The sequence below is a fragment of the Cupressus sempervirens genome, chromosome 10 (genome assembly GCF_028749045.1).
Source record: "Cupressus sempervirens isolate cs-2001-9-10 chromosome 10, ASM2874904v1, whole genome shotgun sequence".
Classification (NCBI taxonomy): Eukaryota; Viridiplantae; Streptophyta; class Pinopsida; order Cupressales; family Cupressaceae; genus Cupressus; species Cupressus sempervirens.
In genome coordinates, this window is record NC_143127.1 from 425,808,278 (window position 1) to 425,880,366 (window position 72,089).

The window sequence follows — 72,089 nt, forward strand, 5'->3', positions numbered from 1 at the left end:
TGATGAACCTTGTTGGGCCAAGGCTTGGGTGAAAGGCATGACTCCCAAAGTTAATATCTTCTTTTGGATTCTTCTACAGAATAAAATTCTAACTCTTGATAATCTTAAGAGAGGTTTCATCATTATAAATCAATGTGTTCTATGCAAGAATGATGAGGAATCAGTGGATCATATCATGCTGCATTGCCCCTTTACCAAGAAGCTTTGGGATAAAGTTTGTAGCTTATTGAAAGTGGATTGGTTTTTCCATGCTACCATTCAATTATTCTTTACTAGTTGGATGGCTCCTTCCAAGAATGCTTTGATTGTCAAACTATGGGACTTCATTCCTCCTTATCTATGTTGGGGCATTTGGAAGGAGCATAATGATAGGATCTTTAGAGGAGTGGAATCTAGTCCTGATCAGGTGTTCTATAAAATAAAGGTCCTTATGATTGAAAATATTGAAATTATTGGTTCTAGATAGCAACCTTGTAATGAGTGGGAAGAATGGGTGTTTAATAGTTGGAATCTAAGGAGTTTGCGAATGGATATTAAGGATCCTAATCCAAGGGATAATGCAAGATGGGACTGTCATCCGATGAATTGGTTCAAGATAAACTTTGATGGGGCCTTGAAAGGGAACCTGTGCAAAGTAGGATGTGGAGTTGTTATTAGAAACTCTAATGGTGACTATGTGGGAGGTATGGCTATTCCAATTGGGGATCAATCTAATCATGTTGTAGAAGCCTCTGCTACTCTTCATTGTCTTCTCTATGCTAAGAGTATGAATTTGAGGAAGATATGGTGGAAGGTGACTCCCTCAACATTATTAATTGTTTAAATAAAATTACTAAACCATCATGGATGATTAGCAATATTATCTTCAAGGCTCTCCATATTATAAATTCTTTTCAAACATGAATTATAACTTATAATTTCAAAGAAGCCAACTGTACTACTGATTGGGCTACAAATGTGGCATGCTTTAGTGACCATAAAATCATTTGGGATTTTTATGAGTCCTTACCTCCAGATGGCCACCAATTTATCAATTTTGATAAATGGAGATCTAGGCAAAAATATTTTAATTATGACGGTGTCAGTATTTTGTAATTATGAGGTGAACTCTTTCGAAGTGTGGTGGGTTATGATTTTTAGAAATTTGAGCTTTTCACACAAATTTTGGGTAGTTTTTGCCATTTCTCTTTTTGTTAGTGGTGTTTCCTTTTGTTACAAAGAAATTTGGGGATTTTAGAAAAAGAAAACTAATGAATTTGGTGAACTAAATATGGGAGGTAAAAGGAAAAGGGTGGAATCAGCAAGCTGCTTAGAGTGGAGGAACAAGATGAAGGTCTAGGATATTTTAAGGCATGGCAATTTCATAGGGTATATGGAAAGGCTTAGAGGTAACAATCCTGTTATTATGCACCGATTTATAAAATCTTGGAAGGATGACTCTGTTATGGTTGGTAATCAGTAAATGGATGTTATTGAAGAAGTTATTGTGGAGGCCACAGGGTTGGATATGGATGGGATTAATTTTTATCAGGAGAGGAAGCTCTTAGATAGGGCCATCAATGATTTTGTGGAGATAGAGAAGGAGAAAAGTTGCTTGGTTAAAATAGGTAATTTTTATTTCAACCTGGCCTCTATTTCTTGACCATGGAGATTTGTGCTTTTTGTGGTAATGGAATATCTAACTTTAGATGGGAGATTCACTAAGCTGTATGGGTACCATTTCATGTTGGCAAATCACTTTAGGCATGATCTGTTAGGATCAATTTCCCATTTTATTTATTGCAGCCTCTTAGCATTTCCACTTAGGCTAATCAAAAGGACCCGAATGGTGAGCATGTTTTCCATGAGGGCCTTATGGTCTTGATAATGAATGTGTTAAAATCCAAGAAAATTGTGAAGCCCAAGGGTAGTTTGAAAGGGGCAAACCAGGATACGAAAGGAAGTCTCCTGGATAAGGGTTATGATTCTGATACCCAAGATGAAGCTGAAGGGGGTATGGGGAGTTTGAAAAAGGGCTCGAGTTGTAGTTCTAAAAAGAAGAAAAAGATAGTTGTTGAAAGTGATTCTAACCAAGAAAGTGATTTCATGGAGGAATTAGTGAGAGATAATTATAATAAGAGGAGTGGATGTAAATGAAAGAATATAAAGGGCTTACAAGATGATGAGCCTTTGGCTCACTAGCTTGAAAGGAAAATAAAATCTTTAAGGTGGCAGGAGGAGAGGTTATAGACTATAAAGAATGGGGGATCAGATAATGAGGATGTTGGGGAACAAGGGCATCTTCCTGATTTGGGTGATAATATTGATGGTGGGCTTAGGTCATCCAAGGGTCTTTTTGGTAACCCTAGTATAATCTTGTAGGAGATTGGCTTCCTTAAGAAACAAATGCAGTTGCTGGAAAAAGAAATGGAGCAAGTCAGCAAAAATGCTAGAGGTGAACGTACATTGGGCCAACACATAGACAGAATTTTGGAGGTTATTGGGAATGCAGAAGAAGTTAAAAACCTCATGCATAAGATACCATTGCTTGAGGCTAAACAAAGGGTGATGGATAAAGAGATTAGTGCTATTTAGGGGAAGGTGCCTAAAATGGATGCTAAGCTAGCCAATTTGGAAAAGTTGTTTAAACAGATGACTAATAATGTGGGTAACCTCTTGAAGTGGATTAAGAATGACAAAGGGCGAGAATCCCCTCTGGTGGTAGAGATTTAGGGACCAAGAAAATGCACCCAAGCTCATTCTAAGAAGAATGTGGATGTGAGTAAAAAGGATGAGGTGAAGGCCATTGCTGAAAACATGCATATTCTAGAAACTCAGGCTACTGACCTAAAAAAGACTTCTTAGTTGGTCGGTTGTTGTTCTTTTACTATTCTTTTTCTATGTTTTCTAGCTTTGTCTTGGGTGACCTCATGGATGTTCTTTTTGGAGGTCTGTCTCATGTTGTCCTATACTGCTTTTCTCCGATGTTTACTTCTTTCATTTATCTCTAGACTTTTTTTAATTTGTAAAGATTTTGGGTCCTTTAAAACCTATTTTTACTTAATCAAAAAAATCTAATCATTTAAGAAAAATATAATTTTTTTGCTATAATGTAAATTTTAAAACTATTTATCAATAGAAAGTACTAGTCACTCCGTCGCACTTATTTTTCATAAAAGTATTTTCAACCTATGTTAAACAAAAGCTCATCTTGATTCTTGGGAGAATTTGTTTGTATAAAAGATAAAGCCCAAATTTTGTTTATACAATTTTTACAATCTTTTTTTTTTTAATGAGGAGTAGTCTATTTTATTAGTTATATGTGTACCATGCAAAATATGTATTAATTCCAAATTTTACTTACTTTTATAGTAGCAACTAGTAACTATATTTTTTCCTACTCCACTTTTATGTATGTGAAATTATTTTTAAAGTATGTCTTTTCATATTTAAACATGTTTTGGTTGACTAAGTATTTTGAGAAATTTAGCATTGTCTTAATTAAGTTGATAAATTTATTTTATTTTCTTAGAGTTTAATTCAACCTAAAATCTTATAATATATTATATTTATTATTATATAAAAATATTTTAGTTAATAAATTTATAATAATAATATTATTCTATTTATAATTAATGATTATATATTTTATTATTTTTATTTATTGATTTTAAATGATTATATTATATTTTTTAATTTGTCAATAAATATGAAAGCATTTGAAATAGCAACCGAATAATAAAGGAAAGAAAAGAAAAAAAAGAAAAAATATTTTAAGTTATAGAGAGTAAAATTAATACTTAATATAAATAATTTAAAAATAAAATAAAATAATGCACAATATTAAAAATTAAACTTAAAAATAATTTGAATTAAATCTAATATAGAATTGAATATAAATGTGCATGACTCCAAAAATATCCAATTTTAATAAAATCAAATAATGATTAACTAAACCATCACCTTACTATCTAAAATTACTATTAAAAAAAATCATCTAAGAGAAGACTTCGAAAACTTTTTTTAATGAATTAAAGACTACAATTTTTAAGTGAATCACATCGTCTACTATTTGTTAATATATATGTTACACTATGACAATAAAATATGAAAAACTATAATCTCAATTATTTAGTGTTTGTTGATATATTAAAAATATGTGAAAGTATATTTTTCTTATCAACATAATTATTGTGTCTTCTTATAGAGAAAATACAAGTAAATATAAATTAATTTGGATTAAAAATAATTATTTTTATATCAACATATTACAAAATGAAATGTTAAATTATTTTTTGTTATAATTTAAAATTGAAATTATTTAAATATTATAAATTTGATTTTTCTCATGATAAAATAAACTAAATGTTATAAATGTTAACACATACAATCACACTTTATAAAATGTGTACTTAATCAACTCAATGCAAAAACATAAGAGTTGAGGTTGCCAAGTTTTCAATTTAAATATTGTCAAGGTGATAGTCAAGCTTACAGCTATATTTTTTGGTTCATGACCAAAAAAATAATCTTAGGAGGACAAATATGTGGATAATATAAGGATAAGCTCAGCTTAAAATTCATACAATTTTTTTTGAAGCATGATTTTGATTAATTTCCTTCATGTCAAATGTATAATTTTTATTGGCTTACTGTTGAATGTACAAAAACATGCAATTGCTAGTTAAAAAGAATTTTTTCTCTTTTTCTGCAATGCCTCAGGCGGTATTCTCCCCATTCTTCATATCAAAAGTATAATGGTAAAATTAGAAGTTTGGAAGTACAGAGACAGATAGCCAACCAATTCACATTAAATAGCAGGCTAAGGCCATCGGTAGAAAAGCGAAGTGGGAAGTAATTTCAGCTTTATTAATAGTCATATGGAGTTCTGAGCCTGCTCCCTTGCAAGCGAAGAGAAAATGTTGTCGTCCTCCCATTCAATTCACAACACAACAAAATATCCACCATCAGACCTGAAGATTTTCAAGTACACCAAATTTATTTCTAATGTTCGTTTGGTTTGTGGAATTGTAGAAATCAAGATTTCTACAAATTTTGATTTTGCCAAATCAAAGTTTTGCAAATCTTCATTCCTATTTTTGGGATTTTACTAGAATTGTTTGTTTCACTCCAAAGATGTGTGTGAAGACACCTTTTTATGCATAACTTGGAGTTGAAGGCATACTTCAAAAAGTAGTCAAATCTATTGTTTTTACACTCTTCAAAAAACATAACAAGGTTTTGATTTTCAATTCCTACTTGCTAGTAGGAAGTCAGAAATCCTGGTTTTGAGACAAAATTGGAAGTCTGGTATTCTAATTCCATTTTGTTGATTTTGAAACAAACCCAGAAATTTTCAAATCTGAATTTTGAAAAAGCTAATTCCTATCATCTTCCATGAACCAAAGGAAAGAAAATGGCATGTTTGGTAGCTTATGAAGATTGAAGAATCTGTATTGGTCGCAGCTATTTGACAAAAGGTTAACAGCTCAAGGAGGAACAACTCACTAGCGACAAATCTACTTTTCAGTAAAGTTGAGGTATTTTATCTTTTGCAAATTTACTTTTGAGTAGAGGAATTTTATTTAGTGAAATTTAGATCTGTGTTTTGGTAGAGGGATTTTATTTTTGGAAATATACTTTTCAGTGTAGAGATTTCATTTAGTGAAGTTGAAGGATTTTGTTTTCTACAAATTTGCTTTAAATTTCATTAAATGAAGTTGAGCATTTTTATTTTCCACAAATCTATCAAGTTGAAAGCTTTTATTTAGCAAAGTTTATTTTTCACTTTTATTTAGTAAAGTTTATAGAATATTGTCCGCAAATCTGTCTTACAATAGAGTTGAACTGTTTAGGTGTTTAATTGAGTAAACTATGGGATTTTGTTTTTGGCCAATCTGCTTTGCAGTGTAGTTTAAAGATTTGTTTGGCAATGGGAATACAAGCAGAATAGGCATATGTAAATTCTTAAAATTTTGAATTCTTTGTTTGTATGCACCAAATTAGAATTGGAATATGAAATAGAATAGGAATATGTATTCCAATTTTGGCCCAAAAATGAGGTTTTGCAATTCCACCTAAATAGGTGGAATTGGAATACGTATTCCTATTCTAGTTTTATTTATTTTAGAAAACATAAATTTTTGGGTCCATGAATTCCCCATCAAATTCTGGCTAAACCAAATAGAGAATAGGAATATGAAACCCCATTTTCTATTCCAGAATAGCTATTCCTATTCCCGTAGCCAAACAAAGCCTAAAGGTGATAGATTTTACTTTCTGTAAATCAGTGTTTTTATTCAGTGGAGTTGATAGATTTAATTTTCTGTAAACTGCTTTGCTGTGGAGCAAAGATATTTAATTTAGTGAATTTGAGAGATTTAATTAATTGCAAATATTGTAGTGGAGTTTAGAGACTGTATTGAATGGATTGGAAGGATTTTTATATTTATACAAATTTTCCTTCCTTTTCTAGTTTATTGATGGGGGTTTCTAATTTTTTTATCGATCAAGGTTTCTAATGTTTTTTATCGATCAAGGTTTCTAATGTTTAAGGTATTACCATACAATTGTCCATACAAACCCTCTTTTAACCTCATGGCATCGATATTGGTTATTTTAGTCATTCTCCTTTGTTTTGTTTCGAGGGTCAAAGGACGGGTGCAAGGCAATCTTCAGTAATGATGTCTCCAACCAGTAACATTAAAAAATATTTTTCTCAAAATTTTATTTAAGCATATTTTTGAAAATTCTAAACTATGTGGTAGTCTTTACTAGTTAGCAGCTTACTGATTAGTAGCTTGCAAATCTATTTAGAAGGAACACTACATTCAAAAATCAAGTCTAGAATTATGTTCCATAAATATATATACTAATAATTTATTAAAGCTAAGGTGTAGACACTAGCCTTCTTTAATAATATGAAGCAAAAGAGCAATACGTTTTTTTTTTTTTTTTTTTTTTTTTTTTAATACGAGGGCAATATAAAATGTTGTCTTATGCCTCTTCAATAAATCCTAAAAATGATTTTGGTAGGTTGAAAGTTGTAACTATTTAATGAGATCACAATTCTTATGCATGTTTATGAGCCCAAATCCCTATGAAATTGCTAAACAATTGTATGAGCATTCCTAGAAGACAATAGCAGTAGGGCAACTCAGAAAAATGTGTACAACAACCTTAATACTTATTAATTATAAAACTTGAGATAGCTTGTAGGAGGTACAGCAATGTTGAAAGTAGTATTGATAGGAATGCTAAAAAAAATGATTAATATTTGTTTCCCTAGAAAAAAATGTGTCCGATTCTATTTGATATCATTAATGAAAATCCTCAAACTAGAAACTTGGATTTATTTGCAATTTTGAACACCCTAACTAAAATCTTAATAAGCAAGCTAAAAATAGGAAATTTCATTGATCTTTGAAGACAAATGCAATTGTAAATCTCAATTAGAAAGTAACTTTTTGTTTTCCAGTTCTAATTTGAAACCATAAGAAGATTTCATCATTCATTTTTTTGCACAATTCAATTTTTTGCACACCAAGAGTAACACAAGTGCTCACAGCTCAAGCTTCAAAACAAAATTGAAATGCAATGAAAAAATTAGTTTAGGCCTTTGATTAATTTTCCCTTCTTTTATAAATTCATTTTGGACCCCGCACCTTTTGAATATTTTTCTTGGATTGCCCCAAGAAATTGCTAAAGAATTGTATGAGCCCAACTCCCTAAGAAATTGTTAAAGAATTGTATGGGCATCCCTAGAAGAAAATAGTAGTAAGGAAACTCACTAAAATGTACACTGACCTTAATACTTATTAATTATAAAATTTGAGATAGCTTATAGGAGGTACAACAATGTTGAAATCAATATTGACATGAATACTAACAACAATGATTAATATCTGTTGCCCAGCAACACATATGTCTAATTCTATTTGATATAATTAATGAAATTCTTCAATCTACAAATGTGGATTTATCTGCAATTTTGAACACCCTAACTAAAATCTTAATAAGCAAGTTGAAAATAGGAAATGACATTGATCTTTCAAGACAAATGCAATTGTATCATCTCAATTGGAAAGTAGGTTTTTGTTCTCCAGTTCTAATTTGAAACCAAAAGAGGATTTTTATCATTCAAATATTTGCACACCAAGAGTAACACAAGTGCTCAACAGCTCAAGCTTCACAAAAGAATTGAAGTGCAATGAAAAAATTAGCTTAGGCCTTTGATTAATTTTCCCATTTTTTATAAATTCATTTTGGACCCCACACCTTTGTAAGGTTTCAGAGCTCAACTCCAAGGATTTGGTATAACTATAGAAAAAAAAATGGTGGAAAACCACATCACAAGATTGCAAAGACTATCGATATTAGTAACTAATATTTTAGAAAAAAAGAATTTTTTTTTATCCATGGATGGATTAATTAGGCCCTTAATAGGTTGGGTGAAGGGTTTTAACCCCAAAAGACTCATGGAAATAATCAAGAAGACACATACTATGGCAACACCCTCTTCTTCATCCAAGAGTTATTCACATGCCAAGATGCCTCCCACTATAAAGGAAAAGGACAAAAAAGGCACCTCCAAAGAAGAAGTCAATGGACAAAGCCATGTGACAAGAGCTCAGGAAGAGGAATATCTATTTTAAAATAACGAGTCATAGGAATCATGGCATTGATGCTTAGGCAAAGGGAAAATTCATTACATTGATGCAGTGTTAGACAATAAAGAAGAGCACACAAGGAACCATAAATCAAAGGAGATGGTCAAAAGGTTTCCAAGGAGGGTAAAATAATCCTTATAGAGAGGATTATCATATTGGTACAACAAGGTGACATCATTTCACTTATTGGTACTATGAGTTGTACTATTTCTTAGGTACGAGGCATTCTCCAAGGATAATGGGTCATAGTTAGGCTCGACACTAGGGCCACACTTAATTTCATTAATTCACCACTCATGAAATAAATAGGTTTGGTTACAAAGGAAGATGCAAGATTCCAAGTTAAGGTGGTAGGAAGAAACCTCTTATCATGTACCCAACTAGTCTTATAATTGTGCATTACCATGGGGTACCATACACTGACATATGACTTAGATTTGTAGTAGATATGGATGACATGGAATTCATAATTGGTATCTAGTGGATGAAAACTCTTGATGAGTACATAAAAACCTTCAGATAGATGGAGTTTATATTCAAAGTGGATGGAAAAAGGTAGTTTTGAGGGGAATGTCAAATGGAGGGCCAAAGGAACTATTAACACAATGGATGGAATTCATTTTTCAACATGATAATATTATCGAGGAAGAAAATTATTTTATCTCAACAAAACTAATAAAGGGACAATAGTCTTACTACCAGGATGATGATATTCAAGCAATATTGGATAAGAATTTTATGGCCTTTTCCAATATCCTAAATAGTGTACCTTATATAGGGGTTTTTAGCACACCATCAAGTTGGAGGAAGGAGTCAATCCTATCATCACTAATCCCTACCATAATCTTGAAAGATTTAAGGATGAGATACAAAAGTTGATCAAAGAAATCCTAGAGAAAGGATGGATTCTAGTTCAAGCCCCTTTTTCATCATCAATAGTGTTGGTTAAGAAGAAGGAATTAACCCTATGAATGTGTGTGGATTACCATGCATTAAAAAATAAAACTATCAAAAATAGGAATCTCATCCTCATAATTAATGCATTATTGTATGAGTTACATGGTGGAGATCTACCATCAGATTTACATTAGGGAGAAAGATGTGGAGAAGAAAAACCTTCATTGTCATTATGATCATTATGAGTTCTTGGTCATGCCATTTGGGTTGACCAATGCTCCAAACACATTCTAGTCATGCATGAACCACATCTTCATTAACCAGTTGCATAATTTCCTATTGGTGTTTTTTAATGGCATACTTATTTATAGGACATGGGAGGAAGATTTATGACATTTAGATGAAGTGCTCAAGATCAGATAGTCACAAACATTGTTTACCAAAATATCCAAATGTGAGTTTGGAATCATTGGGGCATTATATCTAGGACACATTATCAATACTCAAAGATTTGTAGGTACAAAAAGAAAAGATTCAAGCAATCTTAGATTGGCCACCTCCCAAGACTCGTAGATCTATGTAGATTCTTTGGTTTGTACAGTTATTACAAAATGTCAATGAAGGGATTCTCATAGCTTAGTGCACCACTAAAAAACTTGACAAAAGAGGGATATTTCCATTGGGATGAGAAGGTGCAACACATCTTCAAAAGGTTGGAGGAAGTTACGAGTTCATGTCTAGTATTGGCACTACCTGAATTCAATCAACCTTTCATGTTAGAGTTTGATGCTTCAGAAGAAGGCATATGGGAATTTTTGATGTAGGATTTTCACCCCATTGTATTTGAGAGCCATAACCTCTCAAGAGAAGAGAATTTGGACTCCATGTATAACAAAGAGATGCTCTACATCATGCAAACACTAGATTTTTTTTGGTAATATCTTGTCAGATCAAAATTCATCATGTGAATCTATCACAACTTGAGATATTTCTTAGAGTGGAGAGAGTTGAATGAGTGACAATAGAATTGGGTGAGAAAAATCCAAGAATTTGAATTTAACATTGAGTATGTGAAGGGAAAAAATAATATAGTGGCAGATGCTCTATCAAGAAGATCCATACTATGCTATTTGTCTCAAATTTCAGCAAATTAGATGGAACATCTATTGATTGAATACTCTAATGAAATATTTTCATATCAGTTGGTGGATGTTCAAGGGCAAGACAAAAGGTATAATATGGTACACAACATGATCTATTGTAAAGAAAGGATCTTTTTGGTCCTAAAGTCTAAGATGAAGGAGATAATTTTAAATGCAATACATGACTCACCTTTGGTAGGACACCAAGGATATATTAAGAACTATAGGAAAATCCAAGAATGATGTCTTATAGTGTGTACAAGAATTTTCTACCTGCCAACATAACAAATATGAGCACACTTTATCAATAGGTCTTCTTTAACCATTTCCAATCCTTAATTAGATTTGGGAGAGCATCTTGATAGATTTCATCACTATGCTATCGAAAGTACAATGGAGGGATTGTATTTTTGTCATGTCTGATCATCCAATCAAGTATGCCCATTTATTTTCCATCTCCATGAATTTCAAAGCATCTCAAGTGGTTGAGTTATTCTTTTGTGAGGTTTTTCACTTACATGGTCTTACACATAATATAGTAAGTGATAGAGATAGTTATTTTCTTAGTACTTTTTTGATAGAGCTATTTTAGCTGGAAAGGACATAGTTGTCAACAAGTACGAGATACCATCCACAATTAGATGGAAAAATGAAATTTGTAAAAAAATGATTAGAGGGATATCTGAGGAGCTATGTTTCAACTCAACATAAGGCATGGTTTCATTGGCTACATTTGGGTGAGAATTATTATAATAATACATATCACATGTCGATGGACATGTAACCCTTTAAAGAATTATATGGTAACCTTTATCATTTATGGATTTGGCATTGGACAAAAGTTGCACATTAAAGGCTAAAGAATGGCTACAAGAAAGTTTAGATTTCATGAGATCTCTCAAGGAAAATTTATAGAGAGATCAAGACCATCTGAGGATGTATGTTGACTAACACTGAGTAGAGTGAAGTTTTGAGGTTGGTGATCTAGTATGACTTTGGTTTCAAGCATTCAAGAAATCCTCCTTGAATCCATGTGGTAAGGAGAAGTTGAGACCACACTTCTATGAATCACACAAAGTGCTTCGTAGGGTAGGTGAAGTGACAATTGAGTTGGAGCTTCCAAAAGGGAGTCATATTCATAATGTTTTTCATGTATGCGATGTCTGAAGAATGTTTTTGGACAACATTACGATGTCAAAGGAACTACTTGTATTTGATGAAGAGAGAAAATTAATTCTAGATCCAACTGAGATCATATATGTCTAGAAGATGAGGCTCATGTCCCACATGATTAAGGAGTTTCTTATGTGATGAAAGGACCTTGTAGTTGAGGATGCCACATGGTTTAGGGAAAGAAAATTATGGAGCATGTACACCTATAATTGCTTGAGGGAAAGTGATTTTTTGGATAGGAGGATTGTGATGTCCCCAACATCATTAAATAAATTAGTATAGTAAAAAAATTTAATTGTGGCCCCAAAAAATTATTAATCTATAATGTACCCACTAGTGAGGACAAGAATACCTGCAATATCAATGTTATAATTTAGACAATAATAAATTATATTTACCTAGTCTACCCTCTATTCTAACTCAAAACTTAAAGACATCTCCATATCGGGATCGATAACCCTCTTGAGGATCCATAGGTCCTTGATTAATTCTCTATCTTCTATGAAGTGATCCCTTTAAGGTCCTTCTTGGAAGAGACATTCTCTATCTAGGGCCCTTGTCACATATGCATATGTTAATATCTATGGAATATTTCAACCTTATAACATATTACAATCACTCTCTTCCTAAAGGGACTCTCTTGATCTTAAACAATTAACCACATTAAATCCATGTGTGTCATTCCTTTTAAATTCTATATCTACCTATACATATATACATTTGTATAGGGTAAGTGCACCAAGTTGTGGTGCCAAAAGGAGGATATAAGTGGACACCTTTTTTTTCAAATCAGCAATTTCTAAACTTCAACAAAAATTTGAAGATAGTTACGCTCAAAATTTTAAGATATGACAAAAAAAAAAGTTGTAGTCCTTTGAATCTAGTTTCTAAACTACTATTTTGTTTTCTCAAAATGGTTTAGTTTTAGGTCATCAAAAAAGGAGGCCATAGAAAGTGGTACTATTTATTTAGAAAAAAAATAACATAGTACAAAGTGTGGCCCCCCTAAAATTTCAACTTTTTTTTTGAAAGTCTTTAATTGCTCTAGTCAAAAGTTACCTAACACTATATAGTTTATACCAAAATTTTCAAGTAATTTTATAATGTGTATTTTTTTAATGAATTTTTTAATTTGACACATCCCAAAAATGTGAAATATCTGTGTGCTTCCCCTAGAAATGATTGAAAAATGATCTAAAATCAAAACTTCTTTTTTTCAAAGTGTGTAGAATGGAGTCTAGTTTCTAAAAAACTAAGTTGCTGCGAAATTTGATGAACAAGCTAAAATCTATAGCCCAATCAGTACATGTTGGTTTTTGACAAAAAATGGATATAAATTCAAAAGAAATTATAGTTGAAAGGCTTGAAATAGTTCAAATAAAAAATAAATTATTTGGTTATATAGCTAACACAAAGACCCACAATATCATGTAACCTAATTTTATTGATGCTCAACCAAGAGGAAACTTGAAGGAGAGCACACAAGAAAAATCAATCATTTTTTATATGTTTGTAGCAAAATACATCTTAGACTAGTTTAGAGACTCCAAACCTTTGGGTTGGATCCCCGAGGAAAAACCAAGCCTTAGGTTTGGCAGAATGCAAAGCTTTAAATAGCACGTGCACACTATTTAAAGTTTTTAAAATTTGGGTCTTAATAGCGTGTGTGCACTTTAGTGCGTACACACTTTAGTACGCATGCACTATTAAGACCTAAATTTTGATACAGATGGAAGGAGAGAGGCAGAGTGAGAGTGAGTGAGTGAGAGAGAGAGAGAGAGAGGGGGGGGGATAGAAGTGTATGTGAGAGAGAGAGAGAGAGAAAATAGGGGATGTGAGAGGGGAAAGAGAGAGTAGGGGATGGGAGAGAGAGGAAGTGAGAGAGAGAGAGTAGGGGATGGGAGGAAGAGAGAGAGAGAGAGAGAGAGAGAGAGAGAGATTAGGTAGTGGGAGAGGGAGTGGGAGTGGGAGAGGGAGAGAGAGAGGGGGGATGGGAGTGTGTGTGAGAGAGAGTAGGGGATGGGATTGAAGAGAGAGAGGGGGGATGGGAGTGTGTTTGTGTGAAAGAGAGAGAGTGGGGGATGGGAGAGGGGAAAGAGAGAGTAGCCCAAGAGAGAGAGTAGGGGATGGGAGAGAGAGTGAAAGGGAGAGAGTAGGTGGTGGGAGAGGGAGTGGGAGAGGGAGAGAGAGGGGGGATGGGAGTGTGTGTAAGAGAGAGAGAGTAGGGGATGGGAGAGAGTCTAAGAGTGAGAGAGAGAGAGAGAGTAGGGGGTGACAGAGAGAGTAGGGAGGGGATGAGAGAGAGAGAGTGAGAGTAGGGTATAGGAGTGAGAGAGAGAGAGAGAGAGAGAGAGAGAGAGAGAGAGAGAGAGAGAGAGAGAGTAGGCAGTGGGAGAGGGAGATCGAGAGAGAGAGGAGGATGGGAGTGTGTGTGAGAGAGTAGGGGATGGGAGAGGAGAGAGAGGGGGGGGGATGCAAGTGTGTGTGTGAAAGAGAGAGAGTAGGGTATGGGAGAGGGGAGAGAGAGAGTAGCCTGAGAGAGAGAGTAGGGGATAGGACAGAGTGTGAGAGTGAGAGAGAGAGTAGGGGGTGGTAGAGAGAGTAGGGAGGGGATGGGAGAGAGAGTGAGAGTAGGATGGGAGAGAGAGAGAGTAGATAGTGGGAGAGGGAGATTGAGAGAGAGAGGAGGATGGGAGTGTGTGTGAGAGAGTAGGGGATGGGAGAGGAGAGAGAGAGGGGGGATGCAAGTGTGTGTGTGAAAGAGAGAGAGTAGGGGATGGGAGAGGGGGGAGAGAGAGAGTATCGAGAGAGAGAGAGAGAGAGTAGGGGATGGGAGACAAAGAGTAGGTAGTGGGAGAGAGAGTGGAAGAGAGATAGAGAGGGGGGATGAATGTGTGTGTAAGAGAGAGTAGGGGATGGGAGAGAGTGTGAGAGAGAGTAGGGGTGGTGGAGAGAGAGTATGGGATGGGAGAGAGAGTGGGAGTAGGGGATGGGAGAAAGAGAGTAGAAAGGGAGAGAGTGAGAGTCAGAGTGAGAGAGAGAGTAGGGGATGGGAGAGAGAGAGACAGAGACAGAGAGTAGGAAATGGGAGAGGGAGTGGGAGAAGGAGAGGGAGTGAGAGAAAGAGAGTAGGTAGTGAGAGAGGAGGTGGGAGAGGAAGAGTGAGAGAGAGATAGAGAGAGTAGGGGATGTGAGAGAGAGAGTGAGAGAGAGAGAGAGAGTAGGTGGTGGGAGAGGGAGTGGGAGAGGGAGAGTGAGAGAGAGAAAGAGAGAGAGTAGGGGATGGGGGAGAAAGTAGGTGGTGGGAGAGGGAGTGGGAGAGGGAGTGGGAGAGCTAGAGTGAGAGAGGGGGGGATGGGAGTGTGTGTCTGTGAGAGAGAGAATAGGGGATGGGAGAGGAGAAAGAGAGAGTAGCCTAAGAGAGAGACTAGGGGATGGGAGAGAGAGAGTACGGGGTGGGAGAATGAGAGAGAATGTAGGGGATGGGGGAGAGAGTGTGAGAGAGAGAGTAGGAAGTGAGAGAGGGAGAGAAAAAGAGAGAGAGTAGGGGATGGGAGAGAGATTGAGAGAGAGTAGGGTGGTGGGAGAATGAGAGAGAATAGGAGATGGGAGAGAGAGAGTGAGAGAGAGGGAGAGCGAATGAAGGAGAGGGAGAGTAGGGGATGAGAGAGAGAGAGAGAGTAGGTAGTGGGAGAGGGAGAGCGAGAGTGAGAGAGAGCGAGAGAGAGAGGGGGATGGGAGTGTGTGTAAGAGAGAGAGAGAGTAGGGGATGGGAGAGAGAGTGATAGAGTAGGTAGTGGGAGAGGGGGTGGGAGAGGGAGACTGAGAGAGAGGGGGGATGGGAGTGTGTGTAAGAGAGAGATAGTAGGGGATGAGAGAGAGAGAGTGAGAAGAGAGAGTATGTGGTGGGAGAGTGAGTGGGAGAGGGAGAGGGAGAGAGAGGGGGATGGGAGTGTGTGTCTATGAGAGAGAGAGAGAGAGAGAGTAGAAGATGGGAGAGAGAGTGAGAGAAAGAGTAGGTAGTGGGAGGGAGAGAAAGAGAGAGAGAGAGTAGGGGATGGGAGAGAGTAAGTGAGAGAGAGTAGGCAATGGGAGAGGGAGAGTGAGAGAGAGTAGGGGATGGGAGAGAGAGTGAGAGAGAGTAGGTTGTGGGAGATGGAGTGGGAGAGTGAGGTAGATAGAGAGAAAATCATGAGAGAGAGAGTAGGGGATGGGAGAGGAGAGAGAGCAAGAGAGAGAGTAGGCAATGGGAGAGGGAGTGGCAAAGAGAGATAGATAGAGAGATTTGCCTGAGAGAGAGAAGGGGATGGGAGAGAGGAGATAAAGTGAGAGAGAGTAGGGGATGGGAGAGGAGAGAGAGTGAGAGAGAGTAGGGAGAGAGAGAGTAGGGGATGGGGGATGGTGGGATAGGGAAAGATTATTTTTCACATAATGTGTACGCACTATAGTGCTTATGCACTATATAGTGCATACACACTATATGAAAACACAAAAAATTGGTCATAATGAAAGTTTGGTCCTACTGATCCATATTTTGCTTTTTGTTTGTTGGGTATTCTATTGTTCCGACAGCAAATATGGGTTTCAAGCTATTGGAAGTTAGCAAACACTATTTGAAGGCTTTTTGAACATTCTTTCATTCTATTTGAAGCTAGCAAACACCAAATTCAATCATTGGATACACTATTTGAAGGCTTTATGAATATTCCTTCTATAGAAAAGGTTAGTGCAGTCCTTTTTAAATATTCTTTCTTATTATATAGAGACAAATTTGATTATAATTTGACATGTTGTCTAATATATAATAAATTCATTGAAATTTTTATGTTTGAATGAATTGTTATTTGGAAATGGTTAGAAATTTGACAAGTTGTTTAATATATATTGTGTATTCATTGAAATAACTATAATTTGTATATGTATTGAATGATTTGTTATTTACAAATTGTAAGTAATTTAGATGTTTGAATAATTTGACATATAGAAATCATCATCATGCGAAGGAAGAAACCAAAAACTCAAGCAAGGGGAGAGAGAGAGAGAGAGAGAGAGAGAGAGAGAGAGAGAGATTTGACAACTAAAAGAGATAAAATGAAACTAATATGTGAACAAAGAAAATTGCAAATCAATAATGAAGAATTGACTTTCAAAGAGGAACAAGAACCACTGATACAAAGAAACAAAGAAAAAGAATTGGAAAGACAAAGAGAACGAATGAGACTGTTATGCTTAAGTAGACAATTGAATTGTGAAGCTACGTCATCTTCTTATGTTGGAGTCATATCATCATATCATGTTAAAGAGACACTAATTTGTAGATCCAATGATGTACACACTCCATCAAGTTAAGTGAAGGCACAACATCAACATATCAAATAGGTGATATTCCATCTTTTGCATCTTATTGGCAAGGCACATCATCTTTGGTCCAAGCTATGCAAAGCATTTAACCTTATGTTGATGTTCAAAATCTTGAGGGAATGGAAGAGATTATAAAACCTTCTAGAATTCATTTTAGAAGACCAAAATATTTGATTGATATTGATAATAACATTTTGAAATCAATGCCTGACAATATTAGCAAGCGTACTTGTCAAAGAAAAGTTAATTGTATGTGGAGATTATTCATTGAAGAATTAAATATTATAGATCAATGCCAATTATTTGTTGAAATGATGAGGAATTTGAAATTTAGGACTATCATGAAGATTCTTGGGATCAGAACGATGGACGATTCAAATCAAAAAAACACTATAAAGAATCTAATGAGTGCTTATGACAAAGTGGGTTCTAAATCATGCACCAAAAGTAGTAATATCACAAGACAAGTTCTTACATTGACAATAATAAGTACCCAAATGGAAAAATCTTGACTCATGAGAAAAGAAAGAAAAAAAATTAAATATGGTAGAGGTACTCTAAGGAGAGCCATGCTAAGGTGTGAGAGATTGGAAGATCCAAAAAAAAAATCAGTTATGGACATTTAGCAGTAGACTACTATGAAATGATAAAGAAATTAATGAAGCTTTGAAATCATTGATTGGAGACTTTTGGACAAATAACACACATGTTTCTCCTAATAAAAGAGATGTTGTAAGAAGGAGAATTGGTAACCAAAAATGTGAACCACATGAAAAACATTTTTTGGACTCAACTCAAACACAATTTTTTGCAAAATTTATTGCTATGTATCCTCAAATTTGAATAAGTCAAAGATTTTTTGAGATGGATAAACCTTTTTATGTGAAGATAAATCAAACATGCACAACTTGTTGTCGTAGGATACATATTGAATTTTCCAACCATTTTGATGTTTTAAGGCATATATGTGTGTTTTTGCATTCTAAGTTTGTTTTGTAAGATTGTGACATGAATGAGCCACCTAGATCTTCAAGAAAATTAATATCCAATATTTTATGTGAAAAAGGGGACGACCAAAAATTTTACAAGACATCATGCTTGGATGGTACATGCTTATTTTGTGATTCTTTGCAACTTTTATCAACTTGTGAACATATGGATAGTACACATGCAGTTGGAAATGAAATAGTATATTACAAAAAATATATGGTAGTAACATATGCTCTAAAAGATGGAAAACAGGGTAAAAGATGTGATTTAGACATTGAAAAGATTTCAGTGTATGAGTTCATGAAGATTTTTCATTAAAATATTATTTACAAGTATGCAAGGTATACACATAGAGCTCGATGGCTGGATTTACAATTCAAATTGTACAATGATACATTTCCATTGGATACCATTGTTTTGGTTGTAGACTTCGCAGAGAACTGCACACTACAACCACAAAATGAGGTGCAAGCAAAGTATTATACTTCCCAACAAGTTTCCATATTTTTTCACATAACATTCATGCATTCACCTGCAAGTACAAAGGATGACAAGAAGATTTTGAGGGAGTACCATTTTTACATCAGCAATGATCGATCACATTCTACAGAGTTTGTACATGGTTGTTTTCAACTATTTTATGAATATTTGGCTAATAGGGGCATACCATATTGTCAACACATTATTTGGTTAGAAAATTGCATATCTCAATTCAAGAATGCATGGATGTTCTATTGGTTGAGCAAGATGCACAAGTTGTCTAGAATTCAATATATGTGGAATTTCATAGAGGATGGTCATGGAAAGGGAGAGCATGATGGTGCAGGCACATGCATCAAAAGAGCCTTAGCTCATGAAGAACTAAAGTACAAAGATGGAGCAATATTGGTAGATGCAAAATCCATCATCCAATGATGTAACGCTACAATGGGTTCATGTAAGGAAGGTGATTCTATGGTTCATAGATTGTTTTGGTTGATAGATAATACTAACATTGCACCATATGAGGATTGTTGCACACTAACAAGATTAAGTGAGTTATACTCTTTTAGAAGCTCTAATACAAGTTCATGGAGTATCCACACACCAAAAATGGCATGCTATTGTCCATAATGTGCAGAGGAAAATTAGGATGAGTGTGAGTGGACTGAATGGGTGGACAAATGGGATATACAAGTTTTGGACTCAATTGACACCTATCATCCCCCACAAGCATTAGAAATGGTAGAGCTAGATTTGTCCATTGACTTTGACTGGTTGTCTAATCTAGTACAACTTGGTAATATATATATTTGTCTTTTTAATTTCAATATGTAACTTTATAACTTTTACCTAAGTATTTTCTGAATCAATGACCACATTTTGTACATTTATCACTATAGGCCATGCTTTTGTTGTTATCACACCTGAAGACAATGAAGAAGGGAAAAATTATTATTTGTGTCATTGTGTCCAAGCCAAACAAAAATTGGATCACTTGGTTATAGATAGTGAAGGTTTAGAGTACCATACTGGTGTGGTGGTTGTAACTGGCACATGGCTTAGACAATATTCTATGAAGAACCCTAACTTGTGGTTATTTGAGGATTGGCAAGCAGAGAGGAAGATCCTTTATTATTTGAACATTTTTGTTACATCAAATGTCCACTTGATAAAATATGATGGAAAACCACATAATAAGACTCTTTAGAAATTTCACGAGTCAAACCACAAGGCAATACTTGAGACATTAAAATGTAGAGTAGATCCAATTGTTTCATTAGATTGAATAGGGAGAGAGGCAGAGAGAGTGGTATAGGGGAACATTGAATCATAGGGCCCTCACCTTTTCATTTTTGTTGTGTTATGCTCCAAGTGAGCCTTGTAAGTAGAATAAGGGTCATTGGAGCTAGGTGTGGTAGTTAGGGTATTGCATGTCATTTAATGTCCTTAGAAGAGTAATTATTTTGGCCTAAAAACCAAGGCATACATTTCCATAGGGAAATGAGTAACCTAAGGGATGAGTCATTAGCTTAGGGAAGGGTCCCTAACATGGAATTTCTAAGGTATAGCCTAAATAACAAGTTAGAAGTGTTAAGAAGAGTAAGCAAGAAAAATTCCAAAAGTTGCTATATTGCAATTTTGCAAGAAATTTTGGATTTTCCTTTTAAAACTTGAAGAGGCCGATGCAAACCATAAGGATGAAGGGGAAAGACCTAGGAGGATATATAAATACTTTCCAAACCCTAAAATGAGAGAAGTTAATATCATTATGTATGGTCAACATGCTGTAGCATGATATTTGAAGGCAAAATTACCAAGTTTCTGAGTTTTGAGGCATTTTTGACATTTTGTTATAGACTATACAAGTTTCCATGGTAGATTGGGTTGTTTAGAACAATTTTGTTTTAGGAAGTTTGGTTTGATTATCTTTCTTTTCATAGTTTCTCAAAAAGTTCCTTGACAACTTTTGAGTAACTTTGTAAAAAGTTGTTAAACTTTCAAAAACTCTTCTACAAATAACTAGTTGGTTCAAACCAACCTTGTAACCTTTGGGGACAACCTAGTTTATCCCTTATAGGAAGATGATAGGTATGATGTACTTATTTTGGCAAGAAATCAATAAAATAACCTATTTTTCCTAAAAAATTCCATGTTTTAGAGCATTGTACAAATTGGTACAAATGTTGGGACATGTGCCAGTGACCCCAAGAGTTAGAGGGGTAGTTACCTTTCATTTTCACTTGGTTTCATGTTTTTGTCCTTTTTACTTTGCAAGTTATTCAAGTTTTTCTAAAGGTGCCTAGAAATCAACATTAAACCAAGGGTTTCACCTAGGGCCTTGTTGTTTTGGCACTTTCCACCATGGTAATTTGATGCCCCTTGGTGGAATGAAATCCCTATTAGTGTACTTCATGATTTTGTAGGTTTTATAGATGGCCAAGCAAGGAATGAATTTTGCCACCATACCCTAGGTGTATGGCTCCATACATGCAACATTCAACATTTCACCACAGTCACTATAACTTTTTCTCCAAAGTGATCCAAGGTCTATAACTTTGGATTTGGACTTGTTTCACATGCCCCTATATGTTCCAATAAATTTTTTTTAGATTGGCACGCGTGAAAGGGTACCTATAGTGTAACTATAGCCTAATTAGGCCTATCAACACTTTCCAAATGTTGTTACAATAGTGGCTTCTAGTCTCTTCTAGTTTGTGAGGTTTACATATGTTTTATATGTCCTAAAAGGGTGTTTGAATCTCACTTTAAACCATGTCTTCATGTGGGGTTTTTCCATATTATGTTCAATTTACAGTTTGAAGGGCTACTAGCCTTTTCAATGGTAAACTATTGTAATTGTATATCATTGTTGTTTGGACAAAACAAAATCACTTTATCTACTATATACAAATCTTAATAGGTCTAAGGTATGTTTGTATTCTATTCCATGTTCATTGTTCTCTTTTCATTCATGTTTGGGGGTATTATCCTTTATTAGGCTTTTAGAGAATCCTTATGTTTTGGTGCTTTTGAACTTAGGAAAACTTAGTGATTAGGTTCTCTACCTTGTTTGGGTTGTGATAACCTGTGATAAGTTCATTTTTGATGCTTGTGATAAGTGTCCTAGCACTAAACCCTCTTTTCGGGAAATTTTAAGGATTCCAACCTTGTCTAATTGCCTAGTGGCTTGCCTTTTAGAAGCTTCCACCATGTATTGTTGCATCACAACCTATCCTAAGTGAACTATCTAGGATCCTTAGGTGCCTTCTTTGATGAGTCTAGAATGGGTGCTCCTACACTAGTCATCTACTTGACTGGGACATGTTTGGGAACTGACAATCTCCATTTAAACTCAAGTCTCCATTTAAAGGTGGCAATGATCTTTTTGTTGTTTTGTTAAGATTATTAATATATTTTGATGGGAACTTTGAGGGATCATGCCCAGCTTGAGTATCTTGGCTTCCCAAGTCCTATAAAGGCAAGGCCATTAATGAATAGGAATTTCTAATTGAAACATCTGTGGTGTTGGAATGAAGTGTGTGATCAGATTCTCTACCTACTAATGAGCCAATTTGAGGCTTCACTTCACATTGCTCTGTGGACAATTCTATAGCACTTGTTACTTCTCTATCTGAAAATTTTGTATTTGTGTGCATGTGCACTCTTTCCCAATAGCTATAGGTTTTTCCTCTTCATCCTAAGTAATTGGCATAACCTAGATGGCACTAAGATAACCATTTTCTTCTAAAATGTCCTTTTCTCTCAGATTAATCTCTCTATTAAGCAGGTTTTCTATATCTTCCTTTGTATATTTAATAGATGTAGCTGCAATTCCTCTGTATATATTCCTCTATATATTAAGCTTTCCTCCATAGGAATGAGAAGGCATGGGGAGTGAGGCCAACTATTGGTCACTATATTAAAAAGGTAGTTCTTGGCCATGCCGCCGATGGTAATCATTTCAATCTTATTTTCATAATCGATACCTCATTTTTATTGAAAGAATAATATATATTGTTTTCAATGTCTTTGAAATATCTGTAGCTAGTAGCTAATTACTTATTCATTTCCTTTCAATATTCATGGGAAACTAAGGTATTTGATTACCTAATAGGCTCTAGGAATCTTAACTAGGGTCTTAGAATAGTCCTAGAAGAACAAAAATTGCTCAAAAAGTTGCTTGAGCAATTTTTGCGAAAAAGTTGTAAATGGAAGTTTGGAAAGTTGTAACTATCCATGCTTGGGTATATGAGCATGGGAAACATATTTTAAAAGGTTAGAAGGTTTCTAGTCAGATTTGCATTTTTAAGCAACTTTTACAACTTTTACAATTTTGCACAAAAAGTGCAACTTTTCACTTCTAAGACTTGGAAAAGGTTCCAAACTATTAAAAAACAACTAAAAACACCCAATCCTAGGCTATCTTGACCAAAAAATAAAAAAGAATCAATTTTGTAGGTGTGTGCACCAAGTTGTGGTGCCAAAAACATGACACCCCAATTTTTTTTTAAATTTTAAAAAGTGCATACGCGCTATAGTGTGCATGTGCTTTGGCTTGGGCTCCCCAAGCCATAGCACATGTGCACTTTTGAAAACTAAGAAATTTCATAAATGGGCTGCAAACCCATAGTCCATTTCATTTTTCTTGTATTTCCTCCTCACAGCGCATACACAAGTTGAAGAAATTGAAGACTTTTCTCACCCACCTCCTCAAAATGCCTCCTCGTCGCTGAAGTTTGAGATTGAGATTGTGTCATATGTTTTCTACACTTGTTTTTGCATTGTTTTATAGGATTTTTTCTTTTTTTTTTAAAATTTATTTATTTATTTGGATTGCAATTGCTTTCTTATCAGAAAATGTGAATAATGAACCGCCAAATCCCCAGTCGGGTCAAAAAGATCAAAATAAAAATCCTCCACAAGATCCAAATCAAAACCCTCCACAAGATGAGAATCAAAACCCTCCACAACAAGAGCAAAAAATTCTACAACCTGTACCAATTGGAAGACCTCCTCATGGTACACAAGATAACATAATAACTGAAATAGAAAGAGGGAAAAATGAATTAGAAGCAATCATTGGTAGGTTGAAATCTTGTGGACAAACCAATCCAATGAGAGCACAATTGGCATCGTCCCTCGAGTCCGTTATGACCCATGTAGCTTCTATTAGTGGTCAGTTGGATATTTTGTAGGTTAAGAGGGATGAACAAGGAAGATATTATGCAAACAAATTATCATATCAATATGTAATAAAAAAAGAAATAGAAAAAGGCAGCATTTGTGCATTGTTTAAAAATTCTGGTGAACAAAATATTGTTAGAACTACAACTAAAAGATTCCTCATCCATTGGTGCATACATGATGGTATTAGAAATAACTTTTGGGATAGATGGTGGATGGTCTTTGATGCCCCTCCCTGCAATAATCATGAGGTTCCAATGTATTTCTTGAAGAAATTGTATTGTGAATTTGTCCTTGGGGAGATCCCCAATTATTTTGATATATTAGAATCTCAGGATAGAGGTGGGTGGTCATCATTTGAGAGGTTGAGGGCACATGCTGACCCTAATGTAGTTAGGGCACCTGTTGTCAAGCCATAGGGTGAGAATGTGATTATTCCTTTAGTTGTGAAGGAACATGTAGAGACCAAAATTCTAGGGACTATTGATGCTTTGATGCAGACCGTCATTGATTGCATGAGTCCATTAGTTAAGGAGGAGCCTTTTGTGCATTGGGGTCACATGTGCACATCATGTGGATCCTTATGCACATTTGGGAGTCATGCTATAGATAGTATGGATGATGGGCTAGTTGCTGATCAGTTCCTAAGTCGAACATTTGGCATTGACACACAAGTAAATTACAATAATAATAAACTAATTTGATCACATTTTGTATGTATAGTGAATGACCAATTAATTAGCATATATTGATATTGTTCAAAATTTAGGGTAAGAGTGTTGCTAGCCCCAGTAGAGATCCCCCAACCCCATTTTTCATCCCATTGATGAGTCTAGAGGTATGCATTGATTTAATCATTTAAATTAACATATATATTTATTAAGTAATCATATGAAGGATTGACAAAAAAAATTTATGCATGTGCATCAGCTCTCTATAGGACCATCGACATGTTGGAAATATTCAGGACTAGCTAGGTTACCACGAGAGGAGGGGTGAATCAGTAACCTCAAAACCTTTTTAAAAATTTAGACCTTAATAGCATAATCAAATACCATTAATAAATCTAATCTACTGCATGCATCAAAAACTAAAACCATAAAACACTTTGAACACAATATTTGGCGACCCAAATACCTTCCAAATGGAAAGTAAAACTGGGGTGGGGATGATACCCACAAAATTTCAATGCTACAACATAAAGTTGGCCTATTAAGGCTTACATTGATCACTTCTAATGATCTACCCTATTAGGAGCAATTAGGACTACTAGTTCCACCTTGTTAGAGGTTTTACAAACATACAATGAAGTATGCACTCGATAAAGAGAGTTAAGCACAAACTGTTAAGTCTACCTTGTGAAAGGATTTAAAGTTGATTCATTTGTTAGGATGAAATAGAAGATCTCTGACTTACAATTGAATTTTTGATTGAGATCCTTGAAGTACTAATCACCTCTATGTGATAGATATAACTCTATTGCTCCTGATATGGCCTTATAAAAGACTTTACTTTGTTGCTGATTCACATTCGCGTGCTTACATTCCATTCACATTATCTTGCATTCTACTTACATTACACCCTTTGGATATGATACAATATATTACATATATACCAATCCAATTCACATAATTGCAAGGTCAGCCATTACACAAGTTAACACCAATATTACAAAGTCGGCCCAAATGTAGATACCCGGGTTCTAAAAATTGACTTGGTGAATTTATGATACATGGTGTCCACTATCATTACTTGGCATCATCATGCACTTGGTAGAATTAGAGGCTCAATCCATACTAATCACTTCAATGTAGTTTCAAACTTGGTATACACTAGTGACTCGGTAGATATATTGTAACTCGGTATAAACTGCATTCCCTATTTACCACAATTGTACTTGGTAGACACTATTTTCATTCAACTCAGTTAACACTGGCTTTTCTTGACTTAAGCTATTAACTTGATAGAAACTGTAAAGCTCAACCAACACTAAACTACTTGGCAAACACTGAACTGCTTGGCTTGAATTGGAATTTGAATAAGTATTATCACTAATAAAAAACTTGACTTAATGTCAACAATCTCCCCCTTTGGCATTAGTGACAAAAACACTTATCAGCCAAAACTTATGTACAACATAGTGTCTTTGAATGATTCTTCCCCACACAATGTACATATCATGTTAGGCATATTGACATACTAAGTGTATCTCCTAGTATGGTATCTTTCTCTCTTGATATTCACAAATATCTCTCCCTCTTAATTATATAAGTCTCTCTCCCTTTTTGACAATATTGCCAAAGATTTATAGACAATCTATTTATATGGAGACACCAAAATGTGAGAGAAAATTAGAATGCAGCTTAAGAATGAGAGTTAAGGTCTTATCCCAGTTATCTTGTAAAATGTTGCACGTTTGAAGAGCAATGAAGAGCAACTTGCACTTCTGCAAAGAGCTTGATCATGTGATCTGCAATTGAGAAATTATTGTCATGGATCAATGTTTTGGAATAGGTAATGTGCTTCTGCATTGTATCCATGATGGGAAGGATCATATTTTGAATGTCTATGAGTGTAGACTAGATCCTTGCTTCCTCTCTCAACAATTCTACCTGCATATCTGATAAGAATTCGATCTTCATATGATGTGCAGAGCTTGAATTGGGGTCAATTTGCAACTACTTTACACTAGCCATCAGATCTTCATTAATTTTATCCAATTTGAACTTTATTTCCTTAGTATATTTGGTAGTATCACATAAATTTGCAAAAAGTGATGTTGCATTTTTGCAAGAGGTATCAATTTCTTTTTTTTTGCTTTCTTATGGAGGAGTTGACTAGCTAATTGCATTTGATCTATAGTGGCATTACCAAAGTCCCACTTGGGAATTTCAATTTCCTTATCTAGATCTACATCTTCATCTATTTCCTTTCCACTAATCAAAATTCTTGGTTGAATCTTTGGTTCAACTGTCTTTGAAGATAATGCATTAGGATTTAGAATAGAAACAATAGTGGAAACAGTAGGACTAGCAGTGAAAATTTATACAGTGCCTACTGGTGGAATACTGACTGGAATACTTACAAAATCCAAAATTGATGTATTTACCAAACTTTCCAAAACTGAAATATTTGCAAGTGAAGTAATGATAGAATTATTTACAACTGAAGCACTTATAGAAGTATGCAAAACTGAGGTTGCCAAAATTGAAGAATCCAAAACTGTACTTACTACCAAGGAGCTTAAAATTGTGAAACATTCTGTATCCATTACTGAAGCTGGCTCAGTAACTAAAGGATGCTACAACTTAGTGGATGAAGTGGTAGATACTTCTACCAATGATGTGCTAAGCTGAGAGGTAGCAGGGAGTGATTGGACATTTGATGTATCAATGGTTTTCACCATCAAATCTGTTGAAGTTGTTTCCGTGCTTGATAATGTTGCAAGTTTTGTTGGAGAGTGAGGAAGAGAGGCTATGACAACCACTGCTATCTTGATTGGGTCAACCTCTTCTTCTTCTTACTTGGCTTCCTCTATATCTTCTTCCTCTTTTTCTTCTTCATCATCCTTCATTAGCTCCTAATATTCTTCTGCATCAATTGTGAAAAACTGAGTAGAGTCTTCATCATTGTCTTCATCCTTATCACTGTCATAACCATAATCTTTGATTTCAATAGGATTTTCACATGGATTTTGAAGATGGAATAAATTTTTCCATAGGTTTGTAGCATTCTTCACAACATACTCTATATCTTTCATCAAAACTAGACAAGTTTTGAGCTTTAAAGTCATTTTATTCTCATTGTCTTTTAATGCCTTATTTACCTCTACATTAGTCAAGTTGGGTACCAACTATTTCAATGTTTGTACAAAAATGCCTTTAATAGTCTATTTGGTGTTCTCCCATCTAACCTTGACCTTATCTAACAATACTGCAAGGACTTGTTTGCTAGTTGGTCTAGAGAGAATTTCCATCTGCCCAATTTGTCCATGACCAGATCTTCAACTTCTTTTTGCTCTAATGGAGTCCTTGTCTCATACTTGACTGCTTTAAAAAAATTTATTCTAGTACCTTCTCTTAGTATTTTTAGCCTATCTTGAAATATAAGAGGAGGTTAGTTGAAGATTACATCACTGCCTTCTTTTCTTGCTTTCTTCCTAGATCTCCTTGTAAATACTGTAGTGGATGGCTTTGGTGGCTTGGTGATAATCACCTTGCCTTTCTTCCTTACTGGCTCTTCTTCCTTTTCTGATTTCTCATCATTTTCTAAATCTTCCACATCTTCTCCTTTACCTTCAGTTAACATAAGAGGGTGCTTGCTATTCTCAATTTTGTTATCCTCCTCTTGCCTTTGTTTATCGCCTGTGGAAGTTTGATTTCAATTTCAATTCCTTCTTTTGCCTCATCATAGGTTCCAAAGAGAGATGCCTTTGGATCTACAAGCTCATTTACCCAGGTTTCAATTATTTCCTTAGTCTCATCAATGCTAACCTCATATGGAAGAGGTCTCACCCACACAACTCTGGGCCTTACTGCTTGGATGTACACTCTGTCACTATCTACCATAAAGAAAACATCATCCTTATAGTCTTCAACTAACTTCTTTGCTATCCTAAATTTGTTATTCATCTTTTCTTTGAAAGCTTCAAAATAATTATCCATGATAGTAACAAAATTTTCACCCATTTCAGTGATATATATATTTATTTGATATAAAATTGGTATATCTTTTCTCTATACAATTGTGCCTTTAGAAGGGAAACACTTTTAAACATAGAAAAAAAAACATGTCAACAATGAACCAAATTTGAATGGGTTATTCTTTGAAGTTCTAATGCTTTCCATGTTTTTGTTCAGCTGCTTCAACAACAAATCTACTAAGTCATATGACAAATTCTTCTTCACGACCTTAAAAGCTAAGTCAACTACTTCACATGACACACTATTAAGTCAACTTGAACTATAAATCTTGTGTGCTATCATATGAATGCCAAATTTTAGTTCTTTATTAGTTACATTACTAATTTTCATTCCTCTGTCATCCCATTTAGCTAGGGTTTTCTTTTGTAACTCATCTCGGCCTAGGATTTTAATGGCTTTAGATTTGGTGAGCATAGGGAGGCCAGCAATGCGATGTATCATCTTTTTGGTGATCAAAATTGGTTGCTCTAACCATAGTTGACCATTATGAACTCGGCTTAGGATATACCTAATCCACTTGATTTGAAAGTTTCAAGGTAGGTGAGGAATATGAGTTAAACCTTTCTCTTCCAAATGTTTGTGCTTAGGTTTGAGAATTCTATTCACACAAAGTTCATTAGGGCATTATCCATTTCAAGGGTTCCTATCTCCTAAATAGCACATTTAAAATGAGTTTGAATGTCATTTATGAGAAGTGCCTTAGGTGGTATCTATGACTAAGCTCCATTTAGGTTGAGGATTTCGACAATTGCTGGCACAAGTTTGAAATTAGGGGCTTTCCATTCAACACCTCGCACCAACATTTCAGATCATTTCTTTTCCTTGCTACTACTACTAGATGCCATGATAACTCGGTAGGTTGAGAATTTTTTTGAAAAAACTTTACTAAAAATTCTACTCAAAGTCACTTGAATGCTCTGCAAATCACTCTATTCACAATATTCTAAATTCACAGTTAAAATGAAGTAGATTTCCTATCTTTTGATAAAATTTTCCATTAATGCTTGCTATGGCAGGAGCTATGATGACATTGTGTGTGACAACCTATCATCCACTATTGTATAGATTTTTTAGTGAAAGCTTGTAACTTGGCAACCAAACATAACCATGTTACTCCTGACTTTGCTTAGTAGAGTCCATGACCCAACCTTGCTCGGTGACAACTATTACTGATCTTACTGATGATCCTTCTGCATCTTGAATACCAATATGAATCTTATCTTCCTTTCGATTGGAATCATTTATGATGTGACCTTGAAATCATAGTTCCAGTTCTTCCTTAAGAACTTAATTGGAAATGGTGGAGTCACCCACTTCTTGAGTGATGTGACTATCATCACTTGAACTAGCTTGCTTGGTAGATTTAGGAATCCATTGCTGTCTCATCTACTTCCTAATGCCTTCTACTTTTGCTTTCTTTTCATCTTCAATTCTACCTATATTCATAGAATTCTTAGCTATATGACCAAGTTTTGTACATGTGTAATATCTTATGGTGGTATCCTTTCTTCTCATGTGATGTTTAACACAATTCATGCCAATGTGTCCATATTCTCTATAGTAATGACATCTACACCAAGATTGTAGTCCCAACCGAATATTACCTTTACAAATTGTTCACATGGATTGAATGGCTTAGATCTACATTCAGATGCCTTGTGACCTTGTTTCTTGCATTTGTGACACTTGCCCTCAAACTTTGGCTTTTCTTTGCATTCATTGGCTTTATGACCATGTTGACTACAATTGTATCATTTTCCATTGAATTTTGTTGTTCCACTACTCCAACATTTGTTTGATGTATGACCTATCTTACCATAGTGATTGCAAGTAGGTCTTTGATTCCTTTGAGTACCTTGTTTGGAGGATTCACCTTCTTCTTTGTATCCAAGTCCTGCCTTACCCTTTTTCCTATAAAGATTTAGCTCACTTTGCTGATTCAATTGATCCATGTCTACTTGGGATATCATTATTCTTTCATTGAGTTACTTTTTAGAATTTAGATCAATTTTCATCCTTTCATTGATTTTCCTTTCAGAGTTTAAGTCATTCCTTAACCTTTCATTTTTAGATCTTAGATTCATGATTTCTTCATTTGCATTGAAATATTGATCAACAAGATTTTCTTGTTGAAGGGATTGATTTTGAATTTCATTGTTCCTTGCCTCTAAGTCTTCTTTTGCTTTATTTCTTTGTTCTAAAATTTCACACAATCTTATTGACTGAATTTCTTGTTCTCTTTTCAATTTTCTTACTTCTTCTTGTAGGGAACCATTCTTTTCTAGTTCTTTGATTGCATTATTTGCTTCATTTGAGCTGCTCAAAGGGAGAAAATCTTCAATCTTTTCTTCAACATACTCATGCTCATTCATTTGATTTGCAAGTTCCTTCCTTATTTTTAGAGATTGGAAAAGATGCTCTTTTGCCTTTTTGAGTTGAGTTATGGCCATCTCTAGATCTAACTTTTCATTGTCAACAGCTTTGTCAAGTCTAAATATCTCCATTGTCCTTGATCTTTGCTCAAGCTGTGAAACTTTATCCTAAGAACCATAATGCTCCGATACCAATTTTTGGAAATATTTAGGACTAGCTAGGTTACTGAGAGGGGAGGGGTGAATCAATAACCTCAAAACCTTTTAACAAATTCAGACCTTAAAAGCATAATCAAATACCATTAATAAATCTAATCTACTACATGCATCAAAAATTGAAAGCATAAAACACTTTGAACACAATATTTGGTGAACCAAAAACCTTCCAAATAGAAAGTAAAATTGGGGTGGGGATGATACCCAAAAAACTTCAATACTATAGCATAAAGTTGGCCTATTAAGGCTTATATTGATCACTTCTAATGATTTTCCCTATTAGGAGCAATTAAGACTGCTAGGTCCACCTTGTTAGAGGTTTTACAAACATATAATGAAGTATGCACTCAATAAAGAGATTTAAGCATAGATTGTTAAGTCTACCTTGTGAAAGGATTTAAAGTTGATTCACCTATTAAGATGAAATAGAAGATCTCTGACTTATAACTGAATTACTAATTGAGATCCTTGAAGTACTGATCACCTCTATGTGATAGATATAACTCTATTGCTCCTAATATGGCCTTATAAAACACTTTACTTTGCTGCTAATTCACATTCGCATGCTTACATTCCATTCACATTATCTTGCATTCTACTTACATTACACCCTATGGATATGATACAATACATTACATATATGCCAATCCAATTCACATAATTGCAAGGTTGGCCATTACACAAGTTAACACCAATATTACAAAGCTGACCCAAATGTAGATACTTAGGTTCTAAAAACTAACTTGGTAAATTTCTGATACACAACATCCACTATCATTACTCGGCATCATCATGCACTTGGTAGAAGTAGAGGCTCAGTCCATACTAATCACTTCAATGTAGTTTTGAACTCAACATACACTGGTGACTCAGTAGATATAGTGTAACTCAGTATAAACTGCATTCCCTATTTACCACAACTATACTCGATAGACACTATTTTCATTCAAATTAGTTAACACAGGCTTTGCTTGAATTAAGCTATTAACTTGGTAGAAACTGTAAAGTTTGACGAACACTGAACTGCTTGGTAAAAAATGAACTACTCAGCAAACACTTAACTGCTTCGCTTGAACTGGAATTTGAATAAGTGTTGTCACTAATAACAAACTTGACTTAATGTCAACACAACATTCACTAGGGACTCCTAGTGTAGGCATGATACGAGCTTGAAAATGTACATTTGTTTCATGTTAATTTAATTCATTTGATCATATATTTTTAATGTTTCATGTTACATGTAACTTTTATTGTATGACATGTAGCTCTTGACATCTGAGACTCCTCCTCATTTTTTACAGTCCATCAATCGTGGAGTTGCTACAACGATGGCTAGTTCAGAGCCATTGACTGAGGTATGAAAGAATTTTCTTGATTTTAGTTGTTTATAATGGTTGGTATCAAAATTTCTAATATTATTTATAATTGATTATATTGATTGAATTGTTGTAAGGCCTTGTTACAACCGATCATCCATGAGCCTTTGAGGTGGATGTACAAAGTGACTATTTGATGGTAGTGGGAAAATAATTAATTTTGTGTGTACATATAGTTTATTTCAATGTATAATAATTATTGATTCATATCTACTTTGTTTATATCATCTCGAGTTAGAGAAGAGCCTAAACAAGAGGATGAGTGAGTGTGTGAGGAAGACCCCATCATCCCCATCATCTCCCTCCACATGATGACCAAAGACCTCTAGGGATTTGTTTCCTTCCCCTCATGGGAAGGAGAAGATATAGTTGATAGACACACATGTATAGGAATTAGTGGACATATATGTTAGATTTTTGTCAATGGACATATTTGATATACATTTGATGTATATATGACATTTTATATCTAATGTATGACATATATTTGATGCATGACATTATTAGACTTATGACATTATTGGTTAATATATGATATGTTTGTTCATGTATGAAATTATTGGTTATCATAATATATTATGTGTTTATTAATGTATGACATTATTGGTTATCATTTTATATTATATGTTTGTTCATGTATGACATTATTGGTTATCATAATATATTATATGTTCATTCATGTATGGCATTATTGGTTATCATAATATATTATATGTTCATTCATGTATGACATTATTGGTTATCATAATATATTATATGTTTGTTCATGTATGATATTATTGGTTATCATAATATATATCTTCTTTTTATTGTTTACATTTTAAGTGCATTTCATGTATTTCATTTTAATGTAAATTGCATCCAAAATGATGCAGAGTGCTGACACCAAAAGCTAGTGGATTCCTAGCAAGAACACTTTTAAGGCAAACTACCTTTCCCACCTTCGTAAGTGTCTTCAAAGACTCTTTCCAACTTGGTTAAAATATTGAACAAACTTCTACCCAACATCACAAAACTACTTGATCACTTTTCCTATTAAAGACTTGGGAAGCAATAAGGAAAAAATGAGCAAATTTGAGAAATGGATCATAATCAACTTCTTGCTTCAAACTAACATCTTAGACACTTCAAGGAACACCTAATAACTATCTCACAAACTTCATTCTGTCATCTATTCCATCATTCCAAGAGATTCTTCAACATCCTATGACTATATTTTCTTTGCAACATGTAATTTGTTGATTTTTGGACAACTCTTCACAAAGGGAAGTGGTTATGTTTCAAACCCATGAAATGAATATTAAGACAACCAAGGAGATCAGTAACATCTTCCACTAACTCCATTCAGTGATAACATGCAGGTAAATAAGGTGTAATGAGTCTCAAAACACTTATTGAGTCAACTTATTAACAAAAACAACAAAAAGAGGAAAATTATTAGGACAAAGGCAATTTGGGTTTACAAGTGAGCTCAAGTTCCTTGACCTTACAAACAAGGATTACCTTATTACCATAAAAAAAAATGTTCAAAATCATGTGTATGATCACCCCTTTACCTTCTATCATGAGTCTCCATCATTGAATGAGATGACATATCTAGTTGCCACAGTCAAAGATCGCTACCCTATGACATTTAGTGACTCTTAGGGACAATTCGGTTTGGCATGCCTGAGAATATTTCAGTGCTCAATTTGATAGAGGAGCTTGGGGCTAGTGTTTACCTAGCCACCCAAAGCTAACAGAATAGATAGTTTGATCCCACAACAAAAGGTGAGAGAGATTTGGCAGTTGGTAAATTTGTATTGTCCAACACTACAAGTTTTAGCATAACCCGAGATGGAATTGAAAAATCAAAATAGAGTAAGATTACCAAAAAGAAAGAGAGGTTATTTTAGCTCTCCACAACATAGTCCTACACCATCTAGAATCACATCCATACCTCGCATGAGCTCTGAGATATGCCCCATCAAAGATCACTGCCCTATGGCATTTAGTGACTCTTAGGGATGATTCAGTTCGGCGTGCCCAAAAATGTTTAAGCACTCAATGGGATGAGAGGAGCTTGGAACTAGTGTTTACCTAGCCATGTAGAGCTAATAGAACATACTGTTTGATCCCATGATGAATGGTGAGGGAGATTTGGCAATTGGAAACTTTGTACTGGCCAACACTACAAGTTTTAGCATCACCTGAGATGGCATGACAAAATCAAAATGGATTAAGATCTCCAAAAAATGAGAGAGGTTATTGTAGGTCTCCACAACATAGTCCTCACATGAGCTCTGAGCTATGGCTCATCAAAGATTGATACCCTATGGCATTTGGTGACTCTTAGGGACATTTTGGTTTAGCATGCCCAAGAATGTTTGAGCACTCAATAGGATGAAACAAGTTTGGGGCTAGGGTTTACCCAGTAACTCAGAGCTAATAGAATAGATAGTTTGATCCAATAATTAATGGTGAGGGAGATTTGATAGTTGGCAACTTTGTACTAGCCAATAATACAAATTTTATCATCACCAGAGATGGCCTCACAAAATTAAAATGGAGTAAAATCTCTAAAAAGTGAGATTTTATTGCAAGTCTCCACAACATTGTCCTATAGCACCTAGAATCACATACCTCACATGAGTTTCAAGATATCCTCTATCAAAGATCACTGCCCTATGGCATTTAGTGACTCTTAAGGACATTTCAGTTTGGTGTGCCTGAGAATGCTTGAGCACTCAATGGGTGGGACTAACTTGGGGCTAGAGTTTACCTGGCCACCTAGAGCTAACAGAATAGACAGTTTGATCTCATGATGAATGGTGAGGGAGATTTGGTAGTTGGCAACTTTGTACTAGCCAACACTATGAGTTTCAACATCACCCAAGATGGTGTCACAAAATCAAAAAGCAGTAAGATCTCCAAAAAGTGAGAGAGTTTATTATAGGTCTCTGCAACACGATCCTATAGTACCTGGAATCACATCCATACCTTGCATGATCTTGAGATATACCTTGTTAAAGATTGCTACCCTATGCATTTAGTGACTCTTAGGGATGTTTTAGTTCAGTGTGCCTGAGAATGTTTGAGCACTCAATGGAAATGGACAAGCTTGGGGCTAGGCTTTACCTAGCATTTAGAGCTAATGGAATAGATAATTCAATCCCATGACAAATGGTGAGGGAGATTTTATAGTTGGCATCTTTGTATTGGCCAACACTACAAGTTTTAGCATCACCCGAGATGGCATCGAAAAATCAAAATGGATTAAGATCTCCAAAAAGTGAGAGAGTTTATTGTAGGTCTCTGCAACACAGTCCTATAGCACCTAGAATCACATCCATACCTTGCATGAGCTCTAAGATATTCCCTATCAAATATTGCTGCCCTATGGCATTTAGTGACTCTTAGGGAAATTTTAGTTCGACATCCCCGAGAACATTCAAGAAATCAATGGGATGGGACAAGCTTGGGACTAGAGTTTACCCAGCCACTCAAAGCTAATGGAATAGATAGTTTGATCCTATAATGAATGGTAAAGGAGATTTAGCAATTGGAAATTTTGTACTGGCTAACACTACGAGTTTTAGCATCACTTGAGATGGTGTCATGAAATTAAAATGGAGTAAACTCTCAAAAAAGAGAGAGAGATTATTGTAGGTCTTTTAAACATGGTCCTATAGCACCTAGAATCTCATCCATACCTCACATTAACTCCAAGATATGCCCTATCAAAGATCGCTGCCCTATGGCATTTAGTGATGCTTAGGGACATTTCAGTTTAACATGTTTGAGAACGTTTGAGCACTCAACGAGACAAGATGAGAAATAATAGCAAAAACATGGCCTACAATGATAAATGTACAAAATGTGGTCATTAATTTAGAAAATACTTAGGTAAAAGTTATAAAGTTACATATTGAAATTACAAAGATATATATTACCAAGTTGCACTAGATCAGACAAGCGATCAAAGTCAATAGAAAAATCCATCTCTACCATTTCTGGTGCTTGTGGGGGATGATAGGTGTCAATTGGGTCCAAAACTTGTATATCCCATTTGTCCACCCATTCAGTCGACTCACACTTGTCCCAATTTTCCTGTGCACATGATGGACAATAACATGCCATTTTTTATGTGTGGATACTCCATGAACCTACATCAGAGCTTCTAAAAGAGTGCAACTCACTTTATCTTGTTAGTGTGCAACAATCCTCATATGGTGCAATGTTTAGTATTATCTATCAACTAAAAAAATCTATGAACCATACACTCACCTTCCTTACCTAGATCAATTGTAGCATTACACCACTAGATGATGGATCTTGCATCTGTCAATATTGCTCCATCTTTGTACTTTAGTTCTTCATGAGCTAAGGATCTTTTGATGCATGTGCCTGCACCATCGTGCTCTCCCTTTCCATGACCAACCTCTTTGAAATTCCACATATATTGAATTCTAGACAACTTGTGCATCCTGCTCAACCAATTGAACATATGTGCATTCTTTAATTGAGATGCGCAATTGTTTGACCAAATAATGTGCTAACGATATGGTATGCCCTTGTTAGCCAAATCTCCATAAAATAGTTGAAAATGACCATGTACAAACTCCATAGAATGTGATCGATCATCGCTGATGTAAAAATGGTACTCCCTCAAAATCTTCCTATCATCCTTTTTACTTGTAGGTGAATGTATAAATGTTATGTAAAAAAATATGGAAACCTGTTAAGAAGTATAATACTTTTCTTGCACCTCATTTTGTGGTTATAGTGTGTAGTTTTGTGCAAAGTCTACAACTAAAACAATGGTATCCAGTGGAAACATATCCTTACACAACTTGAATTACAAATCCAGCCAGTATTTTAATGAAAAATCTTCATGAACTCATACACTAGAATCTTTTCAATGAATAAATCACATCTTTTACCCTATTTCCCATCTTTTAGAGCATATTTCAATGTCTTATATTTTCCATAATCTACTATTTCATTTCCAATTGCATGTGTACTATCCATATGTTCACAAGTTGATAAAAGTTGCAAAGAACCACAAAATAAGCATGTACCATCCAAGTAGGATGTCTTGTAAAATTGTTGGTCATCCCCTATTTCACATAAAATGTTGGATATGAATTCCCTCAAAGATCTAGGTGGCTCATTCATGTCACAATCCTACAAAACAAACTTAGAATGCAAAAACACACACATATGCGTAAAAATATCAAAATGGTTAGAAAATTCAATGTGTATCCTATAACAAAAAGTTGTGCATATGTGATTTATCTTCAAATAAAAAGGTTTACCCATCTCAAAAAATCTTTGACTTATTTGAATTTGAGGATACATACCAACAAATTTTGCAAAAAATTGTGTCTGAGTTGAGTCGAAAAAATGTTCCGCATGTGGCTTGTGATTTTGGCTACCAATCCTTCTTCTTACAATATCTCTTTGATTATGGGAAACATGTGTGTTATTTGTCTAAAATTCATCGATCAATGATTTCAAAGCTTTAGTAATTTCTTTATCCTTTTGTAGTAGTCTACCGCTAAATATCCATAACTCATTTTTTGTTGGATCTTCCAATCTCTCACACTTAGCATGGCTCTCCTTAGAGTACCTCTATCGATTTTCAATGTTTTGCTTGTCTTTCTCATGAGTCAAGCTTTCTTCATTTGGATACTTACTATTGTCAATGTAAGTTCTCATCTTGTGATATTACTATCTTTGGTGCATGATTTAGAACCCACTTTGTCATAAGCACTCATTAGATTCTTTACAATGCTTTTTTTATTTGAATTGTCCATCGTTCTTATCCCAAGAATCTTCATGATAGGCCTAAATTTGAAATTCTTCATCATTTCAACAAAGAACTAGCATTCACCTATAATATTTAATTCTTCAAAGAATAATCTCCACATACGATTAACTTTTCTTTGACAAGTACACTTGCTAATCTTGTCAGGCATTGGTTTCAAAATGTTAGTATCAATATCAATAAAATATTTTGGTCTTCTAAAACAAATTGTAGAAGGTGTTATAATCTTTTCCATTCCCTCAACATTTTGAACATCAACATAAGGTTGAGTGCTTTGCGTACCTTGAACCAAAGATGATGTGCCTTGGCAATAAGATGCAAAAGATGGAATATCACCTACTTGATATGTTGATGTTGTGCCTTCAACATGACATGATGGAGTTTGTACATCATTGGATCTACAAATTAGCATCTCTTCAACATGAGATGATGATATGACTCCAACATTGGAAGATGATGTAGCTTCACAATTCAATTGTTTTCTTGAGCGTAATAGTCTCATTCATTCTCTCTATCTTTCCAATTCTTCCTCTTTGTTTCTTTGTATCGATGGTTCTTGTTCCTCTTCGAAAGTCAATTATTCATTATTGCTTTTCAATTTTCTTTGTTCCATAGTATTTTCATTTTATCTCTTTTAAATGCCAAATCTCTCTCCCTTTCTTTCATTGTTTGAGTTTTTGGTTTCTTCCTTGGCATGATGATGATTTCTATATGTCAAATTATTCAAACATCTGAATTACTTACAATTTGTAAATTACAAATCATTCAAATACATATACAAATTACAATTATTTCAATGAATACACAATATATATTAAACAACTTGTCAAATTTCTAACCATTTCCAAATAACAATTCATTCAAACATACAAATTTCAATGAATTCACTATATATTAAACAATGTGTCAAATTATGATCAAATTTGTCTCTATATAAAAACAAAGAATATTTAAAAAGGAATACACTAACCTTTTCTATAGAAAGAATATTCAAAAAGCCTTGAAATAGTGTTTGCTAACTTCCAACAACTTGGAACCCATGTTTTCTATCAGAACTACAGAATGCACAATAGACAAAAAGCAGAATATGGATCAGAAGGGACCCAAACTTACGTTATGACCATTTTTTGGTGTTCTCATATAGTGCGTACGCCCTATAAAGTGCTTATGCACTATAGTGCATATGCACTATGTGAAGAATAATCTCTCCCTATCCCACCATCCCCATCCCCTACTCTCTCTCTCCTACTCTCTCTCCTCTCCCATCCGCTACTCTCTCTCCTCTCCCATCCACTACTATCTCTCTCTCTCCTCTCTCATCCCCTACTCTCTCTCTATCTATTTCCCTCACCCACCGCCTACTCTCTCTCCTATCCTCTACTCTCTCTCACTCTCTTCTCTCCCATCCCCTACTCTCTGTCACTCTCTTTCTCCTCTCCCATCCCCTACTTTATCTCACTCTCTCTCCCCTCTCATATCCCCTACTCTCTCTCTATTTGTCTCTCTCTCCCACCACCTACTCTCTCTCTCTCACACTCTCTCTCATCCCCTACTCTCTCTCTCTCCTCTCACATCCCCTACTCTCTCTTGCTCTATCTCTCCTCTCCCATCCCCTACTCTCTCTCTCTCTCTCTCTCGGGGTACTCTCTCTATCTATCCTCCTCTCCCACTCCATCTCCCACCACCTACTCTCTCTCGCTCTCTCTCTCTCTCTTGCTCTCTATCCCATCCCCTACTCTCTCTCTCTCTCTCTCTCTCTCTCTCTCTCTCTCTCTCTCACACACACACACACACACACACACACACACACGCGCACACACACACAAGCTCCCATCCCCCCTCTCTCTCTCTCGCTCTACCTCTCACACTCCTTCTCCCACTACTACTCTCTCGCTATCTATCTCCCTCTCCCACCGCCTAATCTCTCTTTAATCGCCTACTCTCTCTGTCACTCTCTATCTCTCCCACTGCCTACTCTCTATCTCTCATCCCCTACTCTCTTACACACACTCTCATCCCCGCTCTCTCTTTCAATCTCCCTCTCATAATCCCTCTCCCACCACTACTACTCTCTCTCTCTCTCTCTCTCTCTCTCTCTCTCTATCCCACTCCCTCTCCCATTTCCTACTCTCTCCCACCCCCCTTGCTCTCCCTCTCCCACTCTCTTTCCCACTGCTACTCTCTCTCTATCTATCTCCCTCTCCCACTACCTCTCCCATCACCTACTCTCTCTCCCATCCCCTACTCTCTCTCTCTCTCCCTCTTCCTCTCCCACTTCCTCTCCCACTGCCTACTCTCTCTATCCCTCTCACTCTCTCTCTTGCTCTCCCTCTCCCTCTCCCTCTCTGATTACCTACTCTCTCTCACTCGCTCTCCCTCTCCCAGTCCCTCTCCCACCACCTACTCTCTCTCTATCCCACTCCCTCTCCCATCGCCTACTCTCTCCCTTCCCTTAATCTCTCTCTCTCTCTCTCTCTCTCTTACACACACTCTCATCCCCCCCTCTCTCTCACTCTCCCTCTCACACTCCCTCTCCCATCTCTACTCTCTCTCTATCCCACTCCCTCTCCCATCGCCTACTCTCTCCCATCCCCTACTCTCTCTCTCTCTCTCTCTCGCTCGCTCACTCTCAATCTTCCACTCCCTCTCCCACTGCCTACTCTCTCTCTTCCATCCCCTACTCTCTCACTCTCTTAAACACACTCCCATCCCCCCCCCTCTCTCTCTCTCCCTCTCCCACTCCCTCTCCCACTACCTACTTTCTCTCTCACTCTCACTCTCCCATCCACTACTCTCTCTCTTACACACTCCCTCTTCCATTTCCTACTCTCTCTCTCCCATCTCCTACTCTCTCTCACTCTCCCTCTCCCAATCCCTCTCCCAATCCCTCTCCCACTACCTACTCTCTCTCTCTCTCTCACTTTCACTCTCCCATCTCCTATTCTCTCTCTCACTCTCCCTCTCCCACTCCCTCTCTCAGTACCTACTCTCTCTCACTCTCTCTCCCTCTCCCACTTCCTACTCTCTCTCTCACTCTATCTCTCACATCCCCTAATCTCTCTCTCTCACTCTCCCGCTCTCTACTCTCTCTCTCTCTCATCCCCTACTCTCACTCTCTCCCCCATCCCATACTCTCTCTGCCACCCCCTACTCTCTCTCTCTCTCTCTCTCACTCACTCTCTCTCTCTCTCTCTCTCTCTCTCTCTCTCTCTCTCTCTCTATCACATAGTCCCATCCCCCTCTCTCTACCTCTCCCACTACCTACTCTCTCTTCCATCCCCTACTCTCTCTCTTTCACACACACACTCTCTCATCCCCCCTCTCTCTCCCCTCTCCCATCCCCTACTCTCTCTCTCTCTCCCTCCCTCTCCCACTCCTTTTCCCATCACCTACTCTCTCCCTCACTCTCTCTCTCCAATCTTGTACTCTCTCTGCCAGCCCCTACTCTCTCTCTCACAGTCTCACTCTCTCTCCCATCCCCTATTCTCTCTCTTACACACACTCCCATCCCCCCTCTCTTCGTCTCTCCCTCTCCCACTCCCACTCCCACCACCAAATCTCTCTCTCACTCTCTCTCCCATCCCCTACTCTCTCTCTCACTCACATTCTCATCCTCCTCTCTCTCTATTGCTCTCCCTCTCCCACTGCCTACTCTCTCACTCACTCACTCAATCTCTCTACCATCCCATACTCTCTTTGCCACCCCCTACTCTCTCTTTGATAGTCTCACACTCTTTCCCATCCCCTATTCTCTCTAATACACACACTCACATAATCCTCTCTCTCCCTCTCCCTCTCCCTCTCCCGCCACCTACTCTCTCTCTCTCTCTCACTTTCTCTCCCATCCTCCCCTCTCTCTCTCTCTCAGGGTACTCTCTCTCCCCCCTCTCCCATCCCCTACTCTCTCTTTCACTAACACACACTCCCATCCCCCTTCTCTCTCCTCTCCCATCCCTTAATCTCTAGATCTCTCACACACACTCCCATCCTCCCCTCTCTCTCTCTCCCCCTCCCACTCCCTCTCCCACCACCTACTCTCTCTCTCTCTCTCAGGCTACTCTCTCTCCCCCCTCCCCCATCCTCTACTCTCTCTTTCATAGACAGACACTCCCATCCACCTTCTCTCTCTCCTCTCCCATCCCCTACTCTCTAGATCTCTCACAGACACTCTATCCCCCCCCTCTCTCCCTCTTCCATTGCCTACTTTCTTTCTCACTCTCTCTCCCTCTCTACTCTCTCTCTCTCTCTCTCCCATCCCCTACTCTCACTCTCTCTCTCATCCCCTACTCTCTCTGCCACCCCTATTCCCTCTCACACTCTCTCTCATCCCCTATTCTCTCTTACACACACTCCCATTCCCCCTCTCTCCCTCTCCATCTCCCACTCTCTCTCCCACCACCTACTCTCTCTCCCATCCCCTACTCTCTCTCTCTCAGGCTATTCTCTCTCTATCTCTCTCTCACAAATTCCCATCCTCTCTCTCTCTCTCTCTCTCTCTCTCTCTCTCTCTCTCTCTCTCTCTCTCTCTCTCTCTCTCTCTCTCTCTCTCCCCCATCCCCTACTCTCAATCTCTCTCTCTCTCATCTCGTACTCTCTCTTCCACCCCCTACTCTCTCTCACACACTCTCACACTCTCTCCCATGCCCCCCTTTCTCTCCCTCCCTCTCCCACTTCCTCTCCCACCACCTACTCTCTCTCTCTCTCTCTCTCTCTCCCATCCCCTACTCTCTCTCTCTCTCTCTCTCTCTTGTGGGCTACTCTCTCTCTCCCCTCTCCCATTCCCTACTATCTCTCTTTGACACATGCATCCCTTACTCTCTCTCTTTGACACATGCTCACTCCCATACCCCCCTCTCTCTCCTCTCCCATCCCCTACTCTCTCTCTCTCTCTCTCTCTCTCTCTCTCTCTATCTCTCTCTCCCCCTCTCCCATTCCCTCTCCTACTTCCTACTCTCTTTCACTCTCTCTCTCCCTCTCTACCATCCCCTACTCTCACACACTCTCTCTCCCATCCCCTACTCTCTCTCTTCCACCCCCTACTCTCTCTCACACTTCCTCTCCCTCCCATCCCCTACTCTCTCCCTCCCCTCTCCCATCCCCTACTTTCTCTCTCTCTCACTCACACACATACACACTATCATCCCCCCTCTCCTCTCTCTCTCTCTCTCTCTCTCTCTCTCTCTCTCGCTCTCGCTCTCACTTTGCCATTTAGGTCTTAGTAGTGTGTGCACACTAAAGCACGTATGCTCTATTAAGACCAAAATTAAAAAACCTTTAAATAGCGCATCGTATGCATTATTCAAAGCTTTGCATTCTACCGAGCCTAAGGCTTGGTTTTACCTTGGGGATCCAACCCAAATGTTTGGAGTCTCTAAATTGGTCTGAGATGTGTTTTGCTGCAAATATACAAAAAATGATTTATTTTTCATGTGTGCCACCCTTCAAGTTTCCTCATGGTTGAGCATTGATAAAATTAGGTTACATGACATTGTAGGTCTTTGTGTTAGCTATATAACCATATAATTTTTTTTTTATTTGAACTATTTCAAGCCTTTCAACTATAATTTCTTTTGAATATATGTCCATTTTTTGTCAAAAACCAACATCTACTAATTGGGATATATATTTTAGCTCATTCATCAAATTTTGTAACAACTTAGTTTTTTAGAAACTAGACTCCATTCTACACACTTTGAAAAAAAGAATTTTAGATTTTAGATTAGTTTTCAATCATTTCTAGGGGGAGTACACAAATATCTCATGTTTTTGGGATGTGTCCAATTAAAAAATTCATATAAAAAATACACATTATAAAATTACTTGAAAATTTTGGGATTACTTGAAAATTTTGGGATAAACTACACAGTGTTAGGAACTTTTGACTAGAGTGATTAAAGAATTTTTAAAAAAAAGGTTAAAGTTTTAGGGGGGCCACACTTTGTACTATGGTATGTTTTTTTCTAAATAAAAAATACCACTTTCTATGGACCCCTTTTTTGAGGACCTAAAACTAAACCATTTTGAAAAAAAAATAGTAGTTTAGAAACTAGATTCAAAGGACTACTACTTTTGTTTTTGTCCTATCTTGAAATTTTGAGCGCAACTATCTTCAAATTCTTGTTGAAGTTTAGAAATTGTTGATTTCAAAAAAAAGGTGTCCACTTATACCTCTCTTTTTGGCACCACAACTTGGTGCACTTACCCTTGCCTAATTAGCAAATTTTGCTAATATCTTGCACAAAGTGGCCTAGGCATAGATATCTTTCTCATATCTCTCTCACCATTCATCATGGGATAGAACTATCTATTCCATTAGCTCTAGGTGGTTAGGTAAACCCTAGCCCAAAGTTTGTCTCATCCTATTGAGCACTCAAACATTCTTGGGCACGCTAAACTAAATTGTCCCTAAGAGTCACTAAATGCCATAGGGTAGTGATCTTTAATGGGACATATCTTGAAGCTAGTGCAAGGTATGGATGTGATTCTAGGTGCAATAGGACCATGTTGCAGAGACCTACAATAAAATCTCTCACTTTTTAGAGATCTTATTCCATTTTGATTTTGCAACCCCATCTCGGGTGATGCTAAAACTTATAGTATTGGCTAGTACAAAGTTGTCAACTGTCAAATCTTCCTCACCATTCATCGTGGGATTGAACTATCTATTTTGTTAGCTCTGAGTGGTCAGGTAAACCCTAGCCCCAAGCTCATCCCATCCTATTGAATGCTCGAACATTCTTGGGCATGTTGAACTGAAATGTCCCTAAGAGTCACTAAATGCCATGGGGTAGTGATCTTTGATGGGGAATATATCGAAGCTCATGCAAGGTATCAATGCAATTCTAAGTGTCATAGGACCATGTTTTGGAAACCTATAATAAGCTCTCTCTCTTTTTAGAGATCTTATTCTATTTTGATTTTGCAACCCCATCTCAAGTGATGCTAAAACTTATAGTGTTGGCCAATACAAAGTTGCCAATTGTCGAATGCCCCTCACTATTCATCATGGGATCAAACTGTCTATTCTGTTAGCTCCAGGTGGCTAGGTAAACCCTAGTCCCAAGCTCATCCTATCTTGTTGAAAAATTGAACATTCTCAGGAAAGCTGAATGGAAATGTCCCTAAAAGTCACTAAATGCCATAGGGTAGCAATCTTTGATGGGGCATATCTTGGAGCCTATGCGAGGTATGGATGTGATTCTAGTTGCTATAGGACCATGTTTTGGAGACCTACAATAACCTCTCGCTTTCTAGAGATCTTATTCTATTTTGATTTTGTGACCCCATCTCAGGTGATGATGAAACTTGTAGTGTTGGCCAATACAAAGATGCCAACTGCTAAATCTCCCTCACTGTTTGTCGTGGGATTGAATTGTTTATTCTGTTAGCTCTAGGTGGCTGGCTAAACCCTATCCCCAAGCTCATATTTTCCTGTGGAGTGCTTGAACATTCTCAAGTAGACCAAACTAAAATGTCTCTAAGAGTCACTAAATGCCATAGGGAAATGATCTTTGATGCGGCATATCTTAGAGCTCGTGCAAAGTATGGATGAAATTCTAGGTGGTATAGGACCATGTTTAAGAGACCTACAATAATCTCTCTCACTTTTTGGAGATCTTATTTAGTTTTAATTTTGCGACCCCATCTCTGGTGATGCTAAAACTTGTAGTGTTGGCTAGTACAAAGTTGCCAACTACCAAATCTCCCTCACCGTTCATTGTGGGATTAAACTATCTATTTTGTTAGCTTTAGGTAGCTAGGTAAACCCTTGCTACAAGCTCATCCCATCTCGTTGAGTGCTCAAATATTCTTGGGCATGCCAAACTGAAACATCCCTAAGAGTTACTAAATGCCATAGGGAAACGTTCTTTGACGGGGCATATCTTAGAGCTCGTGCAAGGTATGGATGTGATTCTAAGTGCTATAAGACCATATTGTAGAGACTTACAATAACCTCTCCCTCTTTGGAGATCTTATTATATTTTGATTTTTTAACCCCATCTTGGGTGATGTCGAAACTTGTAGTGTTGGCCAGTACAAAGTTGCCAACTGCCAAATCTCCCTCACCCTTCACCGTGGGATAAAACTATCTATTTTATTAGCTTCAAGTGGAGAATTAAATTCTAGCCCTAAGCTCATCCCATCCTATTGAGTGCTCGAACATTCTTAGGCACGTTGAACCAAAATGTCCCTAAGTCACTGAATGTCGTAGGTTAGCATTCTTTGATGGGGCATATCTCAGAGCTCGTGTGAGGTATGGATGAGATTTTAGGTGCTATAAGACTGTATTGTGGAGACCTACAATAGCCTCTCTCACTTTTTAGAGATCTTATTCCATTTTGATTTTGCTACCCCATCTTGGCTGATGTTGAAACTTGTAGTATTGGCTAGTACAAAGTTGCCAACTATCAAATCTCCCTCACCATTCGTCGTGGGATTGAACGATTTATTCTATTAGCTTTTGGTGGCTAGGTAAACCCTAGACCCAAGCTTGTCCTATCTCATCAAGCACTTGAACATTCTCGGGTATGCCAAACTAAAACGTCCCTAAGTCACTAAATGCCATAGGGTAGTGATCTTTGACGGGGCATATCTTAGAGCTCGTGCTAGGTATGGATGTGATTCTAGGTGTTATAGAACTATATTGCAGAGACCTACAATAATTTCTCTCACTTTTTGGAGATCTTATTCTATTTTGATTTTGCAACCCCATCTTGGGTGATGTTGAAATTTGTAGTGTTAGCCAATACAAAGTTGCCAACTATCGAATCTCCCTCACCATTTGTCATGGGATTGAACTGTCTATTTTGTTAGCTCTAGGTGGTTAGGTAAGCCCTAGCCCCAAACTTGTCCTATCCTATTGAGTGCTCAAACATTCTTGGGCATGCTAAACTAAAACATTCTTAAGAGTCACTAAATGCCATAGGGCAATGATTTTTTACGAGGCATATCTTAGAGCTCGTGGGAGGTATGGATGTGATTCTAGGTGTTGTAGGACCATGTTGTAGATGCCTACAATAATATCTCTCACTTTTTGGACATCTTATTCCATTTTGATTTTGCGATGCCATCTCGAGTGATGTTGAAACTTGTAGTGTTGGCCAGTACAAAGTTGCCAACTGCCAAATCTCTCTCACCTTTTTTCATGGGATCAAACTATCTATTTCGTTAACTTTGAGTGGTTGGGTAAGCACTAGCCCCAAGCTCCTCCCATCCCATTGAGCACTCAAACATTCTTGGGCACACTGAACTAAATCATCCCTAAGAGTCACTAAATGCCATATGGTAGTGATCTTTGATGGGGCATATCTTGAAGCTCATGCAAGGTATGGATATAATTTTAGGTGCTATAGGACTATGTTGCAAAGACCTACAATAACCTCTCTCAATTTTTGGACATCTTATTCTATTTTGATTTTGTGATGCCATCTCAAGTGATGCTGAAACTTGTAGTGTTAGCTAGTACAAAGTTGCCAACTACCAAGTCTCCCTCACCACTTGAGTGGTTGGGTAAACACTAGCCCCAAGCTCCTCCTATCCTATTGAGCACTCAAATGTTCTCGGGCATGTCATAACAAATCATCCCTAAGAGGCACTAAATTCCCTAGGGAAACAATCTTTGACGGGGCATATCTCAGAGCTCGTGCGAGGTATAGATGTGATTTTGGGTGCTACAAGACCATGTTGTAGAGACCTATAATAACCTCTCTCACTTTTTGGAGATCTTATTCCATTTTAATTTTGCAATGCCATCTTGAGTGATGCTAAAACTTGTAGTGTTGGCTATTACAAAGTTGCCAACTGCCAAATCTCTCTCACCTTTCGTCATGGGATCGAACTGTCTATTTTGTTATCTCTAGATGGCTTGGTAAAAACTAGCCCCATGATCCTCCTATCTCATTGAATGCTTGAATGTTCTTGGGCATGCTGAACCAAATCGTCCCTAAGAGTCACTAAATGCCATAGAGAAACGATCTTTGACTATGACAATTGGATATGTCATCTCATCCAATGTTGGAAGCTTGTGATAGAAGGTAAAGGGTTGATCATACACCTTATTTTGAACATTTTTTTATGGTAATAAGGTAATCCTTGTTTGTAAGGTCAAGGAACTTGAGGTCATCTATAAACCCAAGTTGCCTTAGTCCTAATGATTTTTCTTTTCTTGTTGTTTTTGTTAATAAGTTGACTCAATAAGTGTTTTGAGAGTAATTACACCCTATATAGCTCCTATGTGTTACCAAAAACCACTTGGTTAAGTTCTAGGAAGAGTTAGTGCAAAAATTGCATTTTGCAATAAAAGTTGTTGACAACTTTTTGGGAATTTTAGCATTTTTTTGGAAAACTTTGAAATTAACCTTCTAACCAATAAAACCAACTAGTAATCGGTTGGAATGGATGTCAAATGATTAAAATGCCCTCTATGAATTTAGAGGAAGCATAAGGTGTTGGAAATTATTAAGTTTTTTAATATGGCAAGGAATCATTGCTGATGTTAAACTTGTATATAGGATCATTGAGTTATTGTCAAATATCATTACTTCCTATTTGGAACAAAAAACTCATACTTTGTTAGAATGAAACACTACTTTAGCTACATGTTATCATTGAATGGAGTTAGTGGAAGATGTTAAGGATCTTCTTGGTTGTCTTAATAGCCATTTTATGGGTTTGAAACATAATCACTTCCCTTTGTGAAGAGTTGTCTGAAAATTAGAAAATTACATGTTGTAGCAAAGAAAATACAGTCATAGGATGTTGGAAGATTGTTTTCACTCATAGGATGTTGAAGAATCTCCTGGAAGGATAGAATAGATGACAGATTGAATTTTGTGAGATAGTTATTAGGTGTTCCTTGAAGTGTCTAAGATGTTAGTTTGAAGCAAGAAGTTGATTATGATCTATTTCTCAAATTTGCTCATTTTTCCCTTATTGCTTCCCAAGTCTTGAATAGGGAAAGTGATCAAGTAGTTTTGTGAACTTGGGTAGAAGTTTATTCAATGTTGTAACCAAATTGGAAAGAGTCTTTGAAGACACTTAGGAAGATGGGGAAGGTAGTTTTCCTTAAAAGTGTTCTTGCTGGAAATCCACTAACTTTTGGTGTGAGCACTCTATATCATTTTGGATGCAATTTACATTAAAATGAAATACATGAAATGTACTTAAAATGTATACAAGAAAAATAAGATATATATTATGATAACCAATAATGTCATACATGAACAAACATATCATATATTAACCAATAATGTCATAAGTCTAATAATGTCATGCATCAAATATATGTTATACATCAAATATAAAATGTCATATATACATCAAATGTATATCAAATATGTCCACAGACATAAAATCCAATATATGTGTTGACTAATGCCTATACATGTGTGTCTATCAACTATATCTTCTCCTTCCCATGAGGGGAAGGTAACAAATCCCTAGAGGTCTTTGGTCACTATGTGGAGGGAGATAATGGGGATGATGGGGTCTTCCTCACATGCTCGCTCGTCCTCTTGTTTAGGCTCTTCTCTAACTCAAAATAATAAAAACAAAGTAGATATGAACCAATAATTAATATACATTGAAATCAAATATATGTACACACAAAATTAATTATTTTCTTATCACCACCAAATAGTCTCTTTGTACATCCACCTCAAAGGCTCGTGGAAGATCGGGTGTAATAAGGTCCTAAAAATATTCAATCAATTATAAATAATATTAGAAATTTTGATACTAACTATTATAAACAACAACTAAAACCAAGAAAATTCTTTCATACCTCGGTTAATGGCTCTGAACTAGCCATCGCTGTAGCAACTCCACAATCGATGGATTGGCGAAGATGAGGAGTCTTAGAAGTCAATAGTTGCATGTTATATAATACAATTTACATGTAACATGAAACATGAAACAAATATAATCAAATGAATTAAATTAACAGTAAACAAATGTACCTCTACGAAGCTCATATCATGCCAGTAGAAAACTGATGCACATGCATAATTTTTTTAATCAATCCTTCATATGATTACTTAATAAATATATGTATTAATTTAAATGATTAATTTGATACATAACTCTCGACTCATCGACGGGACAAAAAATGGGGCCAGAGAATCTATGCTAGGGCCAACAACACTCTTACCTTGAATTTTGAACAATGTCTATACATGCTAATTAATTAGTCATTCACTATACATAAGAAATGTGATCAAATTAGTTTATTATAATTGTAATTTACCTATGTGTCAATGCCAAATGTGTCACTCAGGAACTCATTAGTGACTAGCCCATCATCCATACTATCTCCAACATGACTACCAAAATGTGCATAAGGATCCACATGATGTGCACATGTGACCGCGATGCACAGAAGGCTCCTCCTCAACTAATGGACTAGTGCAATAAATGGGTGTCTGCGTCAAAGCATTGATAGTCCCTAGACTATTGGTCCCTACATGTTCTTTCACAACTGAAGGAATAATCACATGCTAATCCTATGGCTTGACAATACGTGCACTAACTACATTAGGGTCACGACGTGCCCTCGACCTCTCAAATGATGACCCCCTACCTCTACCCTGAGATTCTAATATATTAAAATAATTGTGGATCTTCCCAAGGACAAATTCACAATACAATTTCTTTAAGAAATACATTGGAACCTCATGATTATTGCAGGGAGGGGCATCAAAGACCATCCACCATCTATCCCAAAATTTATTTCTAATACCATCATGTATGGACCAATGGATGGGGAACCTTTTAGTTGTATGTTTAACAGTATCTTGTTCTCCAAACTTTTTAAACAATGCACAAATGGTACCTTTTTCTATTTCCTTTTTTTTTACATCTTGATATGATAATTTGTTTGAATAATATCTTCTTTGTTCACCCCTCTTAATACACCAAATATCCAACTGACCACTAACAGAAGCTACACATGTCATAATAGACTCGAGGGAGGATGCCAATTGTGCTCTCATTAGATTGGTTTGTCCACAAGCTTTCAATCTACCAATGATTGCTTCTAATTCATTTTTCTCTCTTTCTATTTCATTCATTATGTTGTCTTGGGTGCCAAGAGGAGGCCTTCCAATCAGTGTAGGTTGTAGAATTTCTTGCTCTTGTTGTGGAGAGTTTTGATTTTCATCTTGTGGAGGGTTTTTGTCTTGATTTTTTTGATTTGGCTAGGGATTTAGTGGTTCATTATTCACATTTCCTTATAAGAAACCAATTGCAATCTAAATAAATAAACAAATTTAAAGAAAAATTGAAAAAAGTTACAAAACAATGTAAAAACTTACAAAACAATGCAAAAACATATAAAACAATGCAAAAGAAAGAGTAGAAAACATACTATGTGATCCTGATCTTGATCTTTGGCGTCGAGGAGACATTTTGAGGAGGCGATTGACAAAATTCTTCAATTTTTTCAATCTAGGCACGCTATTGAGGAGAAATGCAAAACCCAAATAGAATAAAATGGGTCGTAGGTTTGTAGCCCATTTATAATTTTTTTTACTTTTTCAAAGCACATACACACTGCTTTGGAAAATTAAAAGTAAAACTTTATGTGTCATGTTTTTGGCACCACAACTTAGTGCACATACCCTATATATGTATAGGTATAGATTATCCATAAACATAATTCATTAAATAATTGACATACATAAACAAGTGTATTACATCATACCTTCCTAATAACCTTGTGTTTTGCTTGGTACACATGATTTGATCCCAAATCTATTGACACTCTAATTGGTTCTCTAGATTATTAGATTTCATGCTTCTTTTTTCTTCCTTTAATAGTTACACACTTATGTCCATTACTAACCATAACTTTGACCTTCTCATTGATATTTTGACTTGTAGAATAAATTACATATTATATTTTTATTTTTTGTCCATAGAGATATATATTTCTTTGCTTATGTCTACCATATTGGAGTTACACATTCCTTGACTTTGATTGCATCTATAAGAAAGTTTCATGCATATTTATTTGTATGTTCCTCCTCAGTACTTTACCTTCTAATTTTCGCAACACCTTCTGGCTCTTTCTTATTATAGCATTGGTTACTTCCTGTATTTTGTCTAACTAAAATCTTTATTAATTACATTTCCCTTATGTGCCTCTCCTCCTGACATATACATGGCCACCTTCAGACTCTTTTACACTAATGCATTCCCTTTCTTTTCCTAGTCCATGGCTTGATCAATCCCATCATAGATCTGTGTTGCTAACTTCAACATTTCTTCTTTAATATCTTCATCATATTCATTTTAGTATAAGAGAGAGCTTATATATATATATATATATATATATATATATATATATATATATATATATATATATATATATATATATATATATATATATATATATATATATATATATATATGCAACCACATATTACTTTCTTCCCTCGTTGATATTATTTGCTTATGTTCTTATATATTGTGTTCTTTTGAAAGGTTGCACCTCCTTCAAACATTAGTGTATGATTGTTGACCTAAATTAGTAGTGACAATCTAATCATCTTATATCTTAATTAGTGATGCTTCATAATTATGATGATTATATAATCATTGTTATGCATACATTTTTCCTCATTTGATGTTTTTACATGGAGCATTTGTCATATTGGGTCTTTTAGGGAAATTGCACGATTTCTATTATAACTAATATATCATTATTTTTTTTCATATATTGTGACACTTCTCTAAGTATATCAATTAGATATATTGGTTCTTCATAAGAGGCCTTCAACCAATTTTTGATCAAGTGGTTATTGACTTTTGCTTGCTCCATTGTCTAGACGGTTGGTTTGATCTAATTTGTGATCAAAATGTGTACAGGCTTTTTTTTTTATATCATTAATATTAGAATCTACATATTAAAATATTATTTATCTTTTATTTATCTAGTTTCATTATTCTATATTAAGTATTATTTCTTAATATAGATTATTATATTTATGGTTTTCATAGGGACATGACATTATCTCACAAAACCACTTTTTTATTTATTTCTTGTAGTGTCTTAGCCAATCATCTCCTTTTTTCATCCTCCAAGAAGCTTCTTGAAGCCCTTTATAAGGCTACTTTGTAGGTTGTTGTAGGCACACGATTTAGATTATTTTATTTGTATTGTGAATTCCATTGGAGTTCTCCTCGTCTCACCATTTCGAAAGTTCAAGATCTTCCCTACTTGGCTCTTGCAGTTTCCTTGTGATTGAACCCTCACCCTATTTCATACTTAATACTACCTTTCTTTGGATTTGGTACATCTAGACCATCATCTTTATCTGCAAATATATCTATTTTTGGGACAAGTACAACTCATTGTGTTCAACATACATTTTGTGCATTGTGGCATATTTTCTATGTATTTCTGAGATTGATAAATATTTTTAATTCACATTATTTTGGACAATCCTTAAAACATCTCTATCCACACTTTGTACGACTCTATTAATCTTATGTACAACAAGTCACCATACGTTGTGCCAAACCTTCAGTACCATTGTACGCTACACCTACTTGCCACCACTGTATGCCCACATGCCCCTCTCACCGTACAATCATCCCATATCTTACCATCATATGAACACAAATTCCCTACACCATGCATTTCGAGCATTATAACTATAAAGTCTTCACCTTTGTACCCTCTCTTGTTCCACCATACAAATTGATACTCGCATGATACAAACTATCCATAGAGGGATTTCAACAAAGTACACAACCATCCATGTTACAGTAGCCACTTCTGCTTAACTAGTGATTAATCTTTTCAATTTTAACCAAATTACATGTAAATATTTTTATTTTTGATTTTAAGTTTTGACTTTTCTAATGTTTATATGTGAGATTTTTAGTTTTTAAAGTCTTTAAAATTAGTTTACTTTAACTTAATTGCTCATATATTTTGGATTTTTTATGAACATATAAAAGATATTCAAACTTATGAACATATAAAAATATCTAATAATTTTTCAAAATTAGATACTTGTTTGTTTAATAAAACATCTCAAGAAATTGGTTTTCATGAATAAAAATTACTACACCATTAATCTTAATGTTGAATTTTTAATGATATTTGTATTTTAATAAAATGTAACATTATAAGTTAATTATAATAATAACATTACATTTACATCATACATTAGAAATTATTTTTAGCTATAAATATTTTTCTATTTTTTATAATTTTTTAATCATTCTAAAATATTAAAATATTAATCAAATATTAAATAAATCAGATAAAATATTATCATTACAACTAATTCAAATTTCTTCTTATAACTGACATTTTAATCTTTATTAATGTACCTAATTAAATAACTTACTCCAAATATCATTATAAGACACTAAAAAAAATTTCCGCTCTTTTTTTGCAATGCCTCATTGGGTGCTATTCGAAAGGCTTAAACATCACACACTAAGCTTAATTCCCAGACCAAAAGTATTAAATAGTTTAAGTTGACATTTTTTTCGTGAGTTTAATTTAAGCCGTTCCCAAAGCGAGAGCAGTTCTTTTCACAAAGAAAATAGCGCGCGTGGCTACTGTGTATATGTGCCTTAAGTTGTGCTCTACAGTCGCGTCAGCTTATGAATATTGAAGGATCTGTATCGGCGGTAGCGGTTTGACGAAAGGTTGAATATTGAAGGATCTGTATCGGCGGTAGCGGTTTGACGAAAGGTTAACAGTTCAAGGAGGAACAACTCGCTGGCGGCAAATCTGCTTTTCAGTGAAGTTGAGGTAGTTTAGTTTTTTGCAAATTTACTTTTGAGTAGAGGAATTTTATTTACTGAAATTTAGATCTGCGTTTTGGTAGAGGGATTTTATTCGCGGTAATATACTTTTCAGTGCAGAGATTTTATTTAGTAAAGTTGAAGGATTTTGTTTTTTGCAAATTTGCGTTGAATTTCATTTAATGAAGTTGAGCGTTTTTATTTTCCGAGTTGAAAGCTTTTATTTCGCAAAGTTTATTTTTCAATTTTATTTAGTAAAGTTTATAGAATATTTTCCACAAATCTGCCTTACAATAGAGTTGAACTGTTGAGGTGTTTAATTGAGTAAACTGTGGGATTTTGTTTTCGGCAAATCTGCTTTTCAGTGGAGTTTAAAGATTTTATTCAGTAAAGGTGATGGATTTTAGTTTCCGTAAACAGTGTTTTTATTTAGTGGAGTTGATGGAATTAATTTTCTGCAAACTGCTTTGCTGTAAAGCAAAGAGATTTAATTGAGATTTAATTTAGTGAATTTGAGAGATTTTATTGTCTGCGAATAATGTAGTGGAGTTTAGAGATTATACGGAATGGACTCGAAAGATTTTATTTTTCTGAAAATTTTCCTTTTCTAGTTTATCGATCAGGGTTTCTAATGTTTAAGGTATTACCATACAACTGTCTATACAAACCCTATTTTTACCCCATGGCATCGATGTCGGTTATTTCGTCTCCAAAATGTACATCGCTCATTCTCCTTTGTCTCGTTTCGAGGGTCAAAGGAGGGCGCAAGGCAATCTTCAGTAATGATGTCTCTAACCAGTAACATTAAAAATTATTTTGCTCAAAATTTGATTTAAGCTTATTTAAAAGTCCAGAGTTATGTAGTAGTCTTTACTGGTAGGTAGCTTGCAAATCTGTTTAGAAGGAACCTTCCATTCAAAAAATAAGTCTAGAATTATATTCCATAAATATATATACTAATAATTTATTAAAGCTATAAGGTGTAGACACTAGCCTTCTTCAATAATATGAGGCAAAAGAGGGTTACAAGAAAATTTCTCCGGTGAGTGACAAATTTTTTAACAATAAGCTTTTTTTTCAAACGAGTGCAATATAAAATGTTGTGTTGTGCCTCTTCAATAAATCCTGAGAATGATTTTGGTAGGTTGAAAGTTCTAACTATTCAATGAGATCGCCATTCTTATGCATGTCATAAAAACAAAAGCAAAGACTACTATTAGTTAGAAATCTATAATTACTTCAAATAGAGCTCTCATACCAAATGCAAGATTCAAAATCCCTAAAACCTGAAGCTGCAGTACTGTTATATCTATTAGAATAAATAATGTTTTTTTATCTCTTGGTAGTTAGGCATTTAATATGCAATCTAGAAACATCTTGAATTATCTCGATCTCTCCTCTCTCTCCACCGTAGCCTATTAGAACTTTCTGGAGGTTTGCAAAATGGTTATAAATACCAGCCTCTTGCTTCATGTAAGTAACAATTTTTTTTGATAGTGTTTATTGAATAAAGATTTAGTTTACTTTGTGCATCTCTACCTTGCCCTGTTCCATTCTGTTCTAGTCTATTTGCTGCTCTCTTTTATCTTTGTTTTTGCTGCTGTTCTTGCTCTATTTTTTACCTCAAGTTTATCATGGTATTAGAGCACTCTTAGTTTCTCGAGTGTGAATATATGTGTTTTTTTTTGTCTATGAATCTTTACACTTGCAGAATGTAACCAAGGAGTGAGTAACAATTTGTTTTGGGACAAAAGAAAACTACATCAAAGGAAAAAATTACAGCAAGGGAAAGAACTCTTTCATAATCTGGTGAGAACTTTTCAATTTCAATTTGGTCATCAAAGCTTTTTGAAATTTCTTTCATTCTGATCCAAAAAGGAGAGGAATTTGACTATGGAATCACTCGATGTGACTTTGCCTATAGTTAAATTAAATGGGAAAAATTATTATGATTGGGTATCTCATGTTGAAATCACCCTAACTCTTCAAAATTGTTATGATATTGTGACTAGTAGTGAATAGAGGCCTACAAATCCAGGAAAGGATCAAGATAAGTGGGATAAAAGGGACAAGAGGGTAGCAACACTAATCAAGCTTACACTTTCAAAAGAGGTTTTTTTGGAAGTTTGTAATGAGAGAACTGGAGTCAAAGTATGGGAGATTTTGAAAGATCTATATCAAAATTTAGGTGATGTATGGATTTTATCTCTCACTACTGAGTTATATAATATGAAATTATCAAGCTCACAAGAGATAGTCTCACATTTAAGTAAGTTAAAGGAAAAGAAGAATGAGCTTGCTTCTCTTGGAAAAGAAATAGATGATAGAGATTTTGTACAAATTATATTAAAAAGTCTTCCAGGATCTTATCAATCATTCATAAGGGGTTTAGACACTGCAGATAAATTAAAAAGTATTAAATTGGCAGAATTATGTGCTAAGTTGGTTCAACAAGAGAAAAGACAAGTTAAAGAAAAAGAATCATTTGATGGTGAATCTCAAGCATTTTTAATGAAAGGAAAACAATATTATAAGAAGTCACAAGATAATCAATTTAAAGAAAGAAATTTAAAGTATGAAAACAAAGGTTCTTCATCCATATATCATAATAAAAGCAAATGGAAATGTAATTATTGTGGCAAGATGGGTCATAAGGCAAATGTATGTTTCAAGAAGAAAAGAGATATAGAGGAAAAGGTAAATAATTCTCCAAAATTGGGTGATTCTAAAAGAAATGCATTTTGTGTTGCACTTAAAGAAAACAATACTTTCAAAGATGATTGGGTTATTGATTCTAGTGCTACACAACACGTCTTATAATGAGAGTCAATTTGAATCAATAAGTGAAAATACTATAGAAAAAATATATTTAGGAGATAATAGTGCTTTAGAAGTTAAAGGGACTGGTAATGTCAATGTTGATAATGGTTTGTTCAAAAATGTGAAGTTAGTCACTGAATTAAAAACAAATCTACTTTTAGTATCTCAAATTGCAAGTCAAGGACATAAAATAGAATTCTACAATGATAAGTGCTTAATCAAGGATGTCAATGATAATTATAGAGTTATTACAATTGGTAAAATGGAGAATGGATTATATAAGTTTCAAGAATTTACTTCTAAATGTGGAGATAAACATATGTATGCTATTGCCCAATATGATGATATGAGTAGGTTATGGCATGAGTGTTTGGGGCACATCAATTTTCAAAGTCTCAAGCTTATGGAGAGATTGCAAATGGTGCATGGGCTTCCAAAGATATCGTTGAGTCCCAAGGTATGTGAAGGGTGTGGAATGGGAAAATAACATGTGGAAAGTTTCCCACAAGGTAAATCATGGAGAGCAAAAACTCCTCTACATCTAGTTCATAGTGATGTAATGGGTCCTTTTAAAACACCTTCAATTGGAGGATCAAGGTGTGCTCTCACCTTTATAGATGATTATAGTAGAAGAATTTGGGTGTATTTTCTACAAAAGAAAGATGAAGTGTTTCAAAAGTTTGAGTTTAAATCTTTGACTGAAAAACAAAGTGGGAAGTGTTTAAAGATAATAAGAACTAATAGAGGGAGTGAATACATGAATAAGGCCTTTTTAGATTTTTGTAAAGAACATGGCATAAAGAAGGAATCAACTGTCTCTTATTCACCCCAAAAAAATGGGGTTACTAAAAGGAAAATTAGAACTATAATATAAATGGCTAGGTGTATGCTTCATTCTACAAATCTAGAAGCTAAATTTTGGGCTGAAGCGGTTCATACTGCCATATATATCTTGAATAGAACACCTACTAAGGTAGTTTTGAAGATAAAACCTGAAGAGGCGTGGAGTGGAAGAAAGCCTACAATATCTCATTTTAGAATTTTTGGTTGTAAAGCATATGCTCACATTCTTGATGAAAGGAGCAAACTTGAGAGAGAGTGTGAGAAGTGTATAATGGTTGGATATAGCGAGGAATCAAAAGGATATAGATTATACAATCCTAGAACTAATGAAATCTATATTGAAAAAAAATGTATGGTTTGATGAAGATGTTAAGAATGATAACTCTCCAACATTATCTTTCTTTCCAATTTTGATTGATGAAGAAAAATCTACTTATACCAATAGTCAAAGTCAAGGTGTGCAAACTACTACATGGGAAGAGACTCAAGTTGAAGAATCAAGTGAAAGTGATAATGAAAATCCAAGGAAATTTAGAAGCATCCAAGAAATTTATCAAGAAGGTCCTAGAAATATATTTGCTAACTATGCTCTTATGACTAAGGTGATGCAGGTTGACACTCCAAGCACATATGAAGAAGCAAAGGGAAAAGATGAGTGGGAAGCAACTATGCAGGAAGAATACAACTCTTTGATAAAGAATGGAATGTGAGAATTAACAACACTTCCAAGAGGCAAAAATGTGGTTGGTTGTAAGTGGACCTATAGAACAAAGTTTACATTAGATGGAGCTATTGAAAAATACAAAGCAAGGATAGTGGCTAAAGGTTTCTCACAAATAGAAGGTATAGATTATACTAAAACCTTTGCTCCAGTAGCTGAGATGACTTCTATTTGTACAATAGTTGCTTTTGCTGCAAAGTTTGGTTGGAAAATTTTTCAAATGGATGTAAAAAGTGCATTTTTACATGGTGACTTAAAAGAAGAAATTTACATGCAACAACCACTAGGATTTATTAAATATGGTGAAGAAAAATTGGTGTGTAGATTAAGAAAATCGCTCTATGGTCTTATGAAAGTACCAAGGGAATGGTACTCAAAAATAAATAAGTACTTTTTAGATGTTGGATTTAAAAGAAGTAACTCTGATCTAGATGTGTATGTAAAATATTGTGACGATAAAGTTGTTATCATTGTATTGTATGTGGATGAATTGCTTAGTACAAGAGATCACACACATGATATTGAGATAACTAAAGATCAACTCAAACAAGTTTTTGAAATAACCGATTTAGGGTTAATGCACTACTTTTTGGGCATACAAGTATGGCAAGAAGAATGAAGAATCATGCTTTCTCAAACTAAATATACTCTTGATGTACTAAAGAAATTTAATATGAGTGATTGTAAAAAATCTAATACACCATGTGAAGTAGGATTGAAGTTGAGTACTAACTCTACTCAAAAGAAGGTGGATGGAAAATTGTATAGGCAACTTGTTGGAAATCTTTTGTATCTTACTATAACTAGACTAGATATTGCATATGCAGTTGGTATTGTATCCAGGTACATGGAAGATCCACACATTGAACGTAGGAAACCAGCTAAAAGAATGTTAAGATACATTAAGGATACTTACCAGCTTGGCATCGAATATAGATATGGAGGAGAGCCTACTTTAGTTGGATATACAGATTTTGATTATGCAAGTGACAGTGATGATAGAAAGTCAACTTCATAATATATCTTCCATCTTGGATCGGGATCAATCTCATGGAGTAGCAAGAAGCAATCAATAGTGTCACTATCATCTACAGAAGCATTGTGGCTTAGGAGGTTACTTGAAGAATTGCATCATCCACAAGACTCTTCAACAACAATATTTTGTGATAATCAAAGTGCTATCAAGCTAGCAAAAAAATCAAGTATATTATGCAAGGTCCAAGCATATAGAAGTGCATCATCATTTTTTTTGAGATCTAGTTGAAACTCAAGAGGTGGAGCTTCAATTTTGTGGAACAGAAGATCAATTTGCTGATATATTTACAAAAGCATTGTCTATTGTAAAATTTATGAAATTTAGATATCTATTGCAACTCAAAGATGTTTCAACTCTCTCCAAATAAACATTATGGGGGCAAGGGGGGTGTTAGAATAAATAATGTTTATTTATCTCTTGGTAGTTAGGCATTTAATATGCAGTCTAGAAACATCTTGAATTATCCTGATTTCTCCTCTCTCTCCACAGTAGCCTATTAGAACTTTCTGGAGGTCTACAAAATGGTTATAAATACCAGCCTCTTGTTTCATGTAAGTAACAATTTTTTTTTATAGTGTTTATTGAATAAAGATTTAGTTTACTTTGTGCATCTCTGCCCTTCCCTATTCCATTCTATTCTAGTCTATTTGCTGCTCTCTTTTATCTTTATTTTTGGTGTTGTTTTTTACCTCAAGTTTATCAATATCAAAAGAAAACAACTATCAAGACTATTGCTCAGATTTTCCAATGATGGGTGATACAAATTATATAATGAAAACCAAACCACAAATTAGACACATAATACTTTTCTTTATATTAATTTTGTAGGATACTGTTGCAAATTAAAGATCGGCAAATTCAAAAGTTAAAAATTACTGATTACAATGTTGATTACAAATTTGTTTGCAATATTCTGGAGCTGCACCCAACATAGACGTACTTTGGAACTTGTTAGAACTCATAACTATTTAGTACTTGGAACTTCTTAGAAATTTTTTGACTGTTGCTTACTTGGAGCTAAAAATTGTCTTGAATAATCATTGCTCTCTACACAATTAACTACTGCAGTACAAATTTCTTGGTCCAGAAATGTTGTTTTAAACCATTCCAAAATTTGACTGAGTTAATAGAAACATTTTTTTCTCTTGTTATTAAAAAAAAATTTCTCCCTCAAATTCAAATTTCAAACTAACCTTATCGATAAATTTGTTTTCAAAAATGATTGTAAGAGATGTAATGTCAAGAGCAATTGGGTAGATACAATCTTGATATCTCTTAAGTAATCTCCAGGTTGTATTGTTTTGGATAAATAAAATCATTTTTTTATTAACATCAACTATGCCAAGTTTACGGCAATGACAACTCACAACATTGTTCTTATCATATCTATGGTTCCATTCTTTGTTGCTCTTGCCTTGTTTGGAGCTATTTTAATAGATGTGAGCTCTAACGACTGTTTCCTTATAAGGAGCTATCTCCTTTGCATATCCATTTGTTCTCAACTAATTAATCAAACTAAAGAGATTTGTATAAAAATTTGAAATAAATTTATTGTTCTATTGTAGATTCTTTGAAGAAGTTTCCAAACTTCTTTGACAAAGTTGCTACTAATTTGGGAAATATTGATTAAATTACTCCTATCAAGCTCAATGATTTTACATATCTTCTACTTCCCTCCTTCAAAAGGGTCTTTAACTTATCTATTAAGTTAAAAATTGAGTTTCTTTTGCCCCATCACTGTTAGAATAAATTAATTATTGGCCATACAACCACTTGTTTCTAGAATGTTTAGTGGTCGATGGTCAGTAAAAACTACTCATTTTCCATTTGCAGCCATCCAAGCATCGACCAACACACCAGCCTCATCATCCAGCATTATTTGTATTGCCAACTCTTTGCTACAACATTTAATATGAATTTTCTTATAAATAGAATAAGTTGGACCTGTTGTCAACAGAACCCATTTTATGGGTTTCTCCATGGTTTTTTCTCTCTATGGCTTTCTCTCTTGTTTGGTTTCTTTGTTGTGTTGTTTTGTAATTTTTATCATGGTATCAGAGCTAATGGGATATGATCTTGGAGATCATGGAGAGGTTGATGATCTTGAAGTTTTTTTTGGCAAATGAAAAATTTCAGCCATTGAGTATTTTGTCATTAAGGTTGTGGCATCATAGCCCAATAGGCAATGACATTTGAAGTTATCTTCTGCAAGAATAAAGAGAAGAACAAATCAAGAGATTGCTATGAGAATTAAAGAAGCCATGAAAAGAAGGAAGCTAAAGTTGAAGTGCGTTTAAGTTAGTGTTGTGTGACGTTGTTTTTTCTAGAGAAAAAGCATGTGGAGCATCTCTGTGCAAGCGAGAGTGCTAGGGAATGCATACACATGGCATGGAAGATATTGGTCATGGAAATGTTCATTATGTCTTTGTGTTTTAAGTATGTGTGTTTGATGTTACAAAATAGTTATTGAAGTTAGTTGTGGTTGCAGTAAGTGAAAGTAGGTTGGATTAGTGGTGAGTTGGTTGTCATGATTCAAAGGCATTCTAAGGTCTATGATGATGTAAAGGTTTGCATGTGTGCCGATTGGATAAAAATGCTAGGATCAAACGTGAGAAAATGTTTAATCAATTGTGAACGCTACGATGTTGTTGATAGTAGTCAATGTAATAGAAGTTTGTTGCATTGATATCCCCTAATCAAGTTATGGAGATTTAATGAGAATTGTTTGTTAATGGGCTATAATAATTTAAGGGGTGCATTATTGGTTGTATTTTACACCCTAAAGTTTGGTTAACATATTGATGAACCATGTATTAGAAAAGAATTTTTATTAAACTAGAAAGTATAGTGGTTGGGCACCCATGTATCTCAGTAGATGGATTTCTTTTTATATGGACTCAATAATTAGCTTGATGCAGGTACAAAAGACAAAGGCCTAGAGTGATGATAGTTTCCCCGTAGTGATGATTCGTGGTCATTAGAACTAGTGAGTGCTTGGTTTGTGGTAATCCAAAACCACTTGAGTGCTTGAAGTTTGTGGTGATCTTAAAACCACTTGTGTGATGTTTGAGAAGTCTTTGGTGAACTTAAAACCACTTTGATATTGCATCAGTTATGGGTAATCCATACAAAACCTAGAGTGATCATAATGGGTGAAACAAGATCAGTGAAAGCATTTGATAATTGATTGTAAACGGGTACCTAACAAGGCTTAAGGCTAGGATCCATCATCTCTAGATTATGGAGGGATTTCTAAAAAATAAAAAATATGATGATTAATTTATGGAGGGATGTTAGAATAAATTAATTATCGCCCATACAGCCAGTTGTTTCTAGAATGTTTAGTGGTCAATGGTCAGTACAAACCACTCATTTTCCATTTACATCCATCCAAGCACTGGCCAACACACCAGCCTCACCGTCTAGCATTATTTGTATTGCCAAATATTTGCTACAACATTTAATATGCATTTGCTTAAAAATTGAATAAGCTAGACCTATGGTCAATAGAGCCCATTTTATGGGTTTCTCCATAGTTTCTTCTCTCTATGGCTTTCTCTCTTGTTTGGTTTCTTTGTTGTGTTGTGCTATAATTTTTATCAATCACTACAACCTTTCACAAATCATTTATAACTGTGATGGTCTCCATCTTCTTTACCCAAACATCATCATTTTCTTCTTTTATAAACTAACAGTTGTTGCCAAATTTTTTATTTTTCTCTAGCCATGTATTTCTTACGCAAGAAATTTTATTGCACCAAAAGAAAAATTCTCAAACTCACTAGAAATTAGAGTAAAATTGTTCCAATACCAAGTTAAATGTCTATAGCTGTTCAAAATAAAGCTTCCATATTAAATGTAAGGTATACAATCCTTAAAATCACAAACTACAATGTTATGATACCAAAAGAAAACAACTTTGCAGACTACTGCTCAAATTTTCCCAATGCCAATTTCTGGCAATACAAATGCAGAAGTGTAAACCAAATCACAAACTAGAGACATGTAATTTTTCCCTTTCAATTAAATTTGTAGTTTACATTAAAAAAAATTACAAGAATTGTGGATTAATACATGTTGATTACAAATTTGCCAGCAACATTTTGGAGGTGCATCCAACACAATGCTAAGAGCTTTTGAAGCTCGCTACAAAGTACCCGAAGTAATCATTGTTTTGTGTCCAAAGTTCAAATATTTCCTGAGGAACAACTTCCTTCACCCAGAACTATTGCTAAAAACATGTATTCTAAAAAAATTCTAAAAATTGACTAATTGATACATTCTTCTCTTTTGTCTTTTGACGTTCACACATAAAATCTCTAGCAATTTGAAATTTCAAACTAATAATGCCAACATATCTCTCCGTCAAAAATGATGTTGGAGTTGCAATGTCGGATACAATTGAGAGGATCCAACTCCAATGTCAGTAAACAATCTCTAAGTCTGTTTAAAATCTTCGATTATTATTTGGAACTGATTAAAATCTTCAAAAATATTCATGCATCTAGTAATACTATAATGTCCCAATTACCCATAAGCACTAGAATGTGTTTCAGATCTGTTGATTAAGATTGTTAATATTTAATTAAGTTCCAAAACTCTTGTAGCAAGAGACAGTAAAATATCTTTATTGCTGCCATAGCTAGAAGAAGTTTTTTTTAACAATTTTAAATTACTACGTGTATCAAAATGATGTGCAATGTATCATTTTTTGTAGAACAAGAGCTCTGAAAGAGCTAGAGTCCCTGCCTCTTAAGCATGACAAAACATAAGAGTTTGAGAGACAAGTAAATCCTAGAAGACAAATTTCTGAATTGGAGGAGTGTTGGTTTTTCATTGTAGGCTTTATCAACCTATTAGTCCACAAAGTTAGAAGGCCTTGGTAAATATTCATTTAAATTAAATACAATACAATATATCATAATATAATAATAACAAATTTTGCTAATGTAAAGATAAACAAAAGTCAATATGCACATCCATAGATAGAGTGGATGACTTCCATGTTTTGTTAATGCATCATCTATGACATCTGGAAAATGTGTTCAACTACATAAATACACATACTTGACCTGCTTTGTAATTGGTAGTATCCTTAGAGTGCCAAAAGAGACCTCTATGACATGATATCAACATTCTTATGTATGCTCATATTAGCAATGTGTTTGTGTTTCAAATGTTCACCAACTTGAGCAAGCCTAGTTATATTAAGATCCATAAAAATAAAACTATAATAAATAATTTAAATTCCTTAAAAAAATATAATAATAAATAACTTAAGTTCCTTAAAAAAATATAAATTGTAGTAAAAAAGAACTTAATTAATATTCTATTAGACCATTAACATTTGAAATACATAATTTTATAATAGTTTCTCAACTTTCTTTTGCACACATTATTTTTACTTGTTTCATTAATATGGTTACATTTTTTATCATTTCTTTAAATTTAAATATACTTGATTTTATTTTTAAAATATCTATATTTGATGATAAATTTTAGTATAAATATTAGGCAAGAGCCTACAACACAACGGTAGCCTCCTACTTGTGAGATCTTGGGTTTTAATCTACTAAAGCTTAATTAATAATAACAAATAATTATTCAAGACAAATAATAATAATTAATCTTGGCCAACAAAAATAAATTAATTAAGACAAATAATAATAGTAATTTTAATTGAAAATTTAAAAAAATTATTATAATAGCCTATCTTTTGAAAACAAAATAGATTAGTTAATTGAAACAAAATTTTAAAAATGTTTTAGCATTAGTTACAATTATTATTTTTCATTTATCTATATTAATATTGTTCTAAGTAATAGAATTTAAAGATGGTAAGAGATTAGTTTTAATCTTATATGTATGTATATATGTATGTATATATATATATATATATATATATATATATATAGATATATATATATATATATATATATATATATATATATATATATATATATATATATATATATATACGTATACATATACATACATATATGTATATATGTACATACATACATATATGTATGTATATATATACATACATATATGTATGTGTGTGTATATATGTATATGTATATGTATACATATACATACACACACACACACACACACACACACACACACACACATGTATGTATGTATGTAATAAGTTATAAGATCCAAAAATTAGTTATTCGTAATTAGTGAAAATTAATTACTAATAGAAGAAAGTGAATTTTTTTTGGCCAATACAATAATGTTGGGTGAAATATTAAATTAACTTAAATTAGAATCTTAAATAAGAATACTTTTTATAATGGTTATGACATAAAATAATTTTTGAAGATTACATGACATTTGAATTTTTTTAAAATATCTGTAACATATTTTAAAATATTAATAATAAGATTGTATTACAAAATATTAAATTAAATTATTATATTCTATATAGATTATATAGAAATATATTTTATATAATTTAAATAATAATAATTTATAGTATATATATAGTTAAAAACTCAAATAGTATATTATCTATATATATATATATATATATATATATATATATATATATATATATATATATATATATATATATATATATATATATTTGTGATATATTATTAATAGATTAATTTATATAACTATATAGTTTTTTTTAATACAATTATATTTTGTAGTTTTATCTTTAAAATATATTAATATTAATATTTGTTAGCAAAAATTTAGCTTAAAAAAATGAATATGGAAGAATTTTGAGAAAAGGACTCTTATAACACAAAACTGTTATAGCCAATAGAATTTAAGATAAATAAATTTTATAATATAAAAAATTAATAAATTTATTAAACTAATTATGAAAAACTGAATGCAATATTACTACGACAAATACAATAAGGAATTTTTTACTTAATTTTTCACTCAATTTTTAATTAAATCTAGATTTATCGAAAATGGGCCTAAAGATATATAAAAGAAAGTTTCTTAAAATTTATAAAAGAATGTTTCTTAAAAATTTATAAAAGAAAATTTCCAAATCATTGGAAAAATAAAAATAGATTCCTTTAAGTAAAAAATAAATTTGTGATGGGGGTCTTCAACGCATTCTTTCTTTTATTCTTTTCCTCGATCTTGTAAAACTGACTCTGAGGGTGATATATATATATATATATATAATTTTACTAATTTTTATAAATATTTTAAATGAAACATTTTTTATTATTTGAATTGAAATAGGCACATCAGTCATGGTGGAGGCCTACAGAAATTGTGTGAATCACATTTTGTTCATTTTGTAAGTTCCCCAAAACATGTTGCATTAAAGATATCTAACTTGCCTATTGCCATAGTTGTAGAGCACCCTAACAATCACCATTTTTCGGCTCTCAGATATTGTGAGAAATCAATAATTGTGGGAAACTGTTGTAATAGGCAGTGAGAGAGAAAGTAGAATTGAAAGCAGGGAAGAGAACAGGTAGAGGGCTAGAGGCGGACATATACTCCTCTCCCATCGACGGTGAAAGGGATCCTCATCTGCTTCTATTTCGTGTTGCTCTTGCGCTATAGGCATTCGATTTTTATTAGATTTGTTACTACCGATTGTGTTGCATGTTCTTAAGGCGTAAATGATGGAGTTTTCACCCATATTTTTATTTGGTTTGAAGGGTACGCATACTATTTCTGCATAGATTTTCATTTTTTCCATAGTATGCATCACATGGCTGATTTTGTGATGATAAAAATGTAAGGAAAAGAAGAAGAACATGAAAGATAACACATTGTTTGATATTTTTATTATCATTTTGTTGTTTGTTGATTGCTTCTAAATGTTTGTAAGCAATGCTACAGAGATTGGCATGGGAGGCAAGTATAGCTGTTAGATCTTAGATCATGTTGTCTCAGATATGTTCTAGATTTTTCTAGACCAGAATGTTGTAGAGATATTTTAACAATTACTAGAAAGTTATAGAATGTGTGACAAATTTTTAGATTTTTTTAAATTGTAGAACATTCTAGACATTGATTTTTTTTCTAAATTTTGTGCCAAAAAATGATTATTACCCCTGGCTAAATTGCTATTAGCCAATCAAAAATTAGTAATTCTTGTTTAAAAATTAATGAAAAAGTAAATTGATTTTTAAACTTTAGAATTTAATTAGTTGTTATTGTAAAATTTAATTGTTACCTTACTGAAAACGTTAGTTCCCTTAGGCAAGGACTAACAAAAATAAGAAATATATTGTTTCACCCTGAGGAGGATTAAAAGAATATCTATCTTGAGCCTATGTCTTGGCATTGGGAAGAGAACTCCAAGATTTGAGGTACCTAAGATCTTTCTCATATACAAATGTTTAAATATTTATTTGTTAACTAAATTATTATCTATAAGAAATCAAATTTAATATTGTAAAGAGGTTACATATATTTATGTATAACAATAAAAATTTAATATTCTACCATTATTCTAATTCATTGATACTCATCTTAAATTTAAAAAATTAAAATAAATAAAGTTTAGTTAAAAAAATTTAAGATTCAAAAAATTAAAATAAATAAACCTTAATTTAAGATGTTTAATTTATTTTCTTTATGAAAATAGATTTTAAATTTATTTAGTTAAGCATTGTGTGTGGTTTTTTATCAATAAAAGGTAAATGTCCATTATATTAATTTCACAAATATATACAATTTTACAAGCCCCATTCAAGTGCAGGCACTGGGGGAAAAGAAAGGGAGAAAGAAAACTCTGATATAGCTTGGGACTGAAGTTTGGATTCCACACAGTTGCCTAGCCTGGGACTTGAAGAGGGCATTCCCTCTTTTTCAAAGAAAATTAGGGGGGATACCCCTTAGTACAAGAATTTAATCAAACTTAAAATGGTAAGTGTTAAAAAAGGATTGAAACCAAGAAGTGGAGATCATTTGTGAAGCCATGAGAAGGAATGACCAAAGATCATAATATGCTAAAGTTTCCATCTATAGCAATCAAACCCTCCAAGAGACAGATTAATTCTTTCATTAGAGTGTGAGCATAAAATTATAGAGCCACTAGAAGATCATTAAAAAAGGGTAGATATGGTAATGTTGAATTCCATCATACTTAAATCATATGAAAAAATATTTGAAGAACTATCATCAAAAACTTCCATGGTGTAAAGATTGCCCCTGCAAAACCATTGCCACATCAACAATCTCCATAAGATGCGGAAAATTCAATGAGAGTCAAAGACTTTTGAATATTGACCAGTCAACATTAGTTGATTAAATATCATTAACTTCAACAAAAATGATACATATACATATATGCTCAAATCTAATGGAAACCATAATTTGGTTATCAGATTACCGAGAGGTACCAAACATGTTGACCATGTTGACAGAAGCTCAACAACCTGTCTAGGAACACAAGGGTAAGAATATTGTAGGATTGCTTTACCACCCTACCACAAAGCTATAAAGCTTCCCCATAATCTTTCCTGACATGAAAGATACCCATCTCAGCATCGAGGAAATCCTAAACAAGCAAAACTAGGAGAAGAGCAATGGAATGTGTGACAATAAGTGTTATTGCACAAGTGTTAGAAAAAATAGTTTGAAAATATAACATGAATATCTAAATTCCTTGATTATCATCCTCTCTTCATGTTCAAGTACTTTAAAATATACATGACTTATTCATATGAGGAGTTTCATGATATTCTGTATGCATATCCATTAGCGTACAATGGATAAGAACCTTAATAACCATTAACTCATTACATCAATCAATCATATCATTTAAATAGAACTCCTTTACATCTAGCATCCTTTTGATATCAACATGAAAACCTACTCATACAATGTAAGAAACAAAAGAATGTGGCCTATTAAGCACAAAACAATCAACTATTTCCATGTTCTCAAGGAGTCTCATTATTCATAAGGAGATAGTAACAACCATAATACATATTGCTTCTATGTGAATAAAATTGATATCCATTTAAAAATAGGATTGACTTCATATACTTCACTATACAGTAGTTTTTCCAACACTTAGGACACACCTTATTGCATTCCCTGAAATTCTTATCCGTATGTGATTTAGAACATACACTTGTTGGTCAATGTGAGATACTAAAGTCAAGATTAATAACAAGAAAAAATGCATGTACTTTTTTGTCCACAAAATACTCCTATCTATGGAAGATGTAGATGATGTAGTAGGATATTTAAAAGAAATTTAATTTACATTTCAAGCACACCTTTCTATTCTTCTCTAGTTTGAGACACCCATTATCCTTAGGTAAGTGTGACCATTCATTAAACAATGTGATAGATTCTACATTAACTCGAAGTCAATTCATTTCTTATACAACTTAAAGTATAAATGTAACATTGATATTGGTAAGTATTTAATCAAAATATAATTCCCTCACAAATTCACAACCTTCTCAAGATGATCTTTATCCTTTTACTATAACATAATTCCTCTCTTATAGGAGAGTTAAAACAAACATTTAATATTGTAATTTGAAATAAAGTTGATAATGGTCTACATCCACAAGAAATTTATTTCAGTACAAACTACAACCATTCCAACTGAACTCATAAGAAGTAAAATATCCACTAAATCGCACACTTTTTCATGAACAACAACGATTAATTTGAAAGCAATTTTTTGTTCAATACTAGACCATTCAAATTTCTATTTTTCTTAATAACTCTCATATTAAAGACTATCTAAGAACATTTTATTGATATACCTAGTTGTCCCAACATATTTTTTAGAGACTCAATAGAAGTAATTTATAGAAATCCAAATATAGTTGTTTGACCAACGTCGCTATTCAATCCTTTACACATTTATACAAACATTTCCAATTTGTCGTTGATGTATGCTGGGCTTAATATCAAAGTTTTGAATACAGGTAAAACTTTTTTGACAGCCAAGAGTTCTATGATAATTTATAATTTTAGAGTGTAATGTGTTGTTCCCTTATGTAATAAATAGTTGTATATATTTTTGGATACTCGGTTCCAAGTAAGGCTATTGATAGCAATCCTAATCCCTCTAAGGATGATAGTTTACATAGATAAGCGTTCAAGGTTCTACCTACTTAGTTATGTCCTAATAGTAACATAAACATTCAATAGGTAACAAAAATCAAATTCTTTGGATAGAAAAAATGACATTTGGAACCTAGGAATACTTGACCCTAGCTCATAACATCTCATAGGCTGCAACCAAGACTTCTATTGAAATATAATTGAAAACTCAAGTAAAGAGTGACAATGGTTTCTACAGGTCATGACAAAACATAAATACACCAAGCATCATTAAGAAGAATTGGTATGTCCTAAGGAGTTCTCTGCAATGGAAGCTTCTTAACCCTTTTTAACCACTCATTTCCCCAATAAAACATCAGCTAAGGGAGCTTCTTCTATTCCATCAATTTATTCTAATTTCATGTATTCATTAACAATAGAAAATTTAAGGAACAAACAATGTAATAGATTTAAATACTTAAACACATTCATAACTACATCTGGCTGATTCTAATCCATGTATCACCAATATTTTTTTTGA